Here is a 72089-nt window from a genome sequence, read left to right as displayed (position 1 = left end):
GTCGTATCACCTACCAAGCTATCGCTACGTTGTTTTATACCGATCGCAGTAAGGTTCTCTCGTAATAATTGACAGAATAATAATTATCGTAGCGTCATTTGCAACTTAGGTAAGATCACGTCGCCCAGTGACGTGTAGTTTTAAGTCAACTCTTGCATTATATCGCATCTCTCGACCTACGTCTGTTTTTCTCTGTTAGCTACCGTCTCTCGTGTTAAAGCTACCGTTTACTGCTATTCTACCGATATTTTTGTGAACAACGATTATTTATTTTATTAACTACCGCTGTCGATATCATCTTATTTGCCTGTCTCACTCATGTAACCTTCTCGACAATATATGATCGATTGACCTGTTCATCTTCCCTTTTGCCTGGAGTTTATTCTTTATTTTGTTATTTTCTTTAATTCTGGAATTACTGTTAGCTGCCTTGAATTTCGCCACTCTACCGGGATGTACGCGATCGTACCTGTGCCTAGCCAGCCATACAACGGGTTCTCTATTTATCTCTTTTGTACGGTTTTGTGTTAATTTTATTGATTTAGATTATTGTTTGAAAATCGACGCTAACGCGTCTGGCGCCCAACGTAATTATTTTGTTATAGTTTGATATCGCGGATAAGTAGAGAATCGCGCCAAAGTGTCAACGGTAAGTCCTCATCCGAGGGTAACAGAATTTAGCGTTACAAATTGGCGCCCAACGTGGGGCCCACAAAAGGCCAGCTACAGAAAAATTTCAGTTAATAATTCAATTAAAGAATGATTAATTTTTAGGAATGAAAATATAAAATCAAATAAATAATAATTTAGCTATCTGTACCTTTTCTTTAAATTTCATAATAAGTTCTAATCCATAGTATAAATGTTCCTAATTACAATTCATAAGGTATATTGAATGGCATTTTTCTAATGAATGAAATTATTATTTTAAATAATATATGAGCAGATAACTAAGAAATTTGAAGGATTTTACTAATAATTGTATATAATTTCAAAAAATCAAAATATTGTAAAAAAAATTTTTTTTTCTCCAAATTTCTCTTTTTTCAAAAGTAAATTAAAAATTATAATATACATATATAGATACACACACACATATATATATATATATATATATATATATATATATATATACATATATTTATACATATTTATATTATACATTAATATAATAGAATATGAATGGTGGTAATCAAGTTAAATGATTCAATGGAATAAAAAATGATTTATTCTAATAAATTATTCTTCTGAAATTAAAGAATATTCAATTTTTGAAAGTTAAAAATATGAAATAAAATAGATAATAATCCATCTATCTGTATGTTTTCTCCAAATTTCATGATCAGTTTTCATTCATTGTATGAATGTTCCAAATCAAATTCATAAAATATATAAAATGGCATTTATCCAATGAATAATAGTTTTATTTCAATTAATATGTGAGCAGATAATTCAAAATCTATAGGATTTTTCTAATAATCATATATAATTTTAAAAAATTTGGATGACGTGAGAAAAATTTTTTTTTTTCCAAATTTTCCATTTTTTTCCAAAGTATATGAAAAATTATAGTATATATATACATATATACATATATATATATATATGTATATGTGTAATATCAAATATATATATATATACACACACACATATGTGTATATACATTCATATATATTTATATTATACATTAATATAATAGAATATAAATGGAGGTAATTAGGTTGAATGATTCATTTAAATGAAGAATGATTTATTCAAATGAATTATTTTTCTCAAAGTAAAAAATAATTAATTTTTGAAAATAAGAATATGAAATTAAATAAAAAGTAATTCATCTATCTGTATGTTTTCTCTTAATTTTATAATTAGTTCTAATTGATTGTATGAATGTTACAAATTTTAATTCATAAAGTAAATTAAATGGCATTTTTCTAATGAATAATGTTTTTATTTTAATTAATATGTAAGCAGATGATTAAAAAAATATGTAAGATTTTTCTAATGATTATATATAATTTTAAAAACCTTGAATCATGTAAAAAAATTTTTTTTTCAAAATTTCTCTTTTTCCAAAAGTAGATTAAAAATTATAATATATATATACACACACACATATATACATATATATATATTTATATATATTTATATTATACATCAAAATAGTAGAATATAAATGAAGGTAATCACGTTGAATAATTTATAAAAATGAAAAGGGATTTACATAAATAAATTATTTTTCTTAAGTTGAAGAATATTTGATTTTTTACAATTGAAAATATGAAATAAAATAGATAATAATCCATCCATCCGTATGTTTTTTTTCAAATTTCATAATTAGTTCTCATTCATTGTATAAATGTTCCGAATTACAATTTATAAAATATATTAAATCGCATTTTTCTAATAAATAATATTTTTATTTCAATTAATATGTGAGCAGATAATTCAAAAATATATAAGATTTTTCTAATAATTATGTATAATTTTGAAAAATTCGAATCATGTATATACAACTTTTTTTTTTTGAATTTCTCTTCTTTCGAAAGTAAATTAAAAATTATAATATACATCTATATATACACACACACACATATATATATATATATATTCATACATACTTGTGTCATACATTAATATAACAGAATAAAAATGGAGCTAATTAAGTTAAATAATTTAATAAAATAAAAAATGATTCAATTGAATAAATTATTTTTCTTGAATTGGAGAATAATTAATTTTCAAAAATAAAAACATGAAATTAAATGAATAATAATTTATCCATCTGTACGTTTTCTCTTAATTTCACTAGGGGCTTCGCCCCTGCGCGCTTCGCGCGCCTCGTTGTTCGGCGCTTCGCGCCTCACTATTTCCTTACGCATTGTCTAGTAGACAGGCGAATTCCTTCATGTTGATTTAATGACAGGTCCTGCACTTGCTGTCCACTTCAATTCCTTCTGTGCTTACTTTTCTTTTTTTCATCAATCTAAGCTTCCATTCGTTGGTTGAAAATGGGTGTTCCTTCTCTATTGATATCTGTCTATCTCCTTGACTTGCTGAATTATTTTTGCTACCGCTCTGCCCGTTATTCTACAAAATCACCTTCTTTATATTTTCTTTTCTCTATATTTATGTTGCTGTTCACTCCGTGAAACACCTCTTTTTCTTGTGGTTAACATCTATCATGGTCGTCCTCTTGCCTGGTTATAGGAATATTTGTTTATTATTATTCTCTGGCTTATTTGGTTCTTCGCACTTAAAATTTTATTTTCCTTTTTCCTTTGTGATACTTCAGACCATCCACCATCTTCATCGCCTTGTCTGCTGGTTGAAACTCCTCCTTTCTGTTCGTTGGTTGAAAAGCCAGTATGATATTTTTTGTTCGCTTCCCTATATTTTCGCTGCTGTTCCCGTCGTCTAATTTTTCGCTCTTCTATGTACATCACATTGGTTGGTCGTCCTCTCGATTTATTTTCCGAATCAATCATCGCAATCGATTCTTCTCATTCTTCGAAACCCTTCGTTGAATTATTTTTACTGCCGCTCTGCCGGTTATTCTCCAAAATCACCTTCTTTATATTATTTTTTTCTTTATATTTGCGTTGATGTTCATTCCGCAAAACACCTCTTTCTCTTGTGGTCAACATCGATCCTGGTCGTCCTATTTCCTGGTTAGACGAGTATTTAGTGGATATTATTCTATGGCTTATTTGGTTCTTCGCACTTACAATTTTATTTTCCTCTTTCTTTTGTGATACTTCCGACCATCCACCATCTTCATCGCCTTGTCTGCTGCTTGAAACTCCTCCTTTCTCCATTGTCATCGTAAATCCTATCTGTCCTTTTGACTGTTTGGTGATATATTTGGATTTACTATTATTTGATTTTTACTTTTCATACTTATTACTCACTATCTGAATTTTATTTTGGTTCTGCAAGACATCAAAGTGTCCACTGTCTCCGTCGCCGGTGAAGAGTAGCGAGAATTGTGTTCCATTTTGTGATCCGATCCGGTGTGGATGAATTTGTTCTTCGCGATACACGATTAAACATATCTTAAAAATATCCGCAGCTGCATATATTGCGTTTTTATTCATATGTGATTTGTAATCACCAGGTCACCTAATCACAGCACCGTTTGACTCATTACCTGTAATAAAACCCGCAAATGTTGACCAATTATCCTCTATATTTGAAACGATACTCAGTCTCACCTCTGCGTGTCGATCTTGAGTGCCGTATAGACAATACGCTAACGCGCGAAAAAGACAATTCCTGTCGGGAATCATCGTGATAATTTTCGTTTGCATGTTCATTTTTTGCGCGTCAGAAACAGATACCTATAAAGATATTTGTCAAAGACGGTCATAGACAGCCGATGACAGCTGTCAAAGGGTTTGCTAGATGCTTTTTGTTTTATTTTCGGGATCTCACCCCACCGCCAACTTCATGCGTATACTATTGTTATTATAATCTTTTTTTACAATTGTTATTATGATCTTTTTCTACGTTCATTTGTTTGAAACTTTTTTATTAGATAGAGAGAGAGATAATGAGTTCCAATCCATCGTATAAATGTTCCAAATAACAATTCATTAAGTGAATTAAATGGCATTTTCTAATGAATATTATTATTATTTTAATAAATATGTGAGCAGATAATTTAAAGATATACAGGATTTTTTTTGATATTTGTATGTGATTCGGAAAAATTTAAATAACGTAAAAAAAATTTGTTTTCGTTCAAATTTCTCTTTTTTCATAAGTAAATTACAAATCATAATATACGTATATATATTTACACACACACACACATATATATATATATATATACATATATATATCTGTATATATCTACATCATACATTAATGTAATAGAACATAAATGGAGGTAATCAGGTTAAATAATTTAATAAAGCAAAAAATGATCCATTTAAATGAATGGCATTTTTCTAATGAATGATATTTCTATTCTAATTAATATGTGAGCAGATAATTAAAATATATATATAGGATTTTTCTAATAATTATATATGATTTTAAAAAATTTAAATAATGTGAAAAAAATTATTTGTTCGACAATTTTTTTTTTTTAAAAAGTGAATCGAAAATCATAATATACATATATACACACACACATATATATATACATATATTTATATATATTTATATCATACATCGATATAATAGAATATAAATGGAGGTATTTAGGTTAAATAATTTAATAAAATAAAAAATGATCCATTCAAATTAATTATTTTTCTTAAATTGAAGAATAAATAATTTTCAAAAATTGAAAATTTGAAATTAAATACATAATAATTCATCTATCTGTATGTTTTTCCGAAATTTCATAATAAGTTCTAATCCATTGTATAAATGTTCCAAATTACAATTCATAAAGTAAATTGAATGGAATTTTTCTAATGAATAATATTTACATTCTGATTAATATGTGAGCAGATAATTGAAAAATATATAGGATTTTTCTAATAATTATATATAATTTTAAAAAATTTTTCGTTTAACAATTTTTCTTTTTTTGGAAGTACACTAAAAATTGTCATATACATATATATATATACACACACCCATATATATATATATATATATATTTATATATATTTATATCGTACATTCATATAATAGAATATAAATGGAGGTAATTAAGTTAAACAATTTGATAAAGGAAAAAATGATCCATTCAATGAATGGCATTTCTTTCATGAATACGATTATTATTTTAATTAATATGTGAGCAGATAATCAAAAAATATACAGGATTTTTTCAATAATTATATATAATTTGAAAAAATTTAAATAAAGTGAAAAAAAATTTTATTTTCCCAAAATTCTCTTTCTTCATAAGTAAATTAAAAATTATAATTTACATATGTATATTTATATATATCTATATCATACATTAATATAATGGAACATAAATGGAGCTAATCAAGTTGAATGATTTAATAAAATGAAAAATGATTTAATTGAATAAATTATTTTTTTTGAATTGAAGAATAATTAATTTTTAGGAATAAAAATATAAAATCAAATAAATAATAAAATATCTATCTGTACGTTTTCTTTAAATTTCATAATAAGTTCTAATCCATAGTATGAATGTTCCTAATTACAATTCATAAGGTATATTGAATGGCATTTTTCTAATGAATGAAATTCTTATTTCAAATAATGTGTGAGCAGATAATTGAAAAATTGAAAGGATTTTACTAATCATTGTATATAATTTTAAAAAATCAAAATAATGTAAAAAAATTTTTTTTTTCCAAATTTCTCTTTTTCAAAAGTAAATTAAAAATTATAATATATATATATATATATACACACACATGTATATATATATATATTTATACATATTCGTATTATACATTAATATAAAAGAATATAAATGGTGGTAATCAAGTTAAATGATTTAATAGAATGAAAAATGATTCATTCTAATAAATTATTCTTCTTAAATTAAAGAATTTTTAATTTTTGAGAATTAAAAATATGAAATAAAATGGATAATAATCCATCTATCTGTATGTTTTCTCCATATTTCATGATCAGTTCTCATTCATTGTATGAATGTTCCAAATCAAATTCATAAAATATATGAAATGGCATTTATCCAATGAATAATATTTTTATTTCAATTAATATGTGAGCAGATAATTCAAAATATATAGGATTTTTCTAATAATTATATATAATTTTAAAAAATTTGGATGACGTGAGAAAAATTTTTTTTTTTCCAAATTTTCCTTTTTTTTCCAAAGTATTTGAAAAATTATAATATACATACACATATATACATATAAATATATATATGTATATGTGTAATATCATATATATATATATATACACACACACACACATATGTGTGTATACATTCATATATATTTATATTATACATTAATATAATAGAATATAAATGGAGGTAATTAGGTTGAATGATCTATTAAAATGAAAAATGATTTATTCAAATAAATTATTTTTCTCATTGTAAACATGATTAATTTTTAAAAATTACGAATATGAAATTAAATGAATAGTAATTCATCTATCCTTATGTTTCTCTTAATTCCATAATTAGTTCTAATTCATTGTATAAATGTTCCAAATTTTAATTCATAAAGTAAATTAAACGGCATTTTTCTAATGAATAATATTTTTATTTTAATTAATATGTAAGCAGATGATTAAAAAAATATATGAGATTTTTCTTATGATTATATATAATTTTAAAAACCTTGAATGATGTCAAAAAAATTTTTTGTTCAACAATTTTTCTTTTTTTAAAAGTATATCAAAAATTATCATATACATATATATATACACACACCCATATATATATATATATATATATTTATATATATTTATATCGTACATTAATATAATAGAATATAAATAGAGGTAATTAAGTTAAACAATTTAATAAAGGAAAAAGTGATCCATTCAGTGAATGGCATTTTTTTCATGAATATGATTATTATTTTAATTAATATGTGAGCAGATAATCAAAAAATATACAGGATTTTTTCAATAATTATATATAATTTGAAAAAATTTAAATAAAGTGAGAAAAATTTTTTTTTTCCCAAATTTCTCTTTCTTCATGAGTAGATTGAAAATTATAATTTACACATATATATTTATATATATTTACTAGGCGCTTCGCCCCTGCGCGCTTCGCGCGCCAACCCCAACTCGGCGCTACGCGCCTTGGGCACTCGGCGCTGCGCGCCTCGTTGTTCGGCGCTTCGCGCCTCACTATTTCCTTACGCATTGTCTAGTAGACAGGCGAATTCCTTCATGTTGATTTAATGACAGGTCCTGCACTTGCTGTCCACTTCAATTCCTTCTGTGCTTACTTTTCTTTTTTTCATCAATCTAAGCTTCCATTCGTTGGTTGAAAATTGGTGTTCCTTCTCTATTGATATCTGTCTATCTCCTTGACTTGCTGAATCATTTTTGCTACCGCTCTGCCCGTTATTCTCCAAAATCACCTTCTTTATATTATTTTTTTTTCTATATTTATGTTGCTGTTCACTCCGTAAGACACCTCTTTCTCTTGTGGTCAACATCGATCATGGTCGTCCTCTTGCCTGGTTATAGGAATATTTGTTTATTATTATTCTCTGGCTCATTTGGTTCTTCGCACTTTTAATTTTATTTTCCTTTTTCCTTTGTGATACTTCCGACCATCCACCATCTTCATCGCCTTGTCTGCTGGTTCAAACTCCTCCTTTCTGTTCGTTGGTTGAAAAACCAGTATGATATTTTTTGTTCGCTTCCCTATATTTTCGCTGCTGTTCCCGTCGTCTAATTTTTCGCTCTTCTATGTACATCACATTGGTTGGTCGTCCTCTCGATTTATTGTCCGAATCAATCATTGCAATCGATTCTTCTTATTCTTCGACACCCTTCGTTGAAGCATTTTTACGGCCGCTCTGCCGGTTATTCTCCGAAATCACCTTCTTTATATTATTTTTTTCTCTATATTTGCGTTGATGTTCATTCCGCAAAACACCTCTTTATCTAGTGGTCAACATCGATCCTGGTCGTCCTCTTTCCTGGTTAGACGAATATTTGGTGGATATTATTCTATGGCTTATTTGGTTCTTCGCACTTACAATTTTATTTTCCTCTTTCTTTTGTGATACTTCCGACCATCCACCATCTTCATCGCCTTGTCTGCTGCTTGAAACTCCTCCTTTCTCCATTGTCATCGTAAATCCTAGCTGTCCTTTCGACTGTTTGGTGATATATTTCGATTTACTATTATTTGATTTTTACTTTTCATACTTATTACTCACTATCTGAATTTTATTTTGGTTCTGCAAGACATCAAAGTGTCCACTGTCTCCGTCGCCGGTGAAGAGTAGCGAGAATTGTGTTCCATTTTGTGATCCGATCCGGTGTGGATGAATTTGTTCTTCGCGATACACGATTAAACATATCTTGAAAATATCCGCAGCTGCATATATTGCGTTTTTATTCATATGTGATTTGTAATCACCAGATCACCTAATCACAGCACCGTTTGACTCATTACCTGTAATAAAACCCGCAAATGTTGACCAATTATCCACTATATTTGAAACGAAACTCAGTCTCATCTCTGCGTGTCGATCTTGAGTGCCGTATAGACAATACGCCAACGCGCGAAAAAGACAATCCCTGTCGGGAATCATCGTGATAATTTTCGTTTGCATGTTCATTTTTTGCGCGTCAGAAACAGATACCTATAAAGATATTTGTCAAAGACTGTCATAAACAGCCGATGACAGCTGTCAAAGGGTTTGCTAGATGCTTTTTGTTTTGTTTTCGGGATCTCACCCCACCGCCAACTTCATGCGTATACTATTGTTATTATGATCTTTTTTTACTATTGTTATTATAATCTTTTTCTACGTTCATTTGTTTGAAACTTTTTTATTGGATAGAGAGATAATGAGTTCTAATCCATCGTATAAATGTTCCAAATAACAATTCATGAAGTGAATTGAATGGCATTTTCTAATGAATATACAGGATTTTTTTGATATTCATATATGATTCGAACAAATTTGAATGAAGTAAAAAAAATTTTTCTCGTTCAAATATCTCTTTCTTCATAAGTAAATTACAAATCATAATATACGTATATATATTTACACACACACACATGTATATATATATATATATATTTATATATATCCACATCATACATTAATGTAATAGAACATAAATGAAGGTAATTAAGTTAAATAATTTAATACAGCAAAAAATGATCCATTTAAATGAATGGCATTTTTCTAATGAATGATATTTCTATTCTAATTAATATGTGAGCAGATAATTAAAAAATATATAGGATTTTTCTAATAATTATACATAATTTTAAAAAATTTAAATAAAGTGAAAAAAATTTTTGTTCTACAATTTCTCTTTTTTTAAAGGTAAATTCAAAATTATAATTTACATATATATATATACACACACACATATATATATATATGTATATATATTTATATATATTCATATCATACATTAATATAATAGAATATAAATGGAGCTAATCAAGTTGAATAATTTAATAAAATGAAAAATGATATAATTGAATGAATTGTTTTTCTTGAATTCAACAATAATTAATTTTTAGGAATGAAAATATAAAATCAAATAAATAATAATTCATCTATCTGTACGTTTTCTTTAAATTTCATAATAAGTTCTAATCCATAGTATAAATGTTCCCAATTACAATTCATAAGGTATATTGAATGACATTTTTCTAATGAATGAAATTATTATTTTAAATAATATGTGAGCAGATAATTAAAAAATATAAAGGATTTCACTAATAATTGTATATAATTTCAAAAAATTGAAATAATGTAAAAAATTTTTTTTTTTCAAATTTCTCTTTTTTTGAAAGTAAATTGAGAATTATAATATATGTATATATTTATATATATATATATATATATATATATACACACACACATTTATATATATATATATTTTCATATACTTACATTATACATCAATATATTAGAAAATAAATGGCGGTAACGAAGTTAAATAATTGAATAAAATTAAAAATGATTTATTTGAATAAATTATTTTTCATAAATTGAGGAAAAATTAATTTTCAAAAATCAAAAATTTGGAATTTAATAAATCATAATTTATCTATCTGTATGTTTTCTTGGAATTTCATAATAAGTTCTAATACATTGTATAAATGTTCCAAATTACAATTCATAAAGTAAATCAAATGGCATTTTTCTAATGAATGACATTTTTATTTCAATTATTATGTGAGCGGATGATTAAAAAACATATAGGGTTTCTCTAATAATTATATATGATTCTAAAAAATTTAAATAATGTGAAAAAAATTCTTTGTTCAAAAATTATTTTTTTTTTCCAAAGTATATGAAAAATTATAATATATATACACATATATACATATATATATACATGTATATATGTGTAATATCATATATATATATATATATATACACACACACATATGTGTATATACATTTATATATATTTATATTATACATTAATATAATAGAATATAAATGAAGGTAATTAGGTTGAATGATTTATTAAAATGAAAAATGATTTATTCAAATAAATTATTTTTCTCATAGTAAAAAATAATCAATTTTTAAAAATTACGAATATGAAATTAAATGAATAGTAATTCATCTATCTGTATGTTTTCTCTTAATTCCATCATTAGTTATAATTCATTGTATAAATGTTCCAAATTTCAATTCATAAAGTAAATGAAACGGCATTTTTCTAATGAATAATATTTTTATTTCAATTAATATGTAAGCAGATGATTAAAAAAATATATGAGATTTTTCTTATGATTGTATATAATTTTAAAAACCTTAAATGATGTCAAAAAAATTTTTTGTTCAACAATTTTTCTTTTTTTAAAAGTATATCAAAAATTATAACACATATATACACACACACACACACACACACACACACACACATATATATATATATATATATATATATATATATTAATATATGTTTATATCATACATTAATAAAATAGAATATAAATGGAGGTAATTAGGTTGAATGATTTATTAAAATCAAAAACGATCCATTCAAATTATTTATTTTTCCTAAATTGATGAATGATTAATTTTAAAAAATTAAAAATATGAAATTAAATGAATAATATATTATCTATCTGTACGTTTTCTTCAAATTTCATAATCAGTTCTAATCCATAGTATAAATGGTCCAAATCACAATTTATAAAGGAAATTGAATGGCATTTTTCTGATGAATGATATTATTATTTTGATTGATATGTGAGCAGATAATTAAAAAATGTGAAGGATTTTTCCAATAATTGTATATAATTTTAAAAAATGTAAATAACGTAAAAAAAAATTTTTTTCCAAATTTCTCTTTTTTGAAAGTAAATTAAGAATCATAGAATATATATATTTATATATATATATATAGAAACATATATATGTATGAATATATACACACAGACACATATATATATATATATATACATACATATTTATGTATACTTATATTATACAACAACATAATAGAATATAAATGAAGCCAAATGAGTTGGATCATCAATTGAAATGAAAAATGATTCATTTGAATAAATTATTTTCCTTGGATTAAAAAATAATCAATTTTGAAAAATGAAAACATGAAATTGAATAAATAATAATATATCTATCTGTACGTTTCCTTTAAATTTCATAATAAGTTCTGATCCATTGTATTAACGTTCCGAATGACAATTCATAAAGTGAATCAAATGGCATTTTTCTAACGAATAATATTTTCATTTTGATCAATATGTGAGCAGTTAATTAAAAAATATATATAGGATTTTTCTAATAATTATATATAATTTTAAAAAATTCAAATAATGTATATACAACTTTTTTTTTTTGAATTTCTCTTCTTTCGAAAGTAAATTAAAAATTATAATATACATATATATATACACACACACATATATATATATATATTCATATATACTTGTGTCATACATTAATATAACAGAATAAAAATGGAGCTAATTAAGTTGAATAATTTAATAAAGTAAAAAATGATTTAATTGAATTAATTAGTTTTCTTGAATTGGAGAATAATTAATTTTTGAAAATTAAAACATGAAATTAAATAAATAATAATTTATCTATCTGTACGTTTTCTTTTAATTTCATAATAAGTTCTAATCCATCGCATAAATGTTCCAAATAACAATTCATAAAGTGAATTGAATGGCATTTTCTAATGAATATTATTATTATTTTAATTAATATGTGAGCAGATAATTGAAAAATATACAGGATTTTTTTTGATATTTATATATGATTCGGACAAATTTAAATGAAGTAAAAAAAAATTTTTTTCCTTCAAATTTCTCTTTCTTCATAAGTAAATTACAAATCATGATATACGTACATATATTTACACACACACACACATATATATATATATATATATATATATATATATATATATATATATCTACATCATACATTAATATGATAGAACATAAATGGAGGTAATTAAGTTAAATAATTTGATAAAGCAAAAAATGATCCATTTAAATGAATGGCATTATTCTAATGAATGATATTTCTATTCTAAGTAATATGTGAGCAGATAATTCAAAAATATATAGGATTTTTCTAATGAGTATACATAATTTTAAAAAATTTAAATAAAGTGAAAAAAATTTTTTGTTCTACAATTTCTCTTTTTTTAAAAGTAAATTCAAAATTATAATTTACATATATGTATACACACACACACACACACACATATATGTATATATATATATTTGTATATATTTATATCATACATTAATATAATAGAATATAAATGGAGCTAATCAAGTTGAATAATTTAATAAAATGAAAAATGATTTAATTGAATGAATTTTTTTTCTTGAATTCAACAATAATTAATTTTCAGGAATGAAAACATAAAATCAAATAAATAATAATTCATCTATCTGTACGTTTTCTTTAAATTTCATAATAAGTTCTAATCCATAGTATAAATGTTCCCAATTACAATTCATAAGGTATATTGAATGGCATTCTTCTCATGAATGAAATTATTATTTTAAATAATATGTGAACAGATGATTAAAAAATATAAAGGATTTTACTAATAATTTTAAAAAATTAAATTAATGTGAAAAAAATTTTTTTTTTCAAATTTCTCTTTTTTTGAAAGTTAATTGAGAATTATAATATATGTATATATTTATATATATATAAATATATATATATATATATACACACACACATTTATATATATATATATTTATATATACTTATATTATACATCAATATAATAGAAAATAAATGGCGGTAACGAAGTTGAATAATTTAATAAAATTAATAATGATTTATTTGAATAAATTATATTTCATAAATTGAGGGAAAATTAATTTTCAAAAATCAAAAATTTGGAATTTAATAAATCATAATTTATCTATCTGTATGTTTTCTTGGAATTTCATAATAAGTTCTAATACATTGTATAAATGTTCCAAATTACAATTCATAAAGTAAATCAAATGTCATTTTTCTAATGAATGACATTTTTATTCTAATTATTATGTGAGCAGATGATTAAAAAATATATAGGATTTCTCTAATAATTATATATAATTTTAAAAAATTTAAATAATGTGAAAAAACTTTTTTGTTCAAAAATTTTTTTTTCTTTAAAGTAAATCGAAAATCATAATATACATATATATACACACACACACATATATATATATATATATATTTATATATATTTATTTCATACATCAATATAATAGAATATAAATGGAGGTAATTAGGTTAAATAATTTAATAAAATAAAAAATGATTTATTTAAATTAATTATTTTTATCAAATTGAAGAATAATTAATTTTCAAAAATTGAAAATTTGAAATTAAATAAATAATAATTCATCTATCTGTATGTTTTTCCGAAATTTTATAATAAGTTCTAATCCATTGTATAAATGTTCCAAATTACAATCCATAACGTAAGTTAAATAGCATTTTTCTAATGAATAATATTTTCATTCTGATTAATATGTGAGCAGATAATTGAAGAATATATAGCATTTTTCTAATAATTATATGTAATTTTAAAAAATTTAAATAATGTGAAAAAAATTTTTCGTTCAACAATTCTTCTTTTTTTGGAAGTATATCAAAAATTATCACATACACATATATATATACACACACCCATATATATATATATATATATATATATATATATTTATATATATTTATATCGTACATTAATATAATAGAATATAAATGGAGGTAATTAAGTTAAACAATTTAATAAAGGAAAAAGTAATCCATTCAATGGATGGCGTTTTTTTCATGAATATGATTATTATTTTAATTAATATGTGAGCAGATAATCAAATAATATATAGGATTTTTTCAATAATTATATATAATTTGAAAAAATTTGAATAAAGTGAAAAAAATTTTTTTTTTCCAAATTTCTCTTTCTTCATGAGTAAATTAAAAATTATAATTTACATGTATATATTTATATATATTTACTAGGGGCTTCGCCCCTGCGCGCCTCGCGCGCCTCGTTGTGCGGCGCTTCGCGCCTCTTTATTTCCTTACGCATTGTCTAGTAGACAGGCGAATTCCTTCATGTTGATTTAATGACAGGTCCTGCACTTGCTGTCCACTTCAATTCCTTCTGTGCTTACTTTCCTTTTTTTCATCAATCTAGGCTTCCATTCGTTGATTGAAAATTGGTGTTCCCTCTCTATTGATATCTATCTATCTCCTTGACTTGCTGAATCATTTTTGCTACCGCTCTGCCCGTTATTCTCCAAAATCACCTTCTTTATATTATTTTTTTCTCTATATTTATGTTGCTGTTCACTCCGTAAAACACCTCTTTCTCTTGTGGTCAACATCGATCATGGTCTTCCTCTTGCCTTGTTATAGGAATATTTGTTTATTATTATTCTCTGGCTCATTTGATTCTTCGCACTTTTAATTTTATTTTCCTTTTTCCTTTGTGATACTTCCGACCATCCACCATCTTCATTGCCTTGTCTGCTGGTTCAAACTCCTCCTTTCTGTTCGTTGGTTGAAAAGCCAGTATGATATTTTTTGTTCGCTTCCCTATATTTTCGCTGCTGTTCCCGTCGTCTAATTTTTCGCTCTTCTATGTACATCACATTGGTTGGTCGTCTTCTCGATTTATTTTCCGAATCAATCATTGCAATCGATTCTTCTGATTCTTCGACACCCTTCGTTGAATCATTTTTACTGCCGCTCTGCCGGTTATTTTCCGAAATCACCTTCTTTATATTATTTTTTCTCTATATTTGCGTTGATGTTCATTCCGCAAAACACCTCTTTCTCTAGTGGTCGACATCGATCCTGGTCGTCCTCTTTCCTGGTTATACGAATATTTGATGGATATTATTCTATGGCTTATTTGGTTCTTCGCACTCACAATTTTATTTTCCTCTTTCTTTTGTGATACTTCCGACCATCCACCATCTTCATCGCCTTCTCTGCTGCTTGAAACTCCTCCTTTCTCCATTGTCATCGTAAATCCTGGCTGTCCTTTTGACTGTTTGGTGATATATTTAGATTGACTATTATTTGATTGTTACTTTTCATACTTATTACTGACTATCTGAATTTTATTTTGGTTCTGCAAGACATCAAAGTGTCCACTGTCTCCGTCGCCGGTGAAGAGTAGCGAGAATTGTGTTCCATTTTGTGATCCGATCCAGTGTGGATGAATTTGTTCTTCGCGATACACGATTAAACATATCTTAAAAATATCCGCAGCCGCATATATTGCATTTCTATTCATATGTGATTTGTAATCACCAGGTCACCTAATCACAGCACCGTTTGACTTATTACCCGTAATAGAACCCGCAAATGTAGACCAATCATCCACTATATTTGAAACGATACTCAGTCTCACCTCTGCGTGTCGATCTTGAGTGCCGTATACACAATACGCCAACGCGCGAAAAAGACAATTCCTGTCGGGAATCATCTTGATAATTTTCGTTTGCATGTTCATTTTTTGCGCGTCAGAAACAGATACCTATAAAGATATTTGTCAAAGACTGTCATAAACAGCCGATGACAGCTGTCAAAGGGTTTGCTAGATGCTTCTTGTTTTGTTTCCGGGATCTCACCCCACCGCCAACTTCATGCGTATACTATTGTTATTATAATCTTTTTTTACTGTTGTTATTATAATCTTTTTCTACGTTTATTTGTTTGAAACTTTTTTATTAGATAGAGAGATATCATACATTAATAGAATAGAATATAAATGAAGGTAATTAAGTTAAATAATTCAATAAAATAAACAATGAACCATTTGAATAAATTATTTTTCTTAAATTGAAGGATGATTAATTTTCAAAAAATTTAAAATATGAAATTGAATAAATAACAATTTATCTATCTGTACGTTTTCTTCAAATTTCATAATGAGTTCTAAACCATCGTATAAATGTTCCAAATAACAATTCATAAAGTGAATTTAATGGCATTTTCTCATGAATATTATCATTATTTTCATTAATATGTGAGCAGATAATTGAGAAATATACCGGATTTTTTTAATATTTATACATAATTTGGGAAAATTTGAATAAAGTAAACAAAATTCTTTTCGTTCAAATTTCTCTTTCTTTATAAGTAAATTGAAAATTATAATATACGTGTATATATCTACACACACACACACATATATATATATATATTTATATATATCTATATCATACATTAATGTAATAGAACATAAATGGAGGTAATTAAGTTGAATAATTTAATAAAGGAAAAAATGATCCATTTGAATGAATGGTATTTCTATTCTAATTAATATGAGAGCAGATAATTGAAAAACATGTAGGATATTTCTAATAATTATATATAATTTTAAAAAATTTGAATGACGTGAAAAAAATTATTTTTTTTTCAAATTTCCATTTTTTTTTTAAAGTAAATGAAAAATTGGAACATATACATATATGTACATATATATATATACATATACACACACACATATGTGTATATACATTTATATATATTTATATTATACATTAATATAATAGAATATAAATGGAGGTAATTAGGTTAACTGATTTATTAAAATGAAAAATGATTTATTCAAATAAATTATCTTTCTCATAGTAAAAAATAATTAATTTTTAAAAATTACGAATATGAAATTAAATGAATAGTAATTCATCTATCTGTATTTTTTCTCTTAATTCCATAATTAGTTCTAATTCATTGTATAAATGTTCCAAATTTTAATTCATAAAGTAAATTGAACGGCATTCTTTTAATGAATAATATTTTTATTTTAATTAATATGTAAGCAGATGATTAAAAAAATATAAGAGATTTTTCTTATGATTATATATAATTTTAAAAACCTTAAATGATGTCAAAAAAATTTTTTGTTCAACAATTTTTCTTTTTTCAAAAGTATATCAAATATTATAATACATATATATACACACACACACACGCATATATATATATATATATATATATATATATATATATATATATATATATATATATATATATATATATTCATATATATTTATATCATACATTAATATAATAGAATATAAATGGGGGTGATCAAGTTGAATGATTCAATCAAATCAAAAACGGTCCATTCAAATTAATTATTTTTCCTGAATTGATGAATGATCAATTTTCAAAAATTAAAAATATGAAATTAAATGAATAATATATTATCTATCTGTACGTTTTCTTTAAATTTCATAATGAGTTCTAATCCATCGTATAAATGTTCCAAATAACAATTCATGAAGTGAATTAAATGGCATTTTCTAATGAATATACAGGATTTTTTTGATATTCATATATGATTCGAACAAATTTAAATGAAGTAAAAAAAATTTTTGTTCTACAATTTTTCTTTTTTTAAAAGTAAATTCAAAATTATAATTTACATATATATATACACACACACACACCCATATATATATACATATATATCTATATATATTCATATCATACATTAATATAATAGAATATAAATGGAGCTAATCAAGTTGAATAATTTAATAAAATGAAAAATGATTTAATTGAATGAATTGTTTTTCTTGAATTCAACAATAATTAATTTTTAGGAATGACAATATAAAATCAAATAAGAAATAATTCATCTATCTGTACGTTTTCCTTAAATTTCATAATTAGTTCTAATCCATAGTATAAATGTTCCCAATTACAATTCATGAGGTATATTGAATGGCATTTTTCTAATGAAAGAAATTATTATTTTAAATAATATGTGAGCAGATAATTAAAAAATATAAAGGATTTTACTAATAATTGTATATAATTTTAAAAAATTAAAATAATGTACAAAAATTTTTTTTTTTCAAATTTCCCTTTTTTTGAAAGTAAATTGAGAATTATAATATATGTTGTGACGTGGTATTTCGTACCCCGTCACTTTGTTTAATTATCGCATTCCCCTAGGTGCAGATATCGCTAAAAATAACGAAAGCACGTCTGAGGCCAATACTCCAAAAATGAACGACTAATTATCTTTAAGTTGAATTCTCTTTACTAAGCTAATTGTATGCTATTTTCTAATTCTGTAATGCTCTTCGAGAACCATCCGCGAGACCTTCACGTCAAGATACCAGGACACTGCCTGACAGGGGTCACGTACCAGCTCAACATCGACCACCACCGACTACAGACGAACGAATACCGCTGAAACCACTCCCGATGGATGCCTATCTAGTTGTCGAACAGGGTCGTGCGTGATGCACAAACAGCACCTCCAACTATTTGAGACTTATCGGCCAGGAGCCGAACCACAAACGAATGCTTCTACCGCTCGGATGCATCGTCAGGCGGCGTACAGGGCTGTGCGTCAAAAACACAACAAAGCCTCCCGTCGACGATACTTATCAGCCTGGAGCTGAACCGACCCTAACATCTACTAAGTCGTTGACTATCCAATGGAAGACGGTTTTCTCTTCACGAACCGTCTTATCGAAGGACTGCGGCGTGGAATAGGCTAATGATATGCTGACCACGTGGATCTGGTGGATCTAGTGTCGGGATCCGGGTTGAGGGCCATCACCACCAGATCGTTCCGGCATGAGGGCTTCGATGAGCGAGGGCCGGGATGCAGCGCCGACGAAATAGCTACAACGGGGAGTACCAGTAAAGCAAGGAGTGAGTTACAGTCGATCGCAAGTCCAAAGGACCGGTGACGTAATATTGCCGCACACCTCAATATCGCAACACATGAGCAGTACGACCCCCCCTCTCACCAACGATACCGCATAGCTGCAGGAAAACATCTCTAACCACCTTCCGACGTCCCGATACCTCGATACCTGTCGTCGAGGGAAAAGAACATCAAGCGGCGAGGGATTATCGCCGCCTATCCGTGGACCAGGCCACGCGACCAGCTGGTCCAATTAAGATACCGCAAATTTTGGGAAGAATCACGTGACAGCAGTTCGATGAAAATCAGGATCATCGCTCATCTCGTCACTCTACGTTCAGTTACTGACACTAACAGTCGTGCTATCGTAATCTTCTGTGTCTTATCGCTATTGTACCTTATCGCATTCTCTCGCACCTGTTATATCTTCTTTTACGTAAGTGAGGCTCCTTTTCTATTTTGTGAAGCCACGAGATTACTTGCAATATATCGTACCTTTACCTTTACCTCTTTCTCTCTTTACCTTGCAGTTGGTCTGCTTGAGCCAATTGGGCTCGTATCTTTTCTCTTTATCTCGCAGTTGGTCTGCTTGAGCCACCTGGGCTCGTACCTTATTCTCTCTTATCTCTTATCTTGTCCCTTTTCCTGCCTTATTGCAAGTAACTTCGCGACTGGTTGATTATTACTTACGCATTGTAGTGACTATTGTTTATTTTATTATCTTTCTCTTCTGGAATATTTGAATGTCTAATATCGCTGTCTAGCAGCGCGTTCCGTTGAAGGATCAATTTTTATCTTAGCTACTGAGCATTGCTATTTTGTTATATTTTCTCTGATTAGTTTCTATCTGAGTAGTGTATATATGCCGGTTCTAACTCAAAGATGGCGGCGCTCCCCCCTAGTTCCCCCCTAGCTCCCCCCTAGCCCCCCCCCCCGACTCACGGCGTACCCGCTCTCACCCCCCCCCCCCCGACTCGCGGCGGGCCCCCCCGGTCATTTTCGGTGGCTATTTCTATAGGATTTGACACACACACACACACACACACACACACACACACACACACACACACACACGCACGCACGCACACACACACATACAAAATAATTCCTGTCGAGACTTGTTTGGCGCCGGAAAGCCGCACATAAATCAGATAAGGTAAGAACCCGCTAGATCTATTGAAAAAATTCCAGGAAATTGCTCTTTGAGATAGTGCCGACAATGCACTTAAACCAATCTGGGATAGTGGGAGAGTGGTTCACATAAAAATTCCTCGCACAATATGCGTGTCGAGACTTGTCCAATGGAAAAATTGTAGTGGGGGTGGGTGGTATATAAAGCGTACATCTATCGTGATCGTCACTCTGTTCTCATTGTATTCTCATTGTGAACTGTTCTCGCTCGTGAAATAACCTCGAAACGCGATGGATCTAGCAAAAGTTAACCACGTCAGCCGCCTGGAGAATCTGCCAACCAAGAAGATGTCGGAACTCGAAATTGGGGGAGTGTATGACATCATCGGGTTACGACTGGTCAAAACAAAATTCGGGGTACGTGTTCTGGCGACAATCGATGGAGAATACAACGTCTTCTCACCGCCGAGAATCGCAAGAGTTCTACAAGAAGATTCCAGTCAGCTGACTGAAATGTGTAGCATGGCCGGAGAAAATCATCTGCAAATGAAATACCTTGGTGGAGAATTCAACAAGTTCGAATTTTCATGCAGTTATGCGCCTTAAATGAACTATGCGATCCCCCTCTACTTCCACAAAATTCATCCATGAGGGGGTAAAAGCGGGTGTGCTGGAGATGGAATAGTCAGTCTTCCAGATACAATCCGTCAGTATATAATCGAGCGCAACATTCCCACTCCTCAACATGGCGATGATCCTAGACGTGCAATGTTTTATCGGTCATAACATGAAGTTTGTACCCAAGGAAGTCGCAGTCGTGAATGTAAACGGGTCGGGTCTGGATTACATCATTTTCAAGCCACCCTATGATTTGGCAAGCCTGCCACTTGAATGTAGAGCTACCAATGTATGGTTGACGCACAATCACCACGGAATATCATGGAATGCGGGCAACAAATCTCACGAGGATGTGACGAAGATTGTGAGAAAAATGGTCGAAAATGCGTGTTACGTATACGTCAAAGGGGCGGAGAAGAAAGCATGGCTGACGGAGATCGTCGATGGTACAACGAGGGTTATTAATATGGAAGATTTGCATATCATACCCCCTGCACTAGAAAAATTGAGGTATATGGAAGCGGCATCGTGGCACGACGCGAACCATGGATACTCTCCAGCGAATAACCTCCAGCAAGCAGCAGCACCAGGCTCAATTTGGTATGATGACAACTCTGAATACATCCCGGCATACAACTGCGCCTTTGAAAATGTGCAGTGACTAAGGAGTTGGTATTCGAAGGAGTGTACCAGCTCCCTCGAGAAATCCTTCCGTCTGTACAAAGAATTGGACGGTTTAAGGGGAATGATGTCCGAGGATATAGCTTTTTTACCAAAAGAATTTATCTGCACGTTCGCATCAAACTCTATCAATGATGCGTGGGATAAACTACCGGAGAATATGAAAATGGACCACGCCGTCGCAAGGTTCCGCAGATGTAGCATACATTACACACCAGGACCCGATGGCGATATCGTGGATGGACCGAATCCTCTAATTAAAGACTGTTTAGCTTGCAATCGCGTGTATAGATAATATGGACAATATTTACCAAAATAACAATAGAATTTATTACGATATATACAATTATACTCGCGTTTATATGTAGAATATTCGATAGAATTAATCTCAATTATATCATAGCTCATACATGGAATTAAAAAAATTTACTATTCGATAAAATTATAATCTAGAAATAGGATACATTACAAATATATATCTTTATAACTTTTACCCATTCTCCTCATACAAAATGTAAATGTTATGAATTTTTACTTGTGAAAAATATATAATCAATAATTATGAATTTAGCGTGGTTTATTCCTCAAAATCATCCATAAAATCATTATCGCTATCCTGTTCGTTAACATTATCATCATCATCGCTATTTTCGACATCTTTAATTATTACGACAGTTTCATTCGCCCATTTTTCTACAATTATTTGCATACATATATCACCGTAATTTATATAATATTGGCTGTTTGGTCTCACTCGAGCAGCTTGCGCATCCTCAACGAGATCCCGAAGCTCCTCCAACGAGAACTCGCGTGTTGCTTCGGAAAAGCCTATAATTATCTCTTCCTCTGCCTCCTCATCCTCGCCCCAATCAATGCTCGACCACTCGTCGTTATCATCACTCGAATGAGATGACATTTTTTTTCTCTCCAAAATTGATTCGCGATGAAAAATCTGTAAAAAGAGCAAGCCGAAATAGAAAAGTTGATGCTGCCGCGCTCATCATTTATATGCATGATAAATCTCCAATTCAAAAAAGTTTAAAGTACTCACAAAAAATATAAACTCGTTGAAGTCTTGAGATTTTTCCAATGAACACCGATTTTTTTTTTCTTTCTCACAGCTCACTTTATCAAAAACGTCTGTTTCGACACGAAGGATTTTTCAAAATTACCAGAGAAGTTTTCAAACCACTGTTCGAATAAATACTAAAGGACTCGCACCCGCCCTCCACCGAGCAAAACCCAGCCGGCCAATCATTCGTAGAGCACGCATCACGTGACATAGAGACGAAAGAGTGATACGGGGGAGGCGGTATAAGCTAGGAGAAAATTTTCTCAAGAGCTCGCCAGCTTTCCGTTGCATACCCCGCGCTAATATGGTTGGGGATGTGCAGGCTCGGACTTGCTCGCTATCAAGAGTCGTAAAACCCCAAAACTGCATGTGCACATACCATCCGGTGAAGAGCGGGCAAGATAAGATTTTTCTGACACCAAACACTGTTCGCCACTCGCTTTTCGTTGACCGATTTTTCCCACCACATCGCCAGCTTTCCGTTGCATACCCCACGCTAATACGGTTGGGGATGTGCAGGCTCGGACTTGCTCGCTATCAAGAGTCGTAAAACCCCAAAACTGCATGTGCACATACCATCCGGTGAAGAGCGGGTAAGATAAGATTTTTCTGACACCAAACACTGTTCGCCACTCGCTTTTCGTTGACCGATTTTTCCCACCACATGGCTCACGCTGCTTAACGACTCATAAAACCCAAAAATTTAGGGATGGTGGGAGGGGGACTGCGGACCCCGTCGCCTCTGACGTCATTTTTCCCTCCGAGATGCGCAGAACGCAGTGCGCACCGCATCTCTGACGTCATTTTACCCTCCGATATGCGCAGAACGCAGTGCGCATCGTTCCCAAATTCTTGCGATCTATCGGCCTATATACATATAAGCTCAACGCATCCGATGCAGACTCGTCAGTCTTACACGATACGTGCAAGTCAAAATAGTTATACAAAGTTCAGCTTATATCAACGTCAAAGTCATGGCAGTCGAAGCGTATATGGGACTTGCGGAGCAGATGGAGAGGACGTACAATTTGCTGAGAGAGCAACCACCCGGAGAAGAGAATGACGCCGTCATCAATCATTGGGCTGATATCGGAATTGCGAATATCCAAGTTCTGCGCGATATTTCCATGCAACGAGGAACAACCGTTGGTGCGAAAATACGGATCCAACATACGATCACACTCCTGCAATCTTGGGTGACGAAGATCAAGCAGTTGCAGCAGCGCACAGTGGTGACGGGTGGAAATATCGGTACTCCTGCGGGTGTACAATGGGACGACGTGGATAGCGCTTTTGCCAGCCGAATCAGAACGGGGGTTGTCACAAATCTCCGTCATAAAAATTTGGACGCCTTTCTGGACGATGTGCAGCGCGTCGTCACCGAGAAGTTGGAGCTGATACTGCGCGAGGAGGGAAATGTGAAGGTTAACCTCATATTATCGTGCAAATTTGAAAATGCCAAGCACGAAGAGATCTCCACCGAAGTTAAGAGTTTCAACACCTCCAACGTGGCGATTCTCCTCCCATCAAGCGATATAAATGGTCGGTTTATACGTGCACGGGGTGATCTGCAGTCAAAGGTGGAAGATTTCGAGCAACGCGATTCCGGCTGGAGTATGATTGAGATCCTTAACATCGCGGTAAATATCAATCGCTATCAGCCTCTCGCCGCCGGGGCTTCAACATTCGTCGAGCTGCCCCAAGACATTCAACGGAAGAAGGCTGTGGTGAACGTGAGGAACGAGGACGAAAGATGCCTTCTCTGGTCCGTCATAGCAGCCCTCCACCCGGTCAAGATCAACGCCGATAGGACTAGCCGTTATCATCGATATATTTCCCGAGTTGGACTGTACAGGTATCAAATTCCCTGCTACTCTACATGATGTGAAAAAGCTTGAGAGATTGAATAATTTGCGCATCAATGTATATGGAATAGAATCTCAAACTTTTTCGCATCATGTAAAATCAAATAAAAGCGTCATCGTGCCAATTTATTTGAGTAAAAATTTGCATAGCGTAAACATTGACACGATCAATCTTCTAATGGTTGAGAGTAATCCGGAAGACGATATGACTGGTGAGTTTGCACCGAGATTCCACTTTGCTTGGATTAAAGATCTTTCCCGATTGGTGAGCAAACAATTGTCCGTTCATGAACACAAAATGTTTTTATGTGACAATTGTTTGTGCCACTTTAGCGTGAAACATGCCTACGACAATCATCGACAAGATTGTATTATGCTAAATAAAGTACGCATGGAGTTTCCCAAGTGTAAAGATTTAGTATTTTCCAATTTTCAAAACAAAGGCACCGTTCCATTTGTCGTATACGCCGATCTCGAATGTATATTAATCCCTGAACCTGTGGATGAATTTGAAACTCGTAAGACTTGCGAAATTCAAAAGCATATCCCGCACAGTGTAGCGTACTATGTACATTGCGCGTACGATGAGACTTTATCAGAGTTTCACGGTAAACGCGGTGTCGATTGCATAGATTGGTTTATGAAACAGCTTAAAGATTTATCAATTCAAGTAGAGTCACGCATCAAAAACATAATTCCGATGGAGTCTCTTACCCAAGTGCAACGCGATCATCACATGCGCGCAAAGAATTGTTATATTTGTGAAAAACCGTTTACCCCTGAGGAGAAAAAGTGTTACGATCACTGTCACTTCACGGGTAAATATCGTGGTCCTGCTCATAATCGGTGTAATTTGAATTTCAGAGAGTCGCACACAATTCCAATAGTTTTCCACAATTTGTCCGGTTACGATTCTCATTTTTTAATAAAATCTCTCGCGTCAACTTTTCCCGGTAAAATTACACTGCTACCCATAAATAAGGAAAAATATATATCCTTCACGAAACGCGTCGATGGAACAATGATGCACTTGAGATTCATCGATTCGTTTCGATTTATGGCTAGCAGTATCGATAAACTTTCCAAATATTTGACCGATACCGATAAACGCATAACACGTAAATTTTATAATAACCCGACTCAGTTCAGTTTGATGACCCGCAAAGGCGTTTTTCCCTATGAATACGTCGATTGTTGGGGGAAACTCGATGAACCGCGGTTACCTGCAAAGAAGCATTTCTACTCGCACCTCTGCGATGCAAATATTTCAGACACCGATTACGAGCACGCGAAAACTGTTTGGAGGGAATTCCATTTAGAGTCATTGGGAGGCTATTCAGATTTATATTTAAAGACCGATGTTCTTTTGCTTGCCGATATTTTCGAAAATTTCCGCGCCAGCTGCTTCAAAACATACAATTTAGATCCGTTGCACTACTACACTGCACCGGGGCTTGCTTTTGACGCGATGCTCAAGCATACTAATATAAATTTGCAACTTCTAGACAACCCTGAAATGGTGTTATTTATTGAAAGAGCCATTCGAGGCGGCGTAGCGCAATGTTCTCATCGACACGCTCGGGCCAATAATAGATTCATGGGAACAGATTTTGATCCAAACAAAGCGGAATCGTATCTCATGTATTTTGACGTGAATAACCTGTACGGTGCAGCTATGAGCGTGCATTTACCAATCGGTTCGTTCGAGTGGGAATATCAGCACATCGATATAACGAACCATCCGGACGATTCGCCGATCGGTTACTTTCTGGAGGTAGATTTGGACTACCCTGTAGAACTCCACGAGGATCACAAAGACCTACCTCTTTGTCCCGAACATTTTACTCCTCCAGGTAGTAAAAATGCCAAACTCGCGACTACCCTTCACCCCAAAACAAAGTATATATTGGACTATAGAAATTTGAAGCAGTGTTTGAGTTTAGGATTGAAATTAACGAAAGTGCATAGAATTTTGAAGTTTGCGCAATCTCCATGGCTCGAGCCTTACATCACGCTCAATACAGACATGCGTAAGCAATCTAGGAATGAATTTGAGAAAAACTTTTACAAACTCATGAATAACGCTGTGTTCGGCAAGACTATGGAGAATGTGCGAAATCATAAAGATGTTAAATTGGTTACAAAATGGGAGGGAAAAGGTGGTGCGAGAACGCTTATTGCCCGAGCAAACTTTCACAGCTGCACCGTATTTGACACTGATATGGTTATCATTGAAATGAATCGTGTCAAAGTTCACTTCACCAAACCTATTTACGTCGGCGCATCAATTCTAGATCTGTCAAAAATCTTTCTCAACGATTTCCACTATAATTATATTAAAACCAACTCTTCGAATAAACAGGCTAAATTGATGTATACCGACACAGACAGCCTTATTTATCAATTCAATGTGCCTAATATCTACAATATCATCAAACGTGATGTAGATACAATGTTTGACACCTCTGACTATCCGCCCGACAATGTGTATGGTATTCCCCTTAAAAACAAAAAACAACTAGGGTTAATGAAGGATGAAAATAATGGTAAAATTATGACAGAGTTTGTGGGACTGCGAGCAAAGCTGTACACATTTACTACGATGGGTGAGGATGGGAAAAAATATGACAGTGGCGTAAAAGTGAGTAAGCGTGCCAAGGGTGTAAGAAATTCATCGATAAATAGCATCACGTTTGATGATTATAAGCGCTGTCTGACGGCTTACCGAGAGTTGATTCTTCCACAGTGTTTAATACGCAGCAAAAAACACGAAGTAAGCACGATCGTACAAAAAAAATTGGCTCTGAGTTGGCAGGATGACAAGCGGCAATTGATACCTGGACAGACCGACACCGTACCTTGGGGGTTTGTCCCAGCCCCCCAATAGCTATAGGATAAACTGTAGACATAGAATTGATGTAAATATTTGATGTTTGACGCCTCGAACGATCCACCATCGGGCGGAAACGTTTCATGATCAATACGATATTTAATAGATTTGAAGTTTCAAAATGCGAATTCATATACTCAACAATTGTTTATTTATTTATTATTAACATATCAAGCAATTATTCATATTTATTCGTTTACCACGAGAAAAGTTTTCAGAAAATGAAAAAAAATTTTCAGGAAACGAAAAAAACTTTTCAGAAAATGAAAAAAACTTTTCAGAAAACGAAAAAAAGTTTTCAGAAAATGAAAAAAAGTTTTCAGAAAACTTTTTTCCCATTTGATTAACACGTAAAAAAAGTTTTCAGAAAATTAAAAAAAGTTTTCAGAAAATGAAAAAAAGTTTTCAGAAAACGAAAAAAAGTTTTCAGAAAATGAAAAAAAGTTTTCCAAAAAATAAAATGTGTAATAATCGTATGGCAAAATTGCATATTATCATTATTATTATTATTATTATTATTATTATTATTTTCATAGTACAGAGTATGGCACATGTGCGCACAAAGGAGATAAAATGTGGAAATATTTGTATATTCAAAATCTTTTATTGTAATTCGGAAAATACATACAAATTATGTTACATGTCTGTTTTATTTATCCAACTATTGTGCGAACTATCAAAACCCAACCACTTCACATAGAACAGATTCCCCCGCTTGCGTAATACTTTCTCCACAAGGTAGCCGTCGGGATATTTCACTTTGGCGAGCTCTTCCTCGTAGAAGCCCCCCTCGATGGGATGATCTTGATAATCGGTAAGTTTGTAGGTGGGTGGATTGGTATTTTTCACCTCACTCACGGTGAATATTTCAGTCGTCCAATTGGGTGTATAGCCTTTTTCAAATACATTCTTGTACTTGCTGATTCGAACTCGATCGCCTACACTGAATTTCCGCGCTCGATCGCTTCGTTTGATTTGCCGAGGCTTGTACACGCTACAATACAGCTGTTTTTCATTCTCCGTGCTAACATCCACCGGTTTCATCCGAATCGTGCGATGTTTGGTGTTGTTGTAGGACTTCATTAAATCATCCAAAATATTAATCCACTCGTACGATCCTTGGAGAGTAAACCGCTTCCACATTTTATTCTTCAATGTTCGATTGAAACGTTCGCATATCGACGCCTTTAAGTTGCTAAATGTCGAATACATGTTGATATTGTGATGCTTCACGAGGGCTCTGAATTCGATGTTGTAAAATTCTTTGCCTCGATCAACGTGCAGATGTGTAGGTATACGACTCTGGATCAGTACAGATTTCATGGCGGCGGCAACATCTTTCCCACTCTTGGACTTTATCGGCACCGCCCACGCGTACTTGGAAAATATATCGATGATTGTTAGTAGGTATTTGTATCCCTTGTTGCACGAGCTGTATGCAGTCATATCGACGAGATCAGCTTGCCAGGTCTCATCCAGTCCGCGTACATCTACGAATCGGCGCGGATAGTTGCGTCGAGCCTGTCTGTGAAGTTCGGTAGCTATTGCAGTCTTCATTGTTCCCAACTCTTCACCTATCAATTTTTCGAATTGCTGTCCAACTACTCTGGTTCCTCAATCAATACTAATTCCCTGCTGGTCTGTCCCAACGTTGGTGTTGCCTGCTCCCCAATATGTTTGATGCGATTCAACGTATTTTCAATGATTTTGTTATTTATGCGTAGCTGTTTCAACTCCTCGTTGTGATTATGCGCGAAACTCTCAAAATTTGATTGAAAAGTATCCACAATATCCACAGCCATAGACTGTAAAGCGGTATTGAGAACTTTTAAGGAAACGGCGTCGGTGGAGTGCTGCGGATCAGCTATGTTACACAATCGTTTACCGTCCAAATCATACTGATTGTCGCTGGTGATTTTGAATCCAACACCCGGAGGCCCTCGAATAAATTTTTTACCCCCACCACGCTCCGAGTGTCGCCCGAATATGTCTATGCTCATCACTGGACGGTCACTGAACAAATGATGATTTTATGTTTACACGCCGCTAATAAACGATTCCAGCCTCACGCAACTCCTCAATAATGGAGACTATTTCGTTGGAATGGCTGGTATTGCCTGCAGCCTGTGACGCCATAAGCAGCCGGAGACGATCTACAATTTCATTTGGATCATCCCAGTAGACGTAATCGACATCTTGCTCCTCCTCTTGCGCAATCTTATAGTCGGGTAAGCCTTTACCTGATTTTTTCGGCGAGCCAACGTGTTGTGCAATGAAATTTCTATACTTTGCACTTTTTAAATCATCTCGAAGGGTTCCATCGGCTTGGTAACGTTTTCGATGCGCATTTGTCGTCGTTACAATTTTTATATAATTATTCTTGTCCGCGTCATTTACAACCGATGCATCGGGTGATTTTTTAAACAGTAATTCGAGTAATCCAGGTGTTCTCTCATAACTTTTATTCCCCACATTGACCAGATTATCAGTGAAATTGATCGGTGTATCGCCAATCATCATACCGCTTGTCAACTTTCGAACGCCGTATGTAGTATCCAAATCCCTCTTTTTACTTGAGCTGAACATTTTCAAATATTGTGCTGTGGAATCCGTTGTTTTCTTCACAGGTGTACTTGTAGTAGAAATTTCGCCAAACTTCAGTGTTTTATCATTTGCATCCATGAAATTCCCCAGATCCATATCCTCATCCCCCTCATCATCATCATCATCATCCCCGGCACTCTCGTCATCTTTTTCCTCTTCTTTTTTCATTGTCACATCCGGTAGTTCCGTTTTAATTTCACGTTTAATATGCTGCTGCTGCAGCTTTGAAGTATCCACCAATTTTTGCAGCGGTGTTACTAAAGGCTTGAATACCTCTCCCATAACCTGTTCGGTCGTGTCCTTGTCCAACTTGAGCATCTTATGCTTCAGCCGTATGACATCGGATGCTTTTGATATTTCACTCAATGTATCGCTATGCTTACGAATCTTGGCACTCTCCATGTTGCAGGCTCGATTGTTGCAACGAAACTGTGCAAGTTTATGTTAGTTTATGCTTATAAAGCAGTCAAACCCCTTCCTATATCGCCCCCCATTGATTTCGCTATTCTTGTCAATTACGGTAAAACTGTAATTGTCATCATTCCAGCATGCCGAGCACAAGTCTTTAAATTGCTGATACGTCATGTCCGTGTTCACATGATCGTTGTAGATATGTTTCAGATTCATATCATCCTGCCGAAATAGCACCAATAAGTTTGCATTGTCACGCACTAGGTGTTTTGGAATGCGCGCGTACGTTTGACTTAGATAAAAGCTATCGATATCGCAATGCCTGCCCATGCTGAAGTATGCTCTGATATTATCCTGCTTTTCACAAGCCACATCGTCGAAAATCATAACAGAGTTGGGGCGAGCATCTTCCGGTTTTACAACTTCATCGTTCTCATGAAACGGGAAATAACCCACTCCCTGCACAGGTTCTAGTAACTTTTGCAAAAATTGATACTTTGGTTGGATGAGAGATTTCGAATAGACGTAGACATTTTCGAATCGCAATCCATTGCCGTGGGTGATGAGTGCGAGAAGAGCGTTAGTTTTACCGCAATTGGATGGCCCGCAAAAAATTGCTCTCACGGTATTTGGCAGCAATTTTCCATGTCGTTTTTCTATCTTCCTCTTACCACGTCGAACCATTTCATCGAAATTTGCGATAGGTAGTTTATCGGGCTGATCTTGAAATCTCATGATGCTTCGTTAGCATGACAACGAAAACTGAGATGACGGTATATAAATTCCGCCTTTTATAGAAGTCACGTTAGTTGTTGCCTGACTATGAGGATGTGCACACGGAAAAAACGCGGTGGTGGTTTGTTAAATAAAATCATCAATCATCTCCCAGTTGAATTGCATGTGCCAGGGTATCAGTACTGCGGACCTGGAACGAAATTGGCCAAGAGGTTGGCTCGTGGAGATTTGGGGATCAATCCGCTGGATGCCGCGTGTAAAGACCACGACATTGCATACGCAAAGAATCGCGATACCGCAGCGAGAAATCTTGCCGACAAAGCGCTCGCTGAGAAGGCGTGGAATCGCGTCTTGGCCAAGGACGCTAGTGTGAGTGAAAAGGCGGTAGCTTGGGGAGTCACCAACACCATGAAAGCTAAATCTAAACTCGGAATGGGCTTAGCTGCAAAGCAGCCGAAACTTGGAGTGGCTGCGAAGAAGAAATCTGGAACTGACGGGAAGAGTAAACAGCGGAAGAGAACTGTGAATCTTAAATCCATCATCACGGCAGCAAAGGTCGCCATGCGACCGGGTTATAAAGCCGTCGAGTCGGCGTTGGCGGGTGCTCGTGCGGCCGCGCGTGGGACTGGGAAGAATATTCGTATGCCTCGCGTTATACCTGTGCCTGATAAAATTGGCGGCATCCTACCGTTTCTCATTCCAATTCTAGCCGGTCTAAGCGCTACTGGGGCTCTTGCGGGTGGTGCTGCGGGTATAGCTAAGGCTGTCAACGAAGCTAGTGTCAACAAACATCAGTTGAAAGAGGCCAAACGGCACAATGCAACCATGGAGGCGATTGCTTTGGGTAAGGGATTATACCTGCGACCCTACCGCAGCGGAATGGGCCTGTACTTACGTCCGGCAAAAAACTAGTAAAGCTGCCACACCGAGCTCTCACCAACATTGATTTACGCAACTATGCTAAAAATATGAAAATTTCGCATTTTCGAGGTGTTTTCATGCGGAATGATCTACCGAAATCAGGACCAAAAATGCGAGAATCCGCAATTATTAATCTTGACGATAAAAACGGTCCAGGGATGCATTGGGTTGCGTACAAGAAAAATGGTGACCATGTTGTGTATTTCGATAGTTTCGGTGATTTGAAACCGCCTAAGGACTTGATGAGGTATCTCGGTGTTGGCAGCGTTGAATACAATCATAAAAGGTATCAAGAATATGATACTGTGATTTGCGGCCACTTGTGTCTCAAATTTCTCAGCGAACAACTATAAAAAGATAGGTGTTACATGAGCAAGCATTAGTCATGCCGGAATCGTTGACGTTAACACTGTCAGGCACATCCTCCGTGCTGGAGGCTCAATATTTCCCCCCAATCGAGTTATCACCAGAGAAGAACTATGTTCTCGGACTCGTCGAGTTCCTGACATTCAATTCAATACCCAATATTCATGAGAGGTGTAATAAATTTTACCTGAAACGAGCGGACAACAGCAGAGAGAGCATCGTGATACCCACGGGATGCTATGAAATTGAGGATATTGAAAATTTTCTACATAAGGAGCTACCCTCCGACATCACCCTCAGTCTGACAGCTAACAACAACGAGCTGAACAGTGAAGTCACATGCAATCATGTGGTAGACTTTAAGCCCAAAGATTCGATCGGCCGATTATTGGGATTTAAGGCGGTTGAGCTATCACGAAACGTTACTCATAAATCTGAATTACCCGTAGCCATACTGAAGGTTAATACTTTACGCGTTGAGTGTAACATAACCACAGGGGCGTATATAAACGGGCGTCGAGCTCACACGATTCACGAATTTTTCCCAACCGTTCCATCCGGATATAAGATTGTCGAAGTGCCTACCAACGTCATTTACCTGCCAATCGCCGTACAGTCGATACATCATTTACAGCTGAGAATAGTCGATCAAGACGACGAGCTGATTAATTTTCGCGGCGAAACGATTACTGTACGTTTACACGTGAAATCACTCAAATAATGGGAATCGTGTTTGAGACGAGAAAGTTGGGCAAAAGTTATAAAACTCAAACGTCATGGCCAAAAATCGTCAGTCGCCCGACACCTCTGACAACGTTTACACCGCCTACGAGACTGACACCTCTGAACGTTCGGTTTCTCCAGAGCCTAGGTCTTCGATTACGTGGAAATTTTGGAAAATAAAAATTCGTGTTCGCTGCATCCTGTGCGTGTTACCATGGAAGAAATAATAAGAATACAGAAACCTGTGGTATTCGATGAATCGATCGCGCACTCTGAGATTCATGGTCATCAACCGTTTGCATCATCCACCTTCCAGAACAACGATGAAATCCATATTGTTGTTCAACATCAAGACTTGTGTCTACTGCCCAGTAAAAGCTCTCTACACATTCACGGAAAAATCACAAAGGATGATGGTGTGGCTGCGGTGACGGTTACGAAATTGATCAATATGGCCGTTTGTCATTTGTTTGAGGAAATTCGCTACGAGTTGAACGGTGTAGAGATTGATCGGAATAAAAATGTCGGCATCACCAGCACCATGAAGGGTTACGTATCCTTGACTCCAGGCCAGCAATATAGTCTGGAGAATACCGGGTGGTTGAGTGGGGATAAGGAACTAACCGATGCCGCTGGAAATTTCGATGTTGTCTTGCCGTTAAATTATGTGCTAGGCTTCGCCGAAGATTATCGTCGAGTCATCGTCAACGCTAAACACGAGTTAATTCTCACACGTTCCAACACTGATTTGAATGCCGTGATTCAGAGCTCGGCGACGGAAAACTTTAAAATCACCCTGAATAAAATCGAGTGGTTGTTACCCTACATCAAACTGGCTGATAAACCGAAAATCCAGCTACTCAACTACATCGCCAAGGATCCGGCCATATCCATGAGTTTTCGTTCTTGGGAAACGTACGTGTATCCGATGCTCCCATCAACAACGCGGCATATATGGTCAGTCAAGACATCGACGCAGCTTGAGAAGCCGAGATATGTCGTTCTAGGATTTCAAACTGCAAGGAGAAACGAGCCGCTGAAAAATGCTGGCGTATTTGATCATTGTCGGATCAGAGATGTAAAACTCTTCCTCAACTCACAGTGCTATCCCTACGGAAATATGAATATTGATATATACAATAATCAATACGCCATTCTCTATGATATGTATGTTCGGTTTCAAATGAGCTACTATAACAAAGAAGCTGAGCCTTTGCTATCGAGGCGTGAATTTATAAACCAAGCTCCCCTTATCGTCATCGATTGCTCCAAGCAGAACGAAACATTGAAAACTGGACCTGTGGACATTCGATTGGAATTTGACTCTAGCACTACGTTCCCACCACACACTTCTGCCTACTGCATGATCTTGCATGATCGCATTGTTGAATATAATCCGATCAGTGGTACTGTTAAAAAATTGGTTTAAGTCAATTTTGGAATAACAATATGTTTAATTAATATGGATATTGAAAATAATATGTATAATTTTACTCGTTAAAATTTAGAATAAGATAATTGAGAATATAATAAGAAAACTAAATGTAATTGGTGTTAAATGAAAAAATTGTTAAAAGCATTCAAAACGCCATTTTAAACCTTCCTTCAGGGGTCATTTCCTGGAATTTTTTCAATAGATCTAGCGGGTTCTTACCTTATCTGATTTATGTGCGGCTTTCCGGCGCCAAACAAGTCTCGACAGGAATTATTTTGTGTGTGTGTGTGTGTGTGTGTGCGTGCGCGTGTGTGTGTGTGTGTGTGTGTGTGTGTGTGTGTGTCAAAATCGTATGGGAGTAGCCACCGAAAATGACCGGGGGGGGGGGGGTTGAGAGCGGGTGCGCCGTGCGTCGGGGGGGGGGGGGGGTGCGCCGTGAGTCGGGGGGGGGGAGCTAGGGGAGAGCTAGGGGGGAACTAGGGGGGAGCGCCGCCATCTTTGAGTTAGAACCGGCATATATACACTACTTATCTGTCTCTTTACCTATTATCGTTGATTATCGTATCTTAGTGAGTGTACCGCGGGAGCGATCTTATATCGCTGCGCGGTCCCGCTCGTCGTTCATTTGACATTGGAGTATTGTGCCGTATCGCATAACATCTTTTTCACTATTTTCTTCGCTAATATCGCTGATCGTAGTTGTCCGTAGTCTATTTGGTTTGCCGTACGTTGCATATTAATTATCTTGAATATTGTTTGCCGTATCTTGAATTACCTTCTATCGTACCGAATATTATCTCTTTTTCTCTCGCACTTACCGCAAACTAGAGACTACGTATTATCTGTTATTCTCTATATTTTATGCTCATTTTCTATTTGACCTGTCGCTTGAATTTACCTTGTAATTCATAATTCCTTGTCTGCCTATTTCTGATCATTCTGGTATTGTGATAACTATTACAATTGTTGTATTTCGCATGTGTTTATAATCGCTTCTCATATTTTATGATTTATTTGCTTACCGCTTAATTTAAGTACAGTATATCTTTTTCTGTTCTGCCTATCTATCATAAAACCGTGTGAATCATTACCTTTAGTATCGCGAGCTTGCGCATATTTCCCGCTTATTCGGAAAACGTTCCGTTATTTGTTAACTCTCTCGCTTAACCTTTCTCTGGCTGTAAATATTGTTAATTATCGCATTTATCGTAATTGTATCTCAATCTCTTCAGCCGCTTGCTTGTCATTAAACTTATCGCTTCTTGCTTAATATATTTGATATTATTCCTGCTTCACCTGTTTCTTATTTTATCTATTAGATTCGACTCCGCCCCTCTACCATTATCTTGTCTCTCTGAGCGAACTGTGCAAAACCGTCGTAGAACCTGACCTTACCTTTATCTATTACCTTTACCTTTACCTTTGTCTTTTTCTCTAATTATCTATTTTTGACGCATGTGCGTCTGGCGCCCAACAATCGTATCTTTCTCCCTTAGTATCTCTCTATCTAATTATTCAGGTTAGTGACTGCGCCGTAGGGTAACCAATTATCGTTGTATCGTTTTACCCTCAACTGTATGAAAAATATTGGTTACAATGTATATATTGATATATATATATATATATATATATATACACACACACATTTATATACATATGTATTTATATATACTTATATTATACATCAATATATTAGAAAATAAATGGCGGTAACGAAGTTGAATAATTTAATAAAATTAAAAATGATTTATTTGAATAAATTATTTTTCATAAATTGAGGAAAAATTAATTTTCAAAAATCAAAAATTTGGAACTTAATAAATCATAATTTATCTATCTGTATGTTTTCTCTTAAATCCATAATTAGTTATAATTCATTTAATAAATGTTCCAAATTTTAAATCATAAAGTAAAATAAACGGCATTTTTCTAATGAACAATATTTTTATTTTAATTAATATGTAAGCAGATGATTAAAAAAATATATGAGATTTTTCTTATGATTATATATAATTTTAAAAACCTCGACAATTTTTTTTTTTTTCAAAAGTACATCAAAAATTATAATACATATATATATACACACACACACACATATATATATATATATATATATATATATATATATATATATATATATATATATATATATATATTCATATATAGTTATATCATACTTTAATATAATAGAATATAAATGGAGGTAATTAGGTTGAATGATTTATTAAAATCAAAAATGGTCCATTCAAATTATTTATTTTTCCTGAATTGATAAATGATTAATTTTGAAAAATTAAAAATATGAAATTAAATCAATAATATATTATCTATCTGTACGTTTTCTTTAGATTTCATAATGAGTTCCAATCCATAGTATAAATGGTCCAAATCACAATTTATAAAGCAAATTAAATGGCATTTTTCTGATGAATTATATTATTATTTTGATTGATATGTGAGCAGATAATTAAAAAATATAAAGGATTTTTCCAATAATTATATATAATTTTAAAAAATGTAAATAATGTAAAAAAAAATTTTTTTCCAAATTTCTCTTTTTTGAAAATAAATTAAGAATCATAGAATATATATATTTATATATATATATATATAGAAGCATATATATGTATATATATATACACGCAGACATATATATATATATATATATATATACATATTTATGTATACTTATATTATACAACAACATAATAGAATATAAATAAAGCCAAATGAGTTGGATCATCAATTGAAATGAAAAATGATTCATTTGAATAAATTATTTTCCTTGGATTAAAAAATAATCAATTTTGAAAAATGGAAATATGAAACTGAATAAATAATAATATATCTATCTGTACGTTTCCTTTAAATTTCATAATACGTTCTGATCCATTGTATTAACGTTCCGAATGACAATTCATAAAGTGAATCAAATGGCATTTTTCTAACGAATAATATTTTCATTTTGATCAATATGTGAGCAGTTAATTAAAAAATATATATAGGATTTTTCTAATGATTATATATAATTTTAAAAAATTCAAATAATGTATATACAACTTTTTTTTTTTGAATTTCTCTTCTTTCGAAAGTAAATTAAAAATTATAATATACATATATATATACACACACACATATATATATATATATTTATATATACTTGTGTCATACATTAATATAACAGAATAAAAATGGAGCTAATTAAGTTGAATAATTTAATGAAGTAAAAAATGATTTAATTGAATAAATTATTTTCCTAGAATTGGAGAATAATTAATTTTCAAAAATGAAAACATGAAATTAAATAAATAATAATTTATCTATCTGTACGTTTTCTTTTAATTTCATAATAAGTTCTAATCCATCGTATAAATGTTCCAAATAACAATTCATAAAGTGAATTGAATGGCATTTTCTAATGAATACTATTATTATTTTAATTAATATGTGAGCAGATAATTGGAAAATATACAGAATTTTTTTGATATTTATATATGATTCGGACAAATTTAAATGGAGTAAAAAAAAATTTTTTTCGTTCAAATTTCTCTTTCTTCATAAGTAAATTACAAATCATGATATACGTATATATATATTTACACACACACACACACACACACACACATATATATATATATATATATATATATATATATATATATATATATATATATATCTACATCATACATTGATGTAATAGAACATAAATGGAAGTAATTAAGTTGAATAATTGACTCAAGCAAAAAATGATCCATTTAAATGAATGGCATTATTCTAATGAATGATATTTCTATTCTAATTAATATGTGAGCAGATAATTAAAAAATATATAGGATTTTTCTAATAATTATACATAATTTTAAAAAATTTAAATAAAGTGAAAAAAATTTTTTGTTCTACAATTTCTCTTTTTTTAAAAGTAAATTCAAAATCATAATTTACATATATATACACACACACACACACATATATATATATATATATATATATATATATATATATATATATATATATATCTATATATATTCATATCATACATTAATATAATAGAATATAAATGCAGCTAATCAAGTTGAATAATTTAATAAAATGAAAAATGATTTATTTGAATGAATTATTTCTCTTGAATTCAACAATAATTAATTTTTAGGAATGAAAATATAAAATCAAATAAATAATAATTCATCTATCTGTACGTTTTCTTTAAATTTCATAATAAGTTCTAATCCGTAGTATAAATGTTCCCAATTACAATTCATAAGGTATATTGAATGGCATTTTTCTCATGAATGAAATTATTATTTTAAATAAGATGTGAGCAGACAATTAAAAAATATAGAGGATTTTACTAATAATTATATGTAATTTCAAAAAATTTAAATAATGTAAGAAAAATTTATGTTCAACAATTTTTTTTTTATAAAAGTAAATCGAAAATCATAATATACATATATATATACACACACACACACACATATATATATATATATATATATTTATATATATTTATATCATACATCAATATAATAGAATATAAATGGAGGTAATTAGGTTAAATAATTTAATAAAATAAAAAATGATCCATTTGAATTAATTATTTTTATTAAATTGGAGAATGATTAATTTTCAAAAATTGAAAATTTGAAATCAAATAAATAATAATTCATCTATCTGTATGTTTTTCCGAAATTTCACAATAAGTTCTAATCCATTGTATAAATGTTCCAAATTACAATTCATAAAGTACATTAAATAGCATTTTTCTAACGAATAATATTTTCATTCTGATTAATATGTGAGCAGATAATTGAAAAATATATAGGATTTTTCTAATAATTATATATAATTTCAAAAAATTTAAAAAGTGTGAAAAAAATTTTTCGTTCAACAATTCTTCTTTTTTTGGAAGTATATCAAAAATTATCACAGACATATATATATACACAACCCATATATATATATATATATATATTTATATATATTTATATCGTACATTAATATAATGGAATATAAATGGAGGTAATTAAGTTGAACAATTTAATAAAGGAGAAAGTGATCCATTCAATTAATGGCATTTTTTTCATGAATATGATTATTATTTTAATTAATATGTGAGCAGATAATCAAAAAATATACAGGATTTTTTCAATAATTATATATAATTTGAAAAAATTTGAATAAAGTGAAAAAAAAATTTTTTTTCCAAATTTCTTTTCCTTCATGAGTAAATTAAAAGTTATAATTTACATATACATATTTATATATATTTACTAGGGGCTTCGCCCCTGCGCGCTTCGCGCGCCTCGTTGTTCGGCGCTTCGCGCCTCACTATTTCCTTACGCATTGTCTAGTAGACAGGCGAATTCCTTCATGTTGATTTAATGACAGGTCCTGCACTTGCTGTCCACTTCAATTCCTTCTGTGCTTACTTTTCTTTTTTTCATCAATCTAGGCTTCCATTCGTTGGTTGAAAATTGGTGTTCCTTCTCTATTGATATCTATCTATCTCCTTGACTTGCTGAATCATTTTTGCTACCGCTCTGCCCGTTATTCTCCAAAATCACCTTCTTTATATTATTTTTTTCTCTATATTTATGTTGCTGTTCACTCCGTAAAACACCTCTTTCTCTTGTGGTCAACATCAATCATGGTCGTCCTCTTGCCTGGTTATAGGAATATTTGTTTATTATTATTCTCTGGCTTATTTGGTTCTTAGCACTTAAAATTTTATTTTCCTTTTTCCTTTGTGATACTTCCGACCATCCACCATCTTCATCGCTTTGTCTACTGGTTCAAACTCCTCCTTTCTGTTCGTTGGTTGAAAAGCCAGTATGATATTTTTTGTTCGCTTCCCTATATTTTCGCTGCTGTTCCCGTCGTCTAATTTTTCGCTCCTCTATGTCCATCACATTGGTTGGTCGTCCTCTCGATTTATTTTCCGAATCAATCATCGCAATCGATTCTTCTAATTCTTCGACACTCTTCGTTGAATTATTTTTACTGCCGCTCTGCCGGTTATTCTCCAAAATCACCTTGTTAATATTATTTTCTTCTCTATATTTGCGTTGCTGTTCGCTCCGCAAAACACCTCCTTCTCTTGTGGCCAACATCGATCCTGGTCGTCCTCTTACCTGGTCATACGAATATCTTATGGATATTATTCTATGGCTTATTTGGTTCTTCGCACTTACAATTTTAATTTCCTCTTTCTTTTGTGATACTTCCGACCATCCACCATCTTCATCGCCTTGTCTGCTGCTTGAAACTCCTCCTTTCTCCATTGTCATCGTAAATCCTGGCTGTCCTTTTGACTGTTTGGTGATATATTTAGATTTACTATAATTTGATTGTTACTTTTCATACTTATTACTCACTATCTGAATGTTATTTTGGTTCTGCAAGACATTAAAGTGTCCACTGTCTCCGTCGCCGGTGAAAAGTAGCGAGAATTGTGTTCCATTTTGTGATCCGATCCGGTGTGGATGAATTTGTTCTTCGCGATACACGATTAAACACATCCTCAAAATATCCGCAGCTGCATATATTGCATTTCTATTCATATGTGATTCGTAATCACCAGGTCACCTAATCACAGCACCGTTCGACTCATTATCTGTAATAAAACCCGCAAATGTAGACCAATTATCCACTATATTTGAAACGATACTCAGTCTCACCTCTGCGTGTCGATCTTGAGTGCCGTACACACAATACGCCAACGCGCGAAAAAGACAATTCCTGTCGCGAATCATCTTGATAATTTTCGTTTGCATGTTCATTTTTTGCGCGTCAGAAACAGATACCTATAAAGATATTTGTCAACGACTGTCATAAACAGCCGATGACAGCTGTCAAAGGGTTTGCTAGATGCTTTTTGTATTGTTTTCGGGATCTTACCCTACCGCCAACTTTATGCGTATACTATTGTTATTATAAGCTTTCTTTACTATTGTTATTATAATCTTTTTCTACGTTTATTTGTTTGAAACATTTTTTCATTAGATAGAGAGATATCATACATTAATAGAATAGAATATAAATGAAGGTAATTAAGTTGAATAATTTAATAAAATAAAAAATGATCCATTTGAATAAATTATTTTTCTTAAATTGAAGGATGAATAATTTTCAAAAAATTAAAAATATGAAATTGAATAAAAAACAATTTATCCATCTGTACGTTTTCTTCAAATTTCATAATAAGTTCTGAAGCATCGTATAAATGTTCCAAATAACAATTCATGAAGTGAATTTAATGGCATTTTCTAATGAATATTATTATTATTCTCATTAATATGTGAGCAGATAATTGAAAAATATACCGGATTTTTTTAATATTTATACATAATTTGGGAAAATTTGAATAAAGTAAACAAAATTTTTTTCCTTCAAATTTCTCTTTCTTTATAAGTAAATTGAAAATTATAATATACGTGTATATATCTACACACGCACATATATATATACATATATATATATATATTTATATATATCTATATCATACATTAATGTAATAGAACATAAATGGAGGTAATTAAGTTAAATAATTTAATTAAGGAAAAAATGATCTATTTGAATGAATGGCATTTTTCTAATGAATGATATTTCTATTCTAATTAATATGTGAGCAGATAATTAAAAAACATGTAGGATTTTTCTAATAATGATACATAATTTTAAAAATTTAAATAATGTGAAAAAAATTTTTTGTTCCACAATTTTTCTTTTTTTAAAAGTAAATTAAAAATTATAATTTACATGTATATATACACACACACACACACACACACACATATATATATATATATATATATATATATATATATATATATATATATATATATATATATATATATCTATATATATATTTATATATATTTATATATATATATATATATCATACATTAATATAATAGAATATAAATGGAGGTAATTAAGTCAAATGATTTAATAAAATAAAGAATGATCCATTTGAATAAATTATTTTTCTCAAAGTGAAGAATAATTAATTTTTATAGATTAAAAATATGATATTAGATAAATAATAATTTATCTATGTGTACGTTTTCTTCAAATTTCATAATAAGTTCTAATCCAGTGTATAAATGTTCCAAATTACAATTCATAAAGTCATTTAAATGGCATTTTTTTGATGAATAATATTTTTATTTTAATTGATATGTAAGCAGATAATTAAAAATATAAAGGAATTTTCTAATAATTATATATAATTTTAAAAAATTTGAATTAAGTGAAAAAATTTTTTTACAAAAAGTTTTTTTTTTTGATAGTAAATTAAAAATCATGTTACACATATATATATATATATATGTATAATATATGTATATATGTATATATATATACACACACAGACACATATATATGTATATATATATTGTAACGTGGCGTTTCAGAATCGCCCGTAACAAGGGCACACAACCGCTATTATTTTTAGTTCACGCGTCCTCAGCAGGGTACTCCAACCGAACTCGATACAAAATGGGCAATAACTACTTTTAACTAATTCTTTTTTGTAAATTCTTCATTTCGCGCTTCGGCGCACGCTAACAAGATACTTGGACGACAACGATCCCGACCAACAAGGGACCACTAGTTACCGCTTGCAGCTCTCGACGACTTCGCCTACTGACGGTCTCATCAGACTACACTGGCTACCTTGGTGCACCTTTATATACACCTGGGGCAGCATCCACCCGAACCTTCCGTATCGCCTCGATTGCCGGTGAACAGGGAGATAAAAATCCTCCCGGCGGCCGAGGGCACCGTTTCTCGAAGAGGAACCAGCCGCCAGCTCTATCGGATGCCGTAAGGATGGCGTGAAGGGCAGACCGTAGCCTGCTATCCTCCGACTTACCGGCCTGGTGCCGGACCGACCCCAAACCACTACGTCCAGGTTGATAAAGCCATCATTCTGAGGATCGACGCTGCCTTCCTATCGGCAGGGACTAATTGTGTGGGTCGTGGTCCACGGTTTGGCCAACCGTCTGACTGCACGACCTCAGGCACAGGCAGCTAGCTACTGTCTGCGCAAAAGCCGGTGGAGGTGAACAATGAGGCGTCACTCTCCACCCGGTAACTTTGGCCGAGAGGCACGCTCTGTATGCCTCTGTCAAAGAAGTCCCCGATGATAGGCAGCCTGGACCGTAAACCGAAGCAGCTACAAAATCGTACGAGTTGGTGTCAACGACGAAATCGCGAGCAGCACATTACACCACATCTAGCGGTAATTTTGGCAAACGTATGACCACGCAGTAACCAATATTCGCCACAGGGGGATGGCCTATTTGCGGTGGGGGTCAACCCACCAATCAAAGAAGAATCACCTCACGACAACCGCGAGATCGGCGAGACGGACTACGACCTCCTATTCTACGCTTGACCTGCTGAGAGACAGCATCGTTTTTCCGCATCCTTCCGATTATTCTCTCGATTTAAGCTACCGATCCTTCTTCCTTTCATTCTACCGCTATTGTATCTACCGTTTTTCCATACTCTCTATCGTTGCACTACCGTTAACTTCTTCCTGTAAATTCAAGTCCTTTCCTTCCTTTCTACTTTCGTTTTATTATTCTAAGTTTGATTTAAATTAGAGTCAGTTTGTGTGCCTGAAGTCAACCGCCAAGGTAAGGCTTCTGCCTTTAAATTGTACCGTTACGAAGTTGCTCATAATTTTTATTCTTTCTTCTGGTATTTATCGACTTTGTGTGAATCACGGTCCACGGTTTAAAGTTGCATTAAGCCGCCGTGTGGCTGCATGATTTTGGTCAGTAATATTATATTTATTGTTTCTTGGTTACATCGTGTGATGCCAGTTTTGTGTGAATCATGGTCCACGGCCTAGAGTTGCAGTAAGTCGCCGTGTGACTGCATGATTTCAGTCATTTATTATTTTCGTATCTGAGCGACCTCGTAACTGCCAAATAATTACTTCTCTTGTATTTATGATTTTTCTGCTTATTTGTGAACCTCTATTAGCCTGCTTCTGCACTTTCTATCGTATTTTGAGCCCTATTGGCTTTATATTCCATTTCATACCTTTTTGTAATAGTAGTGTGCTTTATATTTTATTTCTGTTATCGCTTATTATATTTTTTAATTATTTTTGTGCCTATTGTATCACATATCGAGTTCCTTGGAGTACAAGCGAGCGTAAAATCAGCCCTAGATATTACCGCACATTTTCTTCATTGCTATTGGCAATTTCATATTATTTTTGCCTGTTATTTATTTCTCTGTATTTTGTGAAATTAAGTTCTGTGAATTATTCTTTTGTATTGCGGTGTATTTTAGTGTATTTCTCTATTTTGTAAACTCTCCTAAATTCTCACTCTCATAATTTTGTATTTTGTATTCTCTCAAAAGTTGTGTTTAAGAATTCATTATTTAATTCCTCAAGTACGTAATAATATTGAATCATCGAGTCTACCGTTTCTGAATAATTCTACCGAAGGCTTTCTGGTCGATCGTTTGCCGACTGGGTAAATTGTTACTGAATGTCAATCTCTCACACTGGTTATAATCTATGGTAAATTTGTCGTATCATCTACCGAATTATCGATACGTTGTTTTCTACCGATCGCAGTAAAGTTCTCTCGTTCTAATTGACAGAATAATAATTTTCGAAGCGTCATTTGCAACTTGGGTAAGATCACGTCGCCCAGTGACGTGTAGTTTTGAGTCAACTCTTGCATTATATCGCATCTCCTGACCTACGTTCATTTTACTCTGTTAACTACCGTCTCTCGTTTAAAACTACCGTTTACTGCAATTCTACCGAAATTTTTGTGAACAACGATTATTTATTTTATTAACTACCGCTGTCGATACCATCTTATTTGCCTGTCTCAATCATGTAACCTTCTCGACAATATATGATCGATTGACCTGTTCATTTTCCTTTTGCCTGGAATTTATTCTTTATTTTGTTATTTTCTTTAATTCTGGAATTACTGTTAGCTGCCTTGAATTCCGCCACTCTACCGGGATGTACGCGATCGTACCTGTGCCTAGCCAGCCATACAACGGGTTCTCTATTTATCTCTTTTGTACGGTTTTGTGTTAATTTTATTGATTTGCATTTTTGTTTGAAAATCGACGCTAACGCGTCTGGCGCCCAACGTAATTATTTTGTTATAGTTGATATTGCGGATAAGTAGAGAATCGCGCCAAAGTGTCAACGGTAAGTCCTCATCCGAGGGTAACAGAATTTAGCGTTACAAATTGGCGCCCAACGTGGGGCCCACAAAAGGCCAGCTACAGAAAAATTTCAGTTAATAATTCAATTAAAGAACAATTAATTTGTAGGAATAAAAATATAAAATCAAATAAATAATAATTCATCTATCTGTACGTTTTCTTTAAATTTCATAATAAGTTCTAATCCATAGTATAAATGTTCCTAATTACAATTCATAAGGTATATTGAATGGCATTTTTCTAATGAATGAAATTATTATTTTCAATAATATGTGAGCAGATAATTAAAAAATTTAAGGGATTTTACTAATAATTGTATATAATTCTAGAAAATTAAAATAATGTGAAAAAAATTTTTTTTTCTCAAATTTCATTTTTTTTTAAAGTAAATTAAGACTTGTGATATATATATATATATTTATATATATATATATATATATATGTTTATATATACTTATATTATACATCAATATAATAGAAAATAAATGGCGGTAACGAAGTTGAATAATTCAATAAAATAAAAAATGATTCATTAAAATCAATTATTTTTCATAAATTGAGGAAAAATGAATTTTCAAAAATTAAAAATTTGGAATTTAATGAATCATAATTTATCTATCTGTATGTTTTCTTGAAATTTCATGATGAGTTCTAATGCATTGTATAAATGTTCCAAATTACAATTCATAAAGTAAATTAAATGGCATTTTTCTAATGAATATTTTTATTCTAATTATCATGTGAGCAGATAATTACAAAAAATTTTGGATTTTTCTAATAATTATGTATTATTTCAAAAAATTCAAATAATGTGAAAAAAATTTTTTGTTCAACAATTTTTCTATTTTTGGAACTATATCAAAAATTATCATATACATATATATATACACACACACATATATACATATATATATATTTATATATATTTATATCGTACATTAATATATTAGAATATAAATGGAGGTGAGCAAGTTAAATAATTGAATAAAATAAAAAATGATCCATTCAAATAAATCATTTATCTCAGATTGAAGAATAATTAATTTTCAAAAATTAAAAATATGAAATTAAATAAATGATAATTCATCTATCTGCATGTTTTCTTGAAATTTCATAATAAGTTCTAATCCATTGTATAAATGTTCCAAATTACAATTTATGAAGTCAATTGAATGGCATTTTTCTAATGAATATCATTTTTATTCTAATTGATATGTAAGCAGATAATTAAGAAATACATAGGATTTTTCCAATAATTATATATAATTTTGAAAAATTTAAATATTGTGAAAAAAATTTTTTTCTTTCAAATTTTTCTATTTTTAAAAGTAAATTGAAAATTATAATATATTTATATTATACATTATCGTAATAGAATATAAATGGAGGTCATTAAGTTGAATGATTCAATGAAATGAAAAATGATTTATTTAAATAAATTATTCTTTCTAAATTAAAAAATAATTAATTTCAAACAATTGAAATTATGTAATCTCTCTATCTAATAAAAAAGTTTCAAACAAATGAACGTTGAAAAAGATTATAATAACAATAGTAAAAAAAGATTATAATAACAATAGTATACGCATGAAGTTGGCGGTGGGGTAAGATCCCGAAAACAATACAAAAAGCATCTAGCAAACCCTTTGACAGCTGTCATCGGCTGTTTATGACAGTCGTTGACAAATATCTTTATAGGTATCTGTTTCTGACGCGCAAAAAATGAACATGCAAACGAAAATTATCAAGATGATTCGCGACAGGAATTGTCTTTTTCGCGCGTTGGCGTATTGTGTGTACGGCACTCAAGATCGACACGCAGAGGTGAGACTGAGTATCGTTTCAAATATAGTGGATAATTGGTCTACATTTGCGGGTTTTATTACAGATAATGAGTCGAACGGTGCTGTGATTAGGTGACCTGGTGATTACGAATCACATATGAATAGAAATGCAATATATGCAGCTGCGGATATTTTGAGGATGTGTTTAATCGTGTATCGCGAAGAACAAATTCATCCACACCGGATCGGATCACAAAATGGAACACAATTCTCGCTACTTTTCACCGGCGACGGAGACAGTGGACACTTTAATGTCTTGCAGAACCAAAATAACATTCAGATAGTGAGTAATAAGTATGAAAAGTAACAATCAAATTATAGTAAATCTAAATATATCACCAAACAGTCAAAAGGACAGCCAGGATTTACGATGACAATGGAGAAAGGAGGAGTTTCAAGCAGCAGACAAGGCGATGAAGATGGTGGATGGTCGGAAGTATCACAAAAGAAAGAGGAAATTAAAATTGTAAGTGCGAAGAACCAAATAAGCCATAGAATAATATCCATAAGATATTCGTATGACCAGGTAAGAGGACGACCAGGATCGATGTTGGCCACAAGAGAAGGAGGCGTTTTGCGGAGCGAACAGCAACGCAAATATAGAGAAGAAAATAATATTAACAAGGTGATTTTGGAGAATAACCGGCAGAGCGGCAGTAAAAATAATTCAACGAAGAGTGTCGAAGAATTAGAAGAATCGATTGCGATGATTGATTCGGAAAATAAATCGAGAGGACGACCAACCAATGTGATGGACATAGAAGAGCGAAAAATTAGACGACGGGAACAGCAGCGAAAATATAGGGAAGCGAACAAAAAATATCATACTGGCTTTTCAACCAACGAACAGAAAGGAGGAGTTTGAACCAGTAGACAAAGCGATGAAGATGGTGGATGGTCGGAAGTATCACAAAGGAAAAAGGAAAATAAAATTTTAAGTGCTAAGAACCAAATAAGCCAGAGAATAATAATAAACAAATATTCCTATAACCAGGCAAGAGGACGACCATGATTGATGTTGACCACAAGAGAAAGAGGTGTTTTACGGAGTGAACAGCAACATAAATATAGAGAAAAAAATAATGTAAAGAGGGAGATTTTGGAGAATAACGGGCAGAGCGGTAGCAAAAATAATTCAGCAAGTCGAGGAGATAGATAGATATCAATAGAGAAGGAACACCAATTTTCAACCAACGAATGGAAGCTCAGATTGATGGAAAAAAGAAAAGTAAGCACAGAAGGAATTGAAGTGGACAGCTAATGCAGGACCTGTCATTAAATCAACATGAAGGAATTCGCCTGTCTACTAGACAATGCGTGAGGAAATAGTGAGGCGCGCAGCGCCGAGTGCCCGAGGCGCGTAGCGCCGAGATGGGGTTAGCGCGCGGAGCGCGCAGGGGCGAAGCCCCTAGTTGAATAAATAATATTTTTAATTCAATTAATATGTGAGCAGATAATAAGAAAATATATGGGATTTTCCTAATAATTATATATAATTTTAAAAATTTAAATAATGTGAAAAAAAATTTTTTTATTCCAAATTTTTTTTTTTTTTCAAGTAAATTAAAAACTATATTATATATATACATACGCCTGATTAATATACATTCATATAATACATTAATATTACACATTGATATTATTGAATATAAATGGAGGTAATCAAGTTAAATAATTCAATTAAAGGAAAAATGATTTATTTGAATAAATTAAATTTTTTTAAATTGAAGAATAATTAATTCTTAAAAATAAAAATATGGAATTAAATGAATAATAATTTATCTATCTGTATGTTTTCTTTAAATTCCATAATAAGTTCTAAGCCATTGTATAAATGTTCCAAATTACAATTCATAAAGTAAATAAAATGGCATTTTTCTTATGAATAATATTTTCATTTCAATCAATGTGTAAGCAGATAATCGAATTTTTCTTTCTTCAAAAGTAAATTTAAAATTATAATACATGTATATATATATATATATATATACCTAATATTCTAATTTTAAATTTACTTTATATGCACACACACACACACACACACACACACACACACACACACACACACACACACACACACACACACACACACACACACACACACACACACACACACACACACACACACACACACACACACACACACACACACACACACACACACACACACACACACACACACACACACACACACACACACACACACATGAAACCAAATGAATAATAATTCATCTATCTGTATTTTTCCTTCAAATTACATAATGAGTTCTAATCCATTGCATAAATGTTCCAAATTACAATTCATAAACAAAAATGTGAGCAGATGACGAAAAAATATATGGGATTTTTTTTTTTTTGATAATCATACATAATTTTAAAAAATACAAATGATGTAAAAAAAATTTTTTTTTTTTTTTTTTTGAATTTCTCTTATTTTGAAAGTAAATTAAAAATAATAATATATATGTACATATATATACATACTCACACACATATATATATTTGAATTATACAATAATGTAATAGAATATAAATGAAGGTAATTAAGTTTGATGATTTAATAAAATGAAAAATGATTAATTTGAACAAATTATTTTTCTTAAATTGAAGAATAATTGATTTTTAAAAAGTTAAAATATGAAATCCAATAAATAATAATTTATCTATCTGTATGTATTCTTCAAATTTCATAATAAGTTCTAATCCATTATGTAAATGTTCCAAATTACAATTCATAAAGTGAATGGAAGGCATTTTTCTAATGAATATTATTATTATTTTAATCAATATGTGAGCAGATATTCAAAAAATATGTAGGATTTTTTTTAATAATTACATATAATCTGAAAAAATTTATATAAAGTGAAAAAATTTTTTTTTTTACGAATTTCTCTTTCTTTATGAGTAAATTAACAATTATAACATACATATATATATACACACACACATATTTATATATATATATATATATATTCATATATATTTATATCATACATTTATATAATAGAATATAAATGGAGGTAATTAAGTTCAATGATTTAATAAAGGAAAAAATGATCCGTTTAAAAAAATTATTCTTCTTAAATTGAAGAATAATTAATTTTCATAAATTAAAAATATGAAATTAAATAAATAATAATCCATCTATCTGTATGTTTTCTTGAAATTTCATAATAAGTTCTAATCCATTGTATGAATGTTCCAAATTACAATTCATAAAGTAAATTGAATGGCATTCTTCTAATGAATAATTTTATTATTTTAATTAATATGTGAGCAGATAATTAGAAAATACATAGGATTTTTCTTATAATCATACATGATTTTGAAAAATTTAAATGTTGTGAAAAAAAATTTATTTTCTTTCAAATTTCTCTTTCTTCAAAAGTATATTGAAAATAATAATATATATATACATATACATATATACACACGCACATATATATATTTATATCATACATTATCATAATAGAATATAAATGGAGGTAATTAAGTTAAATAATTTAATAAAATGAAGAATTATTTTTCCTCAATCGAAGAATAATTAATTTTTGAAAAGTAAAAACACGGAATTAAATGAATCATAATTTATCTATATGTATGTTTTCTTCGAATTTCATAATAAATTCTAATCCTTTATATAAATGTTCCAAATTACAATCCAGAGAGTGAATTAAATGGCATTTTTCCAATGAAAATTATTATTATTTTAATCAATATGTGAACAGATAATTGAAAAAATATATAGGATTTTTTCAATAATTATATATGATTTGAAAAAATTTAAATAAAAGTAAAAGAGTTCGATGTGTGAGTTAATAGAGTGTGGATGTGCACGTTTAGTGTGTTAGCATCCAGTGTGAAAAAAACAAGTAAATAGTATAGTAAAATCAAAAGCGTATAGTTAATCGGAAAGACAAAAAAAAAATAGGAGTATTTTAGTATATAAATAATAAAAAACGGGTGTGATAAACGGTTAAAACTACTAAAATTAAATAACGTAACCGGAGATAAGGCTATGTCCGAAAGTAGGAGGGCTATAAGTGTCGATACAACGGCTCCTGCACTATCGATAGTAGGTGTCTTACCACAAGCTGAAAAAGTGGACAACAAGCAGTTAAAATCACCGGTAGGCGCCAACTTTGAAAAACGAAGACCTGGAAGACCTACAACCCGAGAAAGTTTCCTGATCCATCGTTCAGACTCAGCAGGTTCAATTAAAGAACTGTTTAATAAAAGGAAAAGGGAGTTAGAGGACAGTTTTGAGAAAAGTTTCTCAGAAAAGTCCCCAAAACTAGCGCAGCGAAAGAAGGCTTTCACGGAAAGCAACGAGCTGAGCAACAGTTTGGAAGAGTATTCACCCGTCGCTGCATCCCCACCAACGGACATGGCTTCCGAGAAAATATTGGAGGAAATCAAGAGTTTCAGGCTGGAGAGCAGCACAAACCTAAACAGGCTGGAGGAAAAATTTCTAGAAAAGCTGAACGACATGAAGATTGAGCATGCGAAGGAAATAAATGTCATTAAAAATGACTGTAATGAGCTGAAAAAAGAACAGAGTGAAATCAAAGAAAAAGTGAAAGCTCTTGAAGGAAAAATAAATGAGAAACCAGCTGAAGGAGGCCAGTCAAGCGCAGGAGGAAGACAAATTAAAGAAATTGAATATCTGGTGAACTATGTAAAGCGACAGGAGAACAAAGATAGAGCGAGCAAAAGACAGAACATAGTAATCAAAGGTTTGGAGGCAACCAGTAACATCAACGACAGTGAAAAAATTGTAAGCGAACTACTGGAAACAAAATTCAATCTACGCAATGCACACAGTAACCTGGAAATCTTGGGAGTAGACAAAAATATCTACAAGATAACGATACGAAACGCTGAAGACAAAAACTTAATTATGTTAAACAAAAAATCAGCGCTAAAGGGAACAAAGATATTTGTTGAAAGCGATCTTACCGAATCCCAGGCTCGTGAAAGATGGAACCTCAGGAATGCGGTAAAATCGAAAAGAGAAGCCGGCTCATCTGTAAAATTTTACTGGAATAAGGTGAACGTCGATGGCAGATGGATGGCCTAGGACGAGGGCTCTCAGGAACTTATTCCGACACAACCGCCGAACAAGAACAAAACTCGTCAAGAAAACAAAATCACAATGATGGAGCAACAATAACAAGAAGCGAATTCTCTTAGTCTAATCGTATGGAATGTCAGAGGAATAAAAAACTTTTATAGTCAATCACAACTCAACGCACACGACATCATGTGCCTCATTGAAACATGGACCATGAGTGAAGTCCCACTAAATGCTTGGACAAAGAACTACGATCTAACGTGGATAAACGCAACCAAGGACAACGTACACGGGCGTGCCAGTGGTGGAATGTTAATACTGTTAAATAAGAAACTTGATAAAACGATAGTACACATGTCATATAACAACTGTTTTGTGCGTATAGTAAATCGGAGTAGTGTATTCATAGTGGGTTTCACGTATCTTAGGCCAAGTGACGAGCACTTTAATAATGACCTAAAAAACTTCAGTGAGGTAGCAGAAAGCATAGTGAATCAATTTCCGTCAGAGCCAATTTATTTGATGGGAGACGCGAGGATAGGTAACCCTATCCAAATACCTGATGAAATTCTAAGTGAAACAAATCTTACCGGAGATGGAACGTTTTCCGACTGTACGCTCAACAAAAGAGGGGAAGCAGTAAATAATTTTATTGACACTTATAACTTCATAGTAGTAAATGGTAAAACTGTAAGTGATAGTCCGGCGAAACCAACTTTCACCGGTAAGGGAAGTAGTATAATTGATCTCGCGTTGTCTAATGAACTAGGGCTTGAAAAAATTCAGGATTTTGAGGTACTTTATAATATTAATTTTTCTGATCATTTTCCAATCAAACTTGTTTTAAATGGTAATAGTATAGTCAGGGCGAGACCAAGTAAGCAAATCAAATATTGTTGGGATAACAACTATAAACTCATGTACAAACAACACTTAAGGTGGTCGCCGCTCGTGGGTCTAAATACGGAAATAGAAACGATAGACGAAATTGAAAAAAGGTTTCACATGGCTATCACCCAAGCAGCATATGAGCTGAATATGGTGCGTGAAGTACATAATATAAAAACAGACGAAAAGCAACCATGGGTAGACAAAGAATGTAAAGAGTTAAAGAAAAGTGTAAACTGTAATCTGAGAATTTATAGAAAAAATAATTGTAGGGAACAGGATAGAATTAAGTACCGAGAAACTTTAAAATGTTATAAAGCCCTATATGAATGTAAGCGTAAAGAATATTTTGTGAAGTTAGCAGAAAAAATTAACGATGCTAGGAACGCCCAAGAATTTTGGAAAGCGCTAAATAAATACAGGGTTAAAAAATATGTACCACCAGAAATAACAGGTAAACAATGGATTAGCTTTTATGAGAAGATGCAAAAAAAGATAGAACCAAATAGTAATATATATTCGGGAGTATTAGATCCTTACCTGGACGAGGATTTCACTATAAAAGAATTAAATAAAGTACTTAATAAGTCGAAAAACGGTAAATCGCCTGGGGAAAATAAGATCACAAATGAATTTTACCGGAGTTGCTCGCAAAACTGGAAATATTATTTACTTAGTCTTTTCAATAAAATTTTGCGCGATGAAATTGTCCCTGAAAGCTGGTCAAGTATAATCTTAACAATGTTGTTTAAAAAAGGTGATAAGAAAGACCCAGCGAATTACAGGGGAATTTCTCTGGTTAATCATATAACAAAGCTTTTCACATCTTTATTGGCTGAAAGGCTATATACTTGGACAGAAAAATGTAAAATACTACCTGAAGGTCAGGCGGGTTTTAGGTCAAACCGAAGTTGTATGGACAACTTATATGTACTGTTTGAGTTAATCCATGCAAAACTAAGGCAAAAAAAGGGTACATTATTTATCATATTCGTGGATTTAAAAAGAGCATTCGACACAATAATACATAGGTGTTTATGGGCAAAACTTTTAAATATGGGCGTTAGTGCAAAGTATATAAGGATACTGAAGGACCTCTATGGTAAGGCGCATATAAGAATAAAAACTCCAGAGGGTCTAACGGATAGGATAGATATAACGGAAGGGGTACTACAAGGAGAAATCCTTAGCCCCCTTTTGTTTATTCTCTTTATCGCGGACATGGAGGAATACTTCCGGGAAGAAGGCCTCTATGGCACAAGTTTAAACATTCTAACTGACGTACTATTACTTCTATATGCTGACGACCTAGCAATAATTGCAAATAATAAAGCTGATGTCGCGAAAAAACTTAAAATTCTACACAAATACTGTGAAAAAAATGGGTTAACTGTAAATGTAGACAAATCTTATATATTGTACTGCAGAAAAGCAGGAAAGATACCAAAAAATCTTAAATTCTATTACAATGCAAAAAACATAGAAATAGTGTTAAATTTTACATATCTTGGGATACCTATATCAGCGTCAGGAAGGGGGCGCTTGGCGATGACGAGTGCAATAAGTAAAGCAAGAACCGCAATAGGCGCCGTAAACACAGTTATTTATAAAGCTAGAATGTATGATTTTGATAGTATTAACACACTATTTGATAGTATGATTTCTTCGATAGCACTATATGCAGCCCCTGTGTGGGCTCTCAGATACATAAACGAAATTGATAGCCTCACCACTGAATTCTATAAGAAGATATTATGTATAAAACGTACAACTCCGAATAATCTGGTAAAGTATGAGACAAACAGAATTGATTTAGCGTACAATATTTGGAAGCTCACATGGGGCTGGATAGTAAAAGTGCTAAAGATGGAAGAAAATAGATACCCATTGTTATGTCTTAAAAAACAGATAGAGCTATATAAAAGCGGTTATGAATCTTCTGAATATAATTGGTTTACCGAGGTTGGCAAGTTTATAAAAGCAATAGATGAAAGGTATATGTGTGTGCTTGACTCGTTTGACGGTAAAGAGTAGGAGAGAGTAGGTAAAATTCTGTTAAGAAAGTACAAACAAACCTTAACAGACAAAATAAAAGCGCAAGTTAACAGAATTGCCTATCTAGAAACCCCAGATTTATACAACAAACCAAGTAATCAATATCTTCATAGTAAGGTCCCGCTAAAGATTAAAAAAGTTATGGCACAACTTAGAACGGCAAATAATTATGGTTTCAGTCTATATGTAAACAAAAAAGTGAATAAGTTTAACCCATTCGAGCCGTGTCCAACATGTCAGGATGGAGCATTCGATACTCTTAAGCACTTTCTTATGGAATGCCCATTGTACCGGGATATAAGAGGCAAGTTTGTGAATAATATAAATGTTACAATCAATAATCTTAATGTCGTCGAAGTTTGTCAAATGAACAATCCAATTCAACTTAATAAAATTTATGTTTATGTTGAACAATTATGTAGGCTAAGAGAATTACGCATTTCTAACAATATTCTGGATTAAGCGATTTCTAATTAATTAATTAGTAAGTTAGGCTAAGAATCAAAATGTACAACTCCGAACTCAATTTGTAAACATTAGAAACATCTAATAAGGCAAATAAATAATCTATCTAAATAAAAGTGAAAAATTTTTTTTTTTTTTTGCATTTCTCTTTCTTTATAAGTAAATTAAAAATTATAATATACATATATATATATATATACACACACACATATATATATATATATATATATATATATATTCATATATATTTATATCACACAATAATGTAATCGGATGTAAATGGAGGTGTCTGAGTTGAATAATTGAATAAAGGAAAAAATGATACATTCAAATGAATTATTTTTCTGAAATTGAAGAATAATCAATTTTCAAAAATTAAAATATGAAATCGAATGAATAATAATTTATCTATCTGTACGTTTTCTTCAAATTTCAAAATAAGTTCTAATCCATTGTATGAATGTTCCAAATAATAATGTTCCAAATAATAAATTCATAAAGTAAATTGAATGGCAATTTTCTAATGAATAATATTTTTATTCTTATTTATATGTGAGCAGACAATTAAAAAATATAAAGGATTTCTCTAATAATTGTATATAATTTCAAAAAATTTAAATAATGTGAAAAAAGTTTTTTTTTTTAAAAGTTGTCTTTTTAATAGAAAATTAAAAATTATATTATGTGTGTGTGTGTATATATATATATATATATATATATATTCATGTATACTTATATTATACATTAATATAATAGAATATAAATGAAGCTAAATGGGTTAAATAATTAAATAAAATGAAAATGATTTGTTTGACTGAATTATTTTTCTCAAATCAAAGAACAATTAATTTTTAAAAATAGAAATATGGAATTCAATAAATAATAATTTATCTATTTGTATGTTTTCTTAAAATTTCATAATAAGTTCTAATCCATCGTATAAATGTTTCAAATAACAATTCATAAAGTGAATTGAATGGTATTTTTCTAATGAATATTATTATCATTTTAATTAATATGTGAGCAGATCATTAAAAAATATACAGAATTTTTTTAATAATTACATATGGTTTGAAAAAATTCAAATAAAGCGAAAAAAATTTTTATTTTTTCAAATTTCTCTTTCTTTATGAGTAAATTAAAAATTATAATATGCATATATATATGTATATACGCACACACACAAATATATATATACCTATTTGTGTATATTTATATCATACATTAATATAATAGAACATAAATGGAGGTAATTAAGTTAAATAATTCAATAAAATAAAAAATGATTCATTTAAATAAATTATTTTTTTTGAATTGAAGAATAATTAATTTTCAAAAATTAAAAATATGAAATTACATAAATAATAATTTATCCATCTGTATGTTTTCTCGAAATTTCATAATAAGTTCTAATCCATTGTATAAATGTTCCAAATCACAATTCATGAAGTAAATTAAATGGCATTTTTCTAATGAATAATATTTTTATTCTAATTAATATGTGAGCAGATAATTAAAAAATATATAGGATTTTTTTAATAATTACATATAATTTGAAAAAATTCAAATAAAGTAAAAAAAATTTTTTTTTTACAAATTTCTCTTTCTTCATAAGTAAATTAAAAATCATAATATACATATATACACACCCACACACACACACACACACATATATATATATATATATATATATATATATATGTCGGAGTTATTAATAGGGGATAGAGGTGATCGGGAGAGTCACTCATAATTTCTAATTTTTCTCTCTGCTTTTATTCTTCTTCAAACACTCACACTAATGTAGCAGCGGGTAGGTGTGTGGGGATTTCGAGACGCTCTCGGTCCTTCACGCTTGAGCCTCTGACTATCACTGCTCTCTCGTCTCTCGACTTCCCCAAGGTAAACTTTAGGATTCGAGTTAGGTACCTTACCCACCCCTGCTACATTACGAAGATCGGAACTTAATAACAATACTCGTGTGGTCTAAATCAAAACCAGCCCCCTGCAATTAGATCGAGCGAAAAAGTAAAACGAGTAACCTAGTATGTCATATAATTTTAGTTCTTATTGAAGGCGCTAGTAGTGCAGTTGCACGGGTTGCACTCTGTAAAGGCCGTAAAGGTAATCGCGCGAACCGTGCAACTGTACTACTAACGCTCTCTACCGAGTGTGACAACATAGACTCGTCTTCTGAAATACAGAGTTGCAGGGAGCTGATCAAAAAAAAAGCGGTACGACAGTTACGAGCGTCAAGCGGTGACGCTGCCGGCTTCTTGCGCCGACATATATATATTTATATATATTTATATCATACATTAATATAATAGAATATAAATGGAGGTAGTTAAGTTAAATAATTTAATGAAGGAAAAAATGATCCATTTAAATAAATTATTCTTCTTAAATTGAAGAATAATTAATTTTCATAAATTAAGAATATGAAATTGAATGAATAATAATTCATCTATCTGTATGTTATCTTGAAATTTCATAACAAGTTCTAATCCATTGTATAAATGTTCCAAATTACAATTCATAAAGTAAATTAAATGGCATTTTTCTAACGAATAATATTTTTATTCTAATTAATATGTGAGCAGATAATTAAAAAATATATAGGATTTTTCTAATAATTATATATCATTTTAAAAAATTTAAATAATGTGAAAAAAAAAATTTTTTTTCAAATTTTTTTTTCTTTGAAAGTAAATTAAAAATTATATTATATATATATATATACACATTATTAATATACATTAATATAATACATTAATATTACACATTGATATTATTGAATATAAATGGGGGTAATTGAGTTAAATAATTTAATAAAATAAAAAACGATTTGTTTAATTGAATTATTTTTCTTAAATTGAAGAATAATCAATATTTAAGGATTAAGAATATGAATTCGAATACATAATAATTTGTCTATCTGTATGTTTTCTTTAAATTTCATAATAAGTTTTAATCCACTGTATAAATGTTCCAAATTACAATTCATACAGTGAATTGAACGGCATTTTTCTAATGAATAATATTTTCATTTTGATTAATATGTGAGCAGATAATTAAAAAATATAAAGGATTTTTCCAATAAATATACATAATTTTAAAACATTCAAATAATGTGAAAAGATTTTTTTTTTTCAAATTTCTCTTTTTTTAAAAGTAAATAAAAAATTATAATATATATATATATAAATATATATATATATATATATATATATATATATACATGAGGCTGATTCAAAAAAAAAGGCTAATTTTTTTTTTCAAAATCCTCACATAAAAACTTCCAAGAAGGTGTGAAAAGACGCCTGTAAAAAGCAGAGCCCTTAATATCATTATTAAGAGGTCGCGCATCGCGAATTTCTATTTCCCGTTTAAATAACACAGGAATAAATTTTTTTAAATTTTGCAATTTCGTATTTTTGCAACGGCTCATTGAATTAGCAGACTAAAGCATATTTTGTAGGAAATTTGACGCTCTACAAAAAAAGTCCTCACAAAGTTTTCGATAGTCCCACTCCTTCAAAAGTTATTCGAGGTCAAAGTTGAACTTACAAAAAAATTCAATGTTTTTTTTTTTTCGATGATACTATGAATCTTTTCTCATTATTTTGTTATAAAGAGGATAGATTTCGGAACAATTACATTTTTAAATAGTCAAGTGCATCAGTTATGGATTCTCCATGATAATATGTTTATTATTTAACATCGCATTTTTGTAAGGTAACTTTATATTGACTCGATGGAAAAATTAATGATTGAAAAAGCCCAATTAGAGTAAGATATATTTATTAAATATATCTTTGTAACAAAATAATGAGAAAAGATTCATAGTATCATCGAAAAAAAAAAAAACATTGAATTTTTTTGTAAGTTCAACTTTGACCTCGAATAACTTTTGAAGGAGTGGGACTATCGAAAATTTTGTAAGGACTTTTTTTGTAGAGCGTCAAATTTCCTACAAAAATGTGCTTTGGTCCGCTAATTCAATGAGCCGTTGCAAAAATACGAAATTGTAAAATTTAAAAAAACTTATTCCTGTGTTATTTAAACGGGAAATAGAAATTCGCGATGCGCGACCTCGTAATAATAATATTAAGGGCTCTGCTTTTTACAGGCGTCTTTCTACACCTTCTCGGAAGTTTTTATGTGAGGAATTTAAAAAAAAAAAATTAGCCGCTTTTTTTGAATCCGCCTAAATTATACATATATATATATATATACACACAAACATACACATGTGTATATATTGTTACAAAGGGTGAAATCACCCGTTTTGCCCCCTCTTCAATGATCTAGTAGTCAGCATAGATAAAAGACGTTTATAAACCTCTTATGCCTTTAAAAAGAATAAGGTTGCTGCGCCAACCGACATTATTGTAAAAACAGTCTTGTTTCAGACTTTAAACGAGAAACACATATTACGCATTAAAAGCATTTTCACAATATTTTATTCACGCTCTTGATTTCTTTGACTTAATAAGTAAACTCGCGGATCCATATTTTATTAACGTAACGTCTAGAACGTTACATTTGGTGTCAGAAGCGGGATCTTGAGTTTCTTTTCAATTAAGTCGATTCAGTGCGTGTAATAAACAATGAGCAGTAGTCGTATGATGCGCTCACGTCGAAGGGAAAGTGGAGAAGAATCTTCTCTCATGGAAAATTCGAGGGTTCCAGAAGAAATTTTATCACCTTCAGTAGACCCTCTTTTACCTCCTTCGGCGGTCTCTCAGCTTGATCTACTGAAGATCTTGACACAACAACAAGAAACTGCTGCTCAACAACAGCAACAACTAATCCAGCTGCTTCAAGAGCAAGGGGAGGCTCGAGAGCGTTCAGAAACTAATCTTCAAGACCTTCTTCGGACGACTGTGGCGGCCCTTCAATCCGTTCATCAAATGAGTGGCGCTGGAGGACCGGCTGTTACACCACAAGGTTCTAGAGTCGCTACTTCTGTTCCCTCTCCTGTTCCCTTGCCTGTTCCTGTTCCCGTTGTTCAAGAGATCCGACATCCAGGACAAATCCAGGATGTTCGAGATTCAAGGTCTGTGCCTTTTATTAGGGGAGTAGTTGAATTCCCAGTTTGTAGAAACAGAGTAAATGATGAGGTTGATTTTTCCGAGCCTCTGTCTCAGGTTCGGCCTCAATACTCTCATTTGAGTCAATTGAATAATTCGAGACTTCCTGGGGTTACTTCTCAGATTTATGAGAAACCCTTTTGTCCTTTGAAACCGCCAATTTTTGATGGAAAGATTCCATGGGCAGAGTATGAACGTCAATTTAACACTATTGCAAAGCATAATCAGTGGGACTCCGCCACGAGGGCCCACAGCCTTGCCTCTTGTCTTCGGACGCCGGCTCTAAATGTTTTAACGGCATTGTCTGAAGAAGAAATTTCCGATTATGAGAAACTTAGCTCTGCACTTAAGTTGAGATACGGAAATGACCACTTGACGAAACTGTACACGGCTCAATTACAGACGAGAAGACAAGGACGAGACGAAGACCTCGCGTCTCTTAGCCAGGATATAGAACGGCTTTCACGTGTAGCATTGTCAGATCACGAGCCGTCTCGTAATTTATTAGCGACTCAAGCCTTTTAAATGCAATTAGTGATCCAGAAATCAAAATGGCCGTTGGGACATCGGGTCTCAGTTCTCTGCGAGAGGCAACGGCCAAAGCCCTTGAGGTGGAGGCAATGAGGAAACAATATTTTAGACGAGGTTTTGAACACTCGGAGGAGTCAAAGCCTCAAAATTACAGAAATAAAAATAATAACAAGTATTATAATCGTGTAAATCGTGGTTCTCTTCAGAATCAGAGTAACAAACACGAAATTAGAGGCGCAGTTATGACAGATCAAAATGTAGTAACGTGTTTATTTTGTCATAAAATAGGACATGATGCTAATCATTGCTTTTTACTTAAAAAGAATAGTAGAGAAATGATACAAAACTCGCATTCAGATTCCTATAATTGGCGAAGAAGAGATAAAGAGGTTGGGGAAGAAAATCCTCAATCCTGAAACTAACTCTTCTTCTGAGGCTGGTTTGAGGAACTAGTTTCAGACGTTTTTATATAAAATTATCATTGGAGTTAACCTCTTTCTTTGAATTATTTTGGTTATGCGCGACAGGCATTCCCAACCTATTTTATTGCCTATCAGGGAAATGAAGCTCGACGAAGGTTAGGTAATTTTCGCGACTTCAAATCTCATTAATTGATGAAAAAATTTTGATCTTCTCATTCGCTCGTCTGAACTCAGAGTAGATTTGATTGTTTATTTGCGAGTTTCTCCAGAAACTTCTTTTGATCGAGTTAGTTCCCGTTCTCGTGAGGAAGAATCGAGTATTTCTTTAGGCTACTCAGAACTATTCATGAGGTTCATGAGGATTGGCTAGTAAATCAAACCTTTTCTTCTTTATCGGCTCCTGTTTTGGTTATAATTGTAGAAACTACAGCCGACCAAGTTTTTCTAAAACCTTTTTCTCTAGAATCGAGTTTTGTGTTGGATAGGCTTTGGTTTATTAATGTGAAAAGAGCCACGATTATTTTCGAGGTCGATGAGCGATTGCTTGATTTTCACATTTTATTAACCTTAAGTGTCAGTTTTTGTAAGTACTTTTTCAGGTTACTTGACACAGCCCTTTCCCATCCAATCTTTCCCCGATTCCTGAAGATGACTGGTGGTCTTGTTTTGAAGAAGGACGCAGAAATGATTCAGATAAGATCGTTTCTTTTCTTTTGAATACAAATTTAATTTATTTCATTCGTGTATTCTCCCAATTTCACTAACTCCCAAATTCACTTAGTGAATTTGAATTGTTATACCACCACTCACATTTGTTCTCCAAACTCTAGGGTGTGCTGTCTCTGAAGAAGCCTTGGATTCAGTCACCCATTCCTTTTCCCTGTTTCCTGTGCCGGTTCTCAGAGGGAATAGCTTTATGTTACCTAGGACCCAGAGTTCTTCCATAGTAATGGATTTTCTTTTCGACGGCGATTCGGATGATTCCGTCGTCTTCAAATTCATGAAGCCACATGACACTAGATAACACTTACCTTTGTAAAAACAAGGCACATAAATTTTTGAAATTATTTAACGCTCAACTATCTGCTCGAGGTTTTCTGTGGTTTACCTTGAGACTGTGGGCAAATGCCAGATAGTAAAAAAGGGAGTTCTTAAATTTTTAGAGCCACAGCTCCAACTCACCTTTGAGCACTGACTACGAGACTACTTTTATAATTGTTTTATCTGTCCCGAGTCGGGACGACTCTTTTTCTCGGGGGGGGAGTAGTGTTACAAAGGGTGAAATCACCCGTTTTGCCCCCTCTTTAATGATCTAGTAGTCAGCAAAGATAAAAGACGTTTATAAACCTCTTATGCCTTTAAAAAGAATAAGGTTGCTGCGCCAACCGACATTATTGTAAAAACAGTCTTGTTTCAGACTTTAAACGAGAAGCACATATTACGCATTAAAAGCATTTTCACAATATTTTATTCACGCTCTTGATTTCTTTGACTTAATAAGTAAACTCGCGGATCCATATTTTATTAACGTAACGTCTAGAACGTTACAATATATTTACATATATTTATATTATACATTAATATAAGAGAATATAAATGGAGGTGATTGAGTTTAATAATTTTATAAAATAAAAAATGACTTATTCAAATAAATTATTTCCTTGAAATAATGAATAATTAATCTTTACCAATTAAAAAAATTAAATTGAATAAATAATAATTCATCTATCCGTATGTTTGCTTCAAATTTCATAATAAGTTTTAATCCATTGTATAAATGTTTCAAATTACAATTCATAAAGTAAATTAAATGGCATTTTTCTAATGAATAATATTTTTATTTTAATTATTATGTGAGCAGATAATTAAAAAATATACAGGATTTTTCTCATAATTATACATGATTGTAAAAAATTTAAATGATGTAAAAGAATTTTTTTTTTTATATTTCTCTTTTTTTAAAAGTAAATTGAAAATTATAATATATATATATATATATACACACACACATATATATATTCATATTATACATTAATGTAATCGAATATAAATGGAGGTAATTAAGTTAACTAATTTAATAATATGAAAAATGATTTATTTGAACAAATTATTTTTCTTAGATTGAAAAATAATTAATTTTTAAAAAGTAAAAATATGAAATCAAATAAATAATAATTCATCTATCTGTATGTTTTCTTCAAATTTCGTAATAAGTTCTAATCCATTATATAAATGTTCCAAATTACAATCCATAAAGTGAATTAAATAACATTTTTCTTATGAATATTATTATTATTTTGATTAATATGTGAGCAGATAATTGAAAAATATATAGGATTTCTTGAATAATCATATATAATTTAAAAAAATTTGAATAAAGTGAAAAATTTTTTTTTTTTACAAATTTCTCTTTCTTTACAAGTAAATTAAAAATTATAATTTGCATATATATATATACGCACACACATATATATACCGGGTGTCCCATTTTAATCTTACACCCAAATTATGTCGAAAAATATTGCTTTGATCAAATTTTGTTTAAAACAAAAGTTTTAGAGTTCAAGAGGAGACGTTCAAAAAAAATTTTGTTGAAGGTCCTAAATTCAAAATAGCGACGCTACGATGGCTGATATGGTTTTTTGAAGGAAAACCTAACTTTTTTTTATCACAAAACAATGCATTGCATTGGAACTAACAATTTTTGTGAAAAACATTTTTCGATTCAGATTGTGGTTTTCATGTTGGAACTCCATTTTTGACTATTTAGCGCTGTCCGGAAGGTACTATACAAAACCCAAACAAACCCAAACAAACCCAAACGAACCCAAACAAACCCAAACAAACCCAAACAAACCGAAACAAACCGAAACAAACCCAAACAAACCCAAACAAACCCAAACAAACCCAAACAAACCCAAGCAAACCCAAACAAACCTAAAAAAAATAGTCAAAAATGAAGTTCCAACATGAAAACCACAATCTCAATCAAAAAATGTTTCCCACAAAAGTTGTTAGTTTCAATGCAATGCATTGTTTTGTCATAAAAAAAAGTTAAGTTTTCTTAAAAAAAACCATGTCAGCCATCGTAGCGTCGCTATTATAAATTTGGGACCTTCAACAAAATTTTTTTTGAACGTCCCCTTTTGAACTCTGAAACTTTCGTATTAAACAAAATTTGATCAGAGCAATATTTTTCGAGATAATTCAGATGTAAGATCAAAATGGGACACCCTGTATATATATTTATATATGTTTATGTCATACATTAATATAATAGAATGTAAATGAAAGTAATAAGGTTAGATAATTCAATAAAATGAAGAATGATTTATTTGAATAAATAATTTTTCGTAAATTGAAGAATAATTGATTTTCAAAAATTGAAAATATGAAATTAAATGAATAATAATTCATCTATCTGTATGTTTTCTTCAAATTTCATGATAAGTTCTGATCCATTGTATGAATATTCCAAATTACAATTCATGAAGTAAATTGAATGGCATTTTTCCAATGAATGATATTTTTATTTTAAATAATATGTGAGCATATAATTAAAAAATATATAGGATTTTTGCAATAATTATATATAATTCTAAAAAATTTAATTATTGTTGAAAAAAAAATTTTTTTCCTCACATTTCTCTTTTTTCAAAAGTAAAGTGAAAATTATAATATATATATATATATACATTATTATTATACAACAATATTATTCATTGATATTATACATTGATATAATTTAATATAAATGGAGGCAATTAAGTTGAATAATTTGATAAAATAAAAAAATGATTACGTCAAATGAATTATTTTTCTTAAATTGAAGAATAATCAATTTTAAAAAATCAAAAACATAAAATTAAAAAAATAATAATGTATCTATCAGTGAGTTTTCTTGCAATTTCTTAATAAGTTCTAATCCATTGTATAAATTTTCCAAATTACAATTCATTAAGTAAATTAAATGGCATTTTTCTGACAAATAATATTTTTATTTTAATTAATATGTGCGCAGATCATTAGAAAATATATAGGATTTTTCTAATAATTATATATCATTTTAAAAAATTCAAATAATGTGAAGAGATTTTTTTTTTGTGAATTTTTTTTTTTTTTTGGAAGTAAATTAAATATTGTGATACACACACACACGCACGCACGCACGCACGCACGCACGCACGCACGCACGCACGCACGCACGCACGCACGCACGCACGCACGCACGCACGCACGCACGCACGCACGCACGCACGCACGCACGCACGCACGCACGCACGCACGCACGCACGCACGCACGCACGCACGCACGCACGCACGCACGCACGCACGCACGCACGCACGCACGCACGCACGCACGCACGCACGCACGCACGCACGCACGCACGCACGCACGCACGCACGCACGCACGCACGCACGCACGCACGCACGCACGCACGCACGCACACACACACACACACACACACACACACACACATTTATAAACATTTATATTATACATCAATATATCAGAACATAAATGGAGGTGATTAAGTTAAATAATTTGATGACATGAAAAATCGTTCATTTGAATGAATTATTTTTCTCAAATTATAGAGCAATTATTTTTAAAGATTAAAAATATGAAATTAAATGAATAATAATTTATCTATCTCTATGTTTTCTCTAAATTTCATAATACGTTTCAATCCGTTGTATAAATGTTCCAAATTACAATTCATAAAGTAAATTAAATGGCATTATTCTAATGAATAATATTTTTATTTCAATTAATATGTGATTAGATAATGAGAAAATATATAGGATTTTTCCGATACTTGTACATGATTTTAAAAAATTTAAATAATGTAAAAAAAAATTTTTTTTTCCAAGTTTCTCTTTTTTTAAAAGTAAATTAAAACTTATAATATATACACATGTATACACACACATATATATATATATATATATATATATATATATATACATATATACTGTAACCAATATTTTTATGAGGTTGAGGGTAAAACGATAGGACGATAATTGGTTACCCTACGGCGCAGTCACTAACCTGAAGAATTAGATAAAGAGAGAGGTAATAAGAGAGAAAGATATGATTGTTGTGCGCCAGACGCACATGCGTCAAAAATAGATAATTAGAGAAAAAGACAAAGGTAAAGGTAAAGGTAATAGGTAAAGATAAGGCCAGGTTCTACGACGGTTTTGCACAGTTTGCTCAGGTAGACAAGATAATGGTAGAGGGGCGGAGTCGAATCCAATAGATAAAATAAGAAACAGGTGAAGCAGGAATAATATCAAATTTATTAAGCGAGAAGCGATAAGTTTAATGACAAGCAAGTAGCTGAAGAGATTGAGATACAATTACGATAAATGCGATAATTAACAATATTTACAGCCAGAGAAAGGTTAAGCGAAAGGGTTAACAAATAACGGAACGTTTTCCGAATAAGCGGGAAATATGCGCAAGCTCGCGATACTAAAGGTAATGATGAACACGGTTTTAAGATAGATAGGCAGAACCGAAAAGATATACTGTACTCAAATTAAGCGGTAAGCAAATAAATCATAAAATATGAGAAGCGATTATAAACACATGCGAAATACAACAATTTTAATAGTTATCACATTACCAGAATGATCAGAAATAGGCAGACAGGGAATTATGAATTACAAGGTAAATTCAAGCGACAGGTCAAGTAGAAAATTATCATAAGATATAGAGAATAACAGATAATACGCAGCCTCTAGTTTGCGGTAAGTGCGAGAGAAAGAGAGATAATATTCGGTACGATAAAAGGCAATTCAAGATAAGACAAACAATATTCAAGATGAATAATATGCAACATACGGCAACCAAAGAGACTGCGGACAGCTACGATCGGCGATATTAGCGAAGAAAATAGTGAAAAAGATGTTATGCGATACGGCACAATACTCCAATGTCGAATGAACGACGAGCGGGACCGCGCAGCGATATAAGATCGCTCCCGCGGTACTCTCACTAAGATACGATAATCAACGATAATAGGTGAAGAGACAGATAGAAACTAATCAGAGAAAATATAACAAAATAGCAATGCTCAGTAGCTAAGATAAAAATTGATCCTTCAACGGAACGCGCTGCTAGACAGCGATATTAGACACTCAAATATTCCAGAAGAGAAAGATAATAAAATAAAGCAATAGTCACTACAATGCGTAAGTAATAGTCAATCAGTCGCGAAGTTACTTGCAATAAGACAGAGAAAGGGACAAGATAAGAGATAAGAGAGAATAAGGTACGAGCCCAGGTGGCTCAAGCAGACCAACTGCAAGGTAATGAGAGAAAGAGATGAAGGTAAAGGTACGATATATTGCAAGTAATCTCGTGGCTTCACAAAATAGAAGAGGAACCTCACTTACGTAAAAGAAGCTATAGCAGGTATTAGCGAATGCGGTATAATAGCGAGAACTAAGTACGGTGATAGCGGTAATGGCACTAAATATGACGATAGCACGTCGTTGCGATTCGGGAACTGAACGTAGAGTGACGAGATGAGCGATGATCCTGATTTTCGTCGAGCTGCTGTCACGTGATTCTTCCTCAAATTTGCGGTATTGTAATCGGACCAGCAGGTCGCGTAGGCCTGGTCCACGGGTAGGCGGCGATAATCCCTCGCCGCTTGTTTTTCTTTTCCCTCGACGACGGGTATCGAGGTATCGGGACGTCGGAAGGTGGTTAGAGATGTTTTCCTTCAGCTATGCGGTATCGTTGGTGAGAGGGGGGGGGGGTCGTACTGCTCATGTGTTGCGATATTGAGGTGTGCGGCAATAGTACGTCACCGGTCCTTCGAACTTGCGACCGACTGTAACTCACTCCTTGCTTTACTGGTACTCCCCGTTGTAGCTATTTCGTCGGCGCTGCATCCCGGCCCTCGCTCATTGAAGCCCTCATGCCGGAACGATCTGGTAGTGATGGCCCTCAGCCCGGATCCCCACACTAGATCCACCAGATCCACGTGGTCAGCATATCATTAGTCTATTCCACGCCGCAGTCCATCGATAGGACGGTTCGTGAAGAGAAAACCGTCGTTTATTGGATAGTCAACGACTTAGTAGATGTGAGGGTCGGTTCAGCTCCAGGCTGATAAGTATCGTCGACGGGAGGCTTTGTTTTGTTTTTGACGCACAGCCCTGTACGCCGCCTAACGATGCATCCGAGCGGTAGAAGCATTCATTCGCGGTTCGGCTCCTGGCCGATAAGTCTCAAATAGTTGGAGGTGCTGTTTGTGCATCACGCACGACCCTGTTCGACAACTAGATAGGCATCCATCGGGAGTGGTTTCAGCGGTATTCGTTCGTCTGTAGTCGGTTGTGGTCGATGTTGAGCTGGTACGTGACCCCTATCAGGCAGTGTCCTGGTATCTTGACGCTAAGGTCTCGCGGATGGTTCTCGTAGAGCATTACAGAATTAGAAAATAGCATACCATTAGCTTAGTAAAGAGAATTCAACTTAAAGATAATTAGTCGTTCATTTTTGGAGAATTGGCCTCAGACGTGCTTTCGTTATTTTTAGCGATATCTGCACCTAGGGGAATGCGATAATTAAACAAAGTGACGGGGTACGAAATACCACGTCACAATACATATATATATATACATATATACATATATATATATATATATATATATACACATTATTATTATACAATAACATTAAACATTGATATAATTGAATATAAATGGAGGCAATCAAGTTAAATAATTTGATAAAATAAAGAAATGATTACGTTAAATAAATTATTTTTCTTGAATTGAAGAATAATCAATTTTTAAAAATCAAAAACATGAAATTAGATAAATAATAATGTATCTATCAGTGAGTTTTCTTTAAATTTCATAATAAGTTCTAATCCATTGTATGAATTTTTCAAATTACAATTTATAAAGTCAATCAAATGGAATTTTTCTAACAAATAATACTTTTATTTTGATTAATGTGTGCGCAGATAATCAGAAAATATGTAGGATTTTTTTAATAATTACATATAATTTGAAAAAATTTAAAGATTGAAAAAAATTTTTTTTTTATCGGAAAGTTCTCTTTTTGTAAAAGTAAATTGGAAATTATATATATGTATATATATATATATATATATATATATATATATGTATATATGTATATACACACACACACACACATATATATATTTATATTATACATTAATATTATAGAATATAAATACAGGTAATTAAGTTGAATAATTTCATAAAATGAAAATTCATTTATCTGAATAAATTATTTTCTTGAATTACGGAATAATTAATTTTTAAAAATTAAAAACATGAAATTAAATGAATAATAATTCATCTATCTGTAATTTTTCTTTCAATTTCATAATAAGTTCTAATCCATTGTATAAATGTTCCAAATTACAATTCATCAAGTCAATTAAATGGCATTTTTCTAATAAATAATATATTCATTTTAATTAATATGTGAGCAGATGATTGAAAAATATATAGGATTTTTCCAATACGTATACATAATTGTACAAAATTTGAATAATGTGAAAAAAATTTTTTTTTTTTGAAATTTCTCTTTTGTTAAAAGTAAATTAAAAATCATAATATATGTATATATATATATATACACACACATGTATATATATATTTATATATATTCATATTACACATTAATATAATAGAATATAAATGGAGGTAATTAGGTTAAATACTTTAATAAAATTAAAAATGATTTATTCAAATAAATTATTTTTCTTAAATCAAAGAATAATTAATTTTTAAAAATTGAAAATTTGAAATGAAATGAATAATAATTTATCTATCTGTATGTTTCCTTTAGATTTCATAATAAGTTCTAATCCATTGTATAAACGTTCCAAATCACAATTCATAAAGTAAATTAAATGGCATTTTTCTAATGAATAATATTTTTATTTAAATTGATATGTGAGCAGATAATTAAAAATATATAGGATTTTTCTAATGATTATAAATGATTTTAAAAAATTTAGATGATGAAAAAAAAATTTGTTTTTTGAAAAGTTCTCTTTTTTCGAAAGTAAATTGAAAATTATAATATATATGTATATATACCTATAAGTATTATGCATTAATATTATACATTAATATTATACATTGATATAATTGAATATAAATGGGGGCAATCAAGTTAAATAATTTATTAAAATGAAATAATGATTATTTTGAATGAATGATTTCTCATAAATTAAAGAATAATTAATTTTTAAAAATTGAA

Source organism: Neodiprion lecontei, chromosome 3 (assembly GCF_021901455.1).
Source record: "Neodiprion lecontei isolate iyNeoLeco1 chromosome 3, iyNeoLeco1.1, whole genome shotgun sequence".
NCBI lineage: Eukaryota > Metazoa > Arthropoda > Insecta > Hymenoptera > Diprionidae > Neodiprion > Neodiprion lecontei.
Note: the sequence above shows the minus strand (reverse complement) of the source record.